Genomic DNA, 72089 nt, shown 5'->3' on the forward strand with positions numbered 1-72089 from the left:
TAGTCTGGGGGCTGGGACTGGTTCGGCATGGAGCAGAGAGCAGCTCTGGGCACCTCACAGTACACCCTGGTGCCTATGGGGATGGAATCAAGGGGATCAGGACAGGCATTTCCCAGTGGTGCCTGGCAAGAGGGTAAGTGACACTGACATCAGTTGAAACAAGAGAGGTTCAGCATGAGGTTAATAGAGGAAAAAAAAAGAGAATAATTCAGCTCTGCAGCAAGAGCCAGAGAGGCTGTGGGTTTGTGCACTCACTGAGTCAGCATACGAACTGTTGTAAACGAAGCCAGTAAGTGTGATACTCCAGCCTGAACACAGGGCAACTATCCAAAATACTTCAGACACAAAATGAAAAAGATCCCAAGCACCGGCTGTCAAGGAGAACCACTATGAAACTAAAAGACGAGGGTAAAAGAAAAAAAGCCCAATCCCCAATTCTGCAACTGATGGGAAGCAGCCTGAAGGAAACCTGGAGAGTCAAGCTCTGCCGCAACCTATTTTATGGAGCTAAAAGGGCTGAGCTACAGGAAACACCAAGAACTTGTTTATTTAATTTAGGCCCTATACAGTGAGTTGCCCTAAGGGTCCCCATACCACTCAGCAGGAAAAAAAAAAACACCAAACCCAAAACCCACACCTTTTTTTATCCTCATTCTATTTGCTCAACATTCAAATAAATAGTTAGGAAAATCTTCATCCTTAGGAGTTCACAGCCTTTAGGGCTAATTCCCAGTTATGCTGAGGCGTCCACAAGCCCTCACACCAGAGCTGAAGAGCCACCACGTAATTGAACTCTCGCCCCACCACTGGGGCAGAACTGATTCATACTATAACCAGTAACCACAAAAATCAGAATGAGTAGTTTACATTTAACAATTTCAGAGCAGAAAAGAATGGTGAAACTCACACAACTCCTCAGCACAAGGTATTTTCATTTGCATGTGACGCTCAGCACTTACACATGCTGGACTGCTGAATGAAGAGTTTAAAAAAAACCCTTTTATTTTATATGCAAAGTACACGATTAGATCCAGTATCAGGCAATAGTGAAAGTGAACAAGCAGCATATTTTAAGTTGGAACCACCCCTGCAAAAAATAGCAAGCAGTATTTTATCTTTTTTATTTTTCAAATGTCTCTTCATGCAATGCAAGCAAGTTATTCTGTGCTCCCAAGAATGCTGGGTTCCTGCTAGCAACAGTCAGCATTTTGTTTTGGGTCGCAAAAGCCCAAAGAGGCTGTGGCTGTCCAGCAGCTGTGTGTCAGAGCTTGAGGTGGAAGATGACAGAAGCAACACCAGCTGTGTGTGGAATACATGCACAGGTTCAAACACCAGATGTGTGTGCAATACCTGCACAGGGAGAGGTGTCTTCCACTTTCCCTCTGTATTGCAATGCAACCTTCTAGCCCCTTCCCCATTGTGCTAGTGGCACATCACATTGACAAAGTGGCAGAGTAGAACTTGTCAAGCCATTGCACAATACTAAGAAACCTGGGGTTTAATTGCATTACAGTATTGAGTTAGCCTAAGATCAGCACCCTCTTTTGCAAAAAGCCAGACTTGGTTACAAAAAAAATGCACTGGGAGATTCCAGACCTACTGATATAAAAGGTTGTAAAGAGCTGAGCAGGGATCATTATAGCTGGCTCAGCTTTAAAGGTTATTTGTAGCAGGGCTCTCTCTTCACTGCCTAAGGAGTACTAAGGGAAACAGAGGTTACTAACTCATTAAGGGTATGGACCAACTACTGAAACCAGCACTGGCAGGACTGAGGCACTATGCTGTCCCATCCCCTGCACCAGTTTCTGTAATAAGCAAGTGACATCCTGGGCTGTTTGTATCCACGGGATCGAGGTAAAAACAATAATGCAGAAAAGATGACACAGGCTTTAGGAAAAGCAAACAGCTTACAAATGCTAGTTAGAAAGCTTGGGATTACTACAGCAGAGAACTAGTCTAAACGGCTGCAGTATGTGCACCATAACGCTTGTCATGACTTTGAAAAGACATTTTGCTTTCAACATGTTTTAAGTGTAACAGCATGTTGTTATCACCACCTTGGAGGAAGGCTAACCTGGAGGTTTGCCGTGATGACAGACAGGCCTCTTTCTGATGAGACAGTCGAGGTCTCTGCACACCAGTCAATGCTTCCCACAAAGCGCACCCATGTTGCATGGGCCCACTGTCATGGAGCATCACCGTGGGGAGAGACTGGAAGGAAATGTCCTGCCCACGGGACTGCACACCCACGGGCTGACTGAGCCATCTGCGCCCTTCGGTGTGCCGTGGCACGGAGCGGGCTCACTCGGCGGCACAGCGACCTCAGAATACACGCTCTGGTGAGGAGATACCGACTCCCCCCAGCTCCCTGCCACCGCAGGCCCGCCGGATGGACAGATGGAGGCACGGCCTCCACAACCCGACACCACCGAGGCCGCGCTGCAGCCGTTAGTCCCCCTCCCCGCTCCCTACGAACTCGTAAGTACCGACAAACTCGTGGCGGCAACCCACAAGCGGCACACACCCCCGTGCCCGGGCACCCCGCCACCCCCCGCGCCACCCCTCCTTCACACCGCGCCGCCCGCCCAGTAATCCCGCTCCCGGCCGCGCGGCCCCCCGCGCCTGCGCATAACGAGTGCCCCGGGTGTCGGGCAGAGTAGTGGGCGCCGCGCAGACGGGACCGTCGCGTCCAGCCCAGGCCGGCCCGGCCTCCCGCGGGCTGCCGGCGGAGGACCAGCTGCCCCGCGCCGGCGTACGTCGTTGCCTGGTCGAGCGGAAGCGCGCACCCGCCACTCCGAGCCTGGGCAGCGGAGCCGAGCGTCGCCTCAACCCCGCCCGCCACTGCGCGGGAGCGTGACTGGCACCCGTGGGCCGCGCGGCACAGGGCGAGCCGTTGCTCCGCCTCCTTCTCCCGTTTCTCCTCCTCTTCCTCCTCCTCCTCGCCTTCCTCCCTCTTTCTCTTCTTTTCGCTTCCTATATTAGCTTTTGCTCTCCTCTGCCTCGTCGCTCTTCTCCTCCCGCTTCTCTTCCGTGCCTGTCCCGCTGCGCTGTGGGGGACACGGGGGCAGGAGCGTGGCCTGCCGCCGCCATGCAGATCACACTGAAAACGCTGCAGCAGCAGACCTTCCGCATCGACATCGACCCCGAGCAGACGGTGCGGGCCCGCGCAGGAGCGGGAAGCGGGAGCGGGGTGTGTGTGGTCCGCGCTCCGTCCCATCCCAGCCTCCTGCCTCGCTGCCCGCTTCTACGGGAGAGCGCCGCCGCTGAGGGGGCGCTGGCCCTGGGGTGGGGAGGACGGGCCCTCCGCTGGGGGAGGGGCGGGCAGCGAGTGCGGGGGGAAGGGTGGCCGGAGCCTCTGTGGGGGCCTGGGGCCGGGGTTGCGTGCTTGGGGATGTGGTGGATGCCCTGGAGGAGTTTGGGGGTGCGGGTTGTGAGCTGTTCCGTGGGGAAGGGGAGCGGGGCGCCTCACCAGAGGGGTGTGGGGTGCAGGGGGACGGTGGAGCGGACCGGTTTCCGCGGGTCGCAGCCCGTCGTGGGGGTCCTGTTTCCCTCGGGATACCGGGGTGTCTCCTCCTGGCTGGAGGAAGGGGGCTGTTGTGGCCGGACCCCTGCGGATGGACTGGCTGCCCTCGCTGGTTTCGAGAGGGACGCCCAGAAAGTGGAAGGGAGAGCAGTTCACACTGTGCTGTGGAGGAGAGGTGCGAGAGGGCTATAGGAAGCTAAAGTTTTTCCTTTTGGGAATATGCATACCAACACCCATGGATTAGTGGGCAATTGGGCAAAGTAGTAATCTCTGCTGGCTTATATCGGGAATACTGGGAGTGGGTCATGACCTCTTGGGTGGGGGGGGGTAGTGGTAGTGCAGCAGAAGGGAAACGTGGTGCTGGCTCTGCACTGATTCCTGCCTGGACAGGAAACGTGGGAAGAGTTGTAGGGCGCTTCCCCACGGGAGTGTGTACAGAGAGAAGCTCGTGAGCATCCAGAGTGCATCCCTGTGTGCTTAGTCAAGCGTACGCTGTGTTTGATGAAGGGGGTTGATTGCAGGGAGGCTTTTACGCTTTGCTTACAGTGTGAGCCACGGTGATTGATCTGCACCGCCGAGGTGAGGGAGTGCATGTGAGATTCCACAAACCGCTTAGCATGAATGCAGGTGTCTCCTGCAAAGCAGGCGTTTGGGTGTGTGGTGAGGTTTGTAATAGTCTTACTCTCCCTTACTGGCAGGTAGCAGTAACTGTGTATCTCTGTACTTACAAGACGGGGAGCGGGGAAAGGACACGTTTTGATTGCAGGTGAATGTTTTCTGTTGGCCCATAGGAGCCTGCTGAAAAATCCTGGGGAGGGGAAAATACAGGTTCTGAGAGGAGAAGGGCCTTAAGTGAGTTTGCAGGGCTGGAAGTTGCCTTGTCACTTGCCTAAGCACAGATGGTTGCCTCTGATAGCGAAGCCCAGGCATCCTTGTGGCCGCCTTCTGGAAGATTTGGGGACTTTAGCGTCTGAAGGTGTGTCTGCAGCAGCCCTTGACATGACATCTGGGCAGTGAAGCTCTGGAAACCATGGAACATTGCATCTGCTTTTATCAAGTCTGTTGTTTTACTCTCTTTCATCTTAAGAAAAATAAAGGATGATGGTTAAACTCAGACTAAGAGTTGGTTTGGTTGACTGGTGTGGCAGAGGGAGGTGGCAAATGTCTGCCTTAAGCAGATTTTGGAAACCTTAAAGGATTTAAGGCATTAGCCTACTTGTTCCTGAGGGTTAGGTCTCTTTCCATCTTTTTTTTCTATTCTCTGTATTCAGTAAGGTAATGAGAAATAAAATAAAGGAGAGGACTTAAGGAATGTTGCCAGTCAAAACCCTCTTATGAGACAGCAAAATGCACTAGCTAGAAGTTGAATTGTGGGAAATTAGACTGCACTCTCTGTTTGTAAGTGTAGTTTCTACAGTAGCTCAGTAACTGAAACGAGTGATTCTCGTGAGCATAAGACTTCAGGTTTTGGCTAGGGGTGGGTGGTGAAACAGAGGAAAGAGAAGGGATAGGATTTGAGGAGACCTTTGTTTTAAAATGAGGAGGGTGAAGGCTTCATCTTGTTAGCTGTAGAGGTGTGGAGGTGAGAAACGTATTTAAAATTATCTACTTTTTAGAGAATCACAAAGGAATTCTTATTGAAAGTGTTGACAATCATGGAACTTAATAACAAACAGTTTTGAGCCTTCAGTTAGAAATCAAACCTGTTAAAATGGGAAAACGCTTCAAAACGTAATCTGTTAATCAGGTGTTTCGCAAGTGTATGTTTGAAAGTTCTCAGTCTGATTTTGAAAAATACTAATTGTACCAAGTGCACTGGTTTCTTAGATTAATTTTCCAACACCTTGAAACAAATGTGTGTGTTCTTTGGAGATCAGGAGAATTACTTCTACTCTTTGAAATTTGTGTGTTTCTGTGCTAGAGGTACGCTTGTTTACTTGGAGCTGTGCCCTATACTGTGACAAGGCCAAAAATCATCTAGTTGTGATAGGCCCAGGAAACTTGTTGCTCAGAAACCGGATTCTGGTTCTCTAAAATTGACTTCTGGTCCTAGCAATTTCTCCCCTTAGTCTCAATAAAAAAAATCCCCATCCAAAGAGACTTGATGTTACAGTTCAAGGTGGTATTCATGCTTGTAACTGAAGGCTGTCATTAATAGTAAGAGGTGTTTAAACAAACCTTCCGGTGAGAATTTGAAGCAACAAACTTCATAGTAACTAGGCTTGTTAAAGCTTTTGCACAAGCAGCTGATATGTTTTTTTTTTTTCCTGCTTAATCAGACAGTTGACTTTTTAAGTTCAAAATATGCGTTTTGTAATGTGACTTTAGTTTAGTTGTGTTTTAAAGTATTGGCCAACTGAGTATTTTAGCTGAATAAAAATTAGACTTGAAGCATGGAGTATTCTTGTGAAAGTGCTAGGTGAAGACTGTCAAATATTTTGACTGCCTAAAAAAGTTGAAAAGATTTAGCTTCAGGCCTTATTATTTGAGAAGGCTTATTATCAAATGTGGGAATTTTTGCAGGCATGGCTGGTTTTTTTTAAGTTTGGGGGGGGGGAAATCTGTGGAGTCCATGGGAATTAATGTATTGATCGTGCTCTGCAGAGGGGTGAATTTACCCATTGTAATCATTCTCATGTTCTGAGCAGGCCAGTTCAGTACTTGAAAATTCAGATTTAACCATGGTAAATTAAAGCGTGCATTTATCTACACAAGCTACTTTTTGTGTGTTTTTGACTGTGAGAGAGTAAATACATTAAGTGTTGTGTTAGGAGCAAGAAATAAGCTCTGTCTGAAACTGATTCAGACCTATGTAGGCACATCTCTTGTCTGAGGTGACAGTGATGACACTGTAGGCTTCAAAATCTAGTGCTGCTGTTGTAGTTCTCACTGTGTAGATATGAAATAGGCTTTTAAAAAATCTCAACAAACATTCTTAACTTTCTTTAAAAATGAAATGCCAGTTGAAAGTCTGTTCAGTTTCATTTTCAGCTTCCCTGTGCTGTTAACCTAAAACCCCAATGTCAAAATGCAGAGCATTGCAAGGAATATTCAGGATGCCTTTTGGCCACAGTCTCTATGGCGCATGATATGGGCTTTCATGTTTCGCTGGTCTGCCATAATGTTTCAACACCCAGGAAGTTCTGGCTTGTTTAACACCAACTCAACAGGACAATTAGTTTTGGAAGTTTGACCTTCTGTATGTTCTTGTGCCTCTTTAATAAGTTTATGCTTTATTGTTAAACGTGTCTGGGGATTTTTGGGTGCAAACGTTATGGCCATTTGTTTGATTTTAAGTTTAGAAATTTAGGCTAGATACTAACCAAAGCTGTATTAAATGTATGAGAAGCGCACTCCAGCAAAAATGAAGCAGGATCCAAAGGGTACGTAATAAGGAGAAAAGTGAGGCTTGGCATATATTTAATTTTTCCAGGTAAAACAGGTATACTTCAGGGGAAAAAGAGATACTACTTTAATTTTTAAAAGACAGTGTCGTAGCAAAGAATGTGTGTTTTCTGATTTGTAAAGGGTATAAAAACATTTTGGGTTTGTTAACGAGAATGAGGTGGTACATACAGTGTACGTACTTTTTGATATGTCCGTGGGGGGTGGCTGTAATAAAACGACAAGCTGCTTGAATTCTTTTCAGAGAGTGCAGTTCTAAATTTGTGAATTAGTTCAGACTATTGTCTGAATGCACAGAGTATGATTTGTGAGCCCATACGAAAGCTAATGCTGTTTGTGAACCCACAAAATTGTGTTAGTTACATCTGTGTCTTCAGTATATTGAGTGCTACACTAAAGCATCTAATGAAGAAAAAAAAGAGAAGGAAATGCATATTGAAAGCCTATGTGATCTTAAAGCATACTTTGCATCAATGCTTGTTCTATCTGGAGCTAGGAAGGATGCATGGAAACAAGTAATGGGGTGTTGTAAAAGGTATTTATCATACTTCGTAGAGCTCTCCTGGTAAACTGTGGGCTTCTGTTGGAAAACCATCTCCCGATCTAGTAGCATTAGTGAAGAATAAGTTAACAATTCAATATAATAAAATTGAAAAAATTTTAAAGTAAGTAATGCTACATTTATCTCATAAGAAAGTGATTTTTGTTTTTTCTTTGTGATATAAGAAGATGTAAAAGCAGTAGATTTAGGTTTGGTCATTTTAGTTCTGCTGAATTCGTAGTATATTGTTTTTTTCAGAAGAGTTGACTTCAGAAACAGTTCTGCAAGAGCCAGAGAATATTGCTGAGTGAAATGGTAAAATCTGACTTGGAGGCTTGTAATCTGTGAGAAAGTATGAACTTACACTGACGACCTCCTTTCTACATGTGTTTCAGTGTAGGTTAATCCTGCAGCAGTTGCTAATTAGAGGATTGTTTTTTGTAATTCTGAGAGTTTATACTCTTAATGGTTAGAGGAAAAGTGCTCCTATGATCCTGTTCAAGAATCCAGAAATATTCTTCTAGGTTAAAGATGTCTTTCTCAAGTCCTGATATTTTTTTCCAATTCTTTGATTTTACAGCAGGTATCTTTCTCATCTTCTAGAGGCATTGCTCTTGCATTTCTTAGGGTTTTATTGTTGAGTGTTTGTACTTGCACACTCAGAAGAGGTGTGAAGAGCTTGTACTTGCTGCTTAAGGTTTGATAGATGACTCTGCAAAAATCGTAGCTTTGGAGATTAGTAGAATGAGTTTTGGGGCATTTGCCCTTTTTTTTTTTTTTTTTCCTTTCCCCCCCATTATTTTTATACTTTCTTTGCAGACCATAGCATTTGCAAGTTATGTTCTCTGATAATCCATGTTTATTTTATTAACTTGTTTTTTGTTGTGGGTTTTTTTTTTTTTTTTTTGTCCCTAGTGCTTTTTTTCAGTAGCTGGTCTTGTTCCCTGTTTCCTGGCTAGAGTTACAATTTTCAAGCAAAGGAAGTTGTTCAGTTGTTCTCATTCTTGGCTGAAGAAGGCTAGGCTTTCACACATTTATGAATATTTCCCTGAAATTTTAGTGAATGTTCTAATGTAATTTCCAAAGAACTTCGGGGAGACTGACATGTATTATTAAAAATTTAATAAAGGAAAGGTTAAAGTAGTATAAATTAGGGATAGAACTAATTTTATTCATATTAGAATAGGTTTTACATGTTAGCCAATTCTCAAATGCATTGGTTGTGACCATAATTTTACAACTACTTAATCTATTACAACTATTAATGTTCTCATCTAATTTAGCTGTCAGCAAGAAACAGTAACCTTTGTACTTTTAATAATTTGTCAATATTGCGTATTGTATTTCTCAACAATCCAGTCTTTCTTAGACCACCATTACCAAGGTGGCCAGTAAACTGGGAAGTTAAAATGTACACATTGTACGTGCTTATGGACAGCTCTGTACTTAATTGTGCCTTACATTTAATCTATTTTGCAGGAACGATAGGTAGGCAAACATACCCATCCTTCATGTGGATAACAACAGGTTGGAAGGTTTTCCTTTTGGAACTTACGGGGTGTGGAGATTACATGTTAATCAAATAATAGCATGAGCAGATAACCTTGCTATTTCTACAGTACCACTGCTGTCCTTGCCCATACAAGGGCATGTTTACTAGTAAACCTTTTGAAGATTTTCATTGTCTTTCAGAAATATAGGAAAATACTTTCCTGCAGGGAAATTTGTAGGGCTATGCAAACTTACAGGACTGAAGGATATGGCTCCAATATCTTCTTCCACCAAAGTTTGTGTCTTTGGTCAGTGTTCCAGACATTATACTTGGATGAGCTGAAACACTGAAACAAACCACTTTTTAATTTTACGGCATATGATGAAGTGCAGCATGTCTTACCTAGGCTCTATAAGGGACAGAAAAGAGGCCTCAGCTGCTTTCCTCTGCATGCTGCCCTGCAGGGAGCACCAAATGAATGTGAAAAGGAGAGAGCTTGTGATTGCTGTAAGCATATTGAGTCAGACCGTGGTCTCAAGGCTATCTGGCTGTAGTTCCCCCTGTCTCTGTCATTCCTTATGGGTTTGTATCAGAGGCATGTTAAGCTCAGGGAAAGAACCAAAACTGTGTCTGAAGTCCTTATCCCTATACCCCCAGCTTCAGTGTCTGAGCTCCACACCTTCTATTTCTAACTTGTTTTTTATTTTGTTATCAAAGTGAAGGCCATTAATACATAGCTAAATAAAACTTGTTTTACCCCTCCAACTGGCTTGTCAGAATGCAGCACTGGGGAAGGAGTTTTTTTAAGTGTCTTTTTATAATTACTTAAAATGTCTTGTTAGTTTTGTTCGTACTCAGACCACTATATTGCTTTTATACTTGTATATCCGTTTGTGGAGAATTATCCTTGTAAAAATTGCTTAAAGGTACTGGATGGTTGTTTATGCTAATCAGCATGACCATGCATGACAGAGAAAGTAAGCTTTCTCCTTAAAATAAGCACTAGTGGGTTCAGAGGGAGCACTCACAGCTGTCAGTAGCCATGTCTTCCTGTGTTTTTGGAAGGTACAGATACTGAGTTTTATTTACCTTATTGCTAAAAGGTTTGCTTTAATCTATGTGTTCATGTGTTATTACAGAGCTGCAGGTATGCAGCTAAACATAACTAAAGTAAACTAAAGATAACTAAAGTCTATCTAAATGATGCAGCTTATAGACTATCTTTTAGCCACTATTTAGCATCAGAAGACTGGCCCTAGTGTCTCCTCTTTTAAACAGGGCTTAGGTCAATTTTGAAATGCAGGGTGAAACTGTGCAGAGGCCAACTTTGAGATGAGAAATTAATTTTGTTGATCTCTAGGCAATGAATAACAGCAAATACTAGACTGATGAACTTCACCTAGATGTAGATGAGCTCAATTTTGGAGAGTAAATTAGAAAGGCACAGGTAATTGCTCAGGAAGTAAATGTCAGGGCTAAATTTGGATTTGTACCTTGCCAATTCCAGAGTATTTATCTTCCAGACAGCGCAGCTGCTTTCTGTGTATACAAACTTCAGCACAGTAAATGCAAGTAGCAAATACAGAAGTTTATGAATGCCTTTTATTGTCTGTAAGGCTGTTTTAAAATACTGGAGTAATTTTAAATGCATTGTTGAGTAATTTTTTTTTTTTTTCCCCAGTCATTCACTAACCTTGTGAACCTGACTGGATTCACAAATAGCTTCCTCTCCTATGGTCCTTCTCTTTTACTGTATCTCTTATGGCTTTGGAACCTGAAGTAGGGCAGCAATCTGTTCATGCAACCGTCGAGGTGGTCTCCTGGCTGAATATGAGTGTCCTGTTTAGGAAGACAATATAAAAGATTACTGTAAGTATAAGTTTGTGCCAGCAAAATCTGCTTTCTGTCATTTGTAGAAGTAGCTAGAACCAAATGTGTTCTTATAATTAAAGCTACTATAAAGCATTTAGTTACGAGCTAAGTAGTTTCTTATCCTCTGGACATTTCAACAGTAGGCACAATATATGCCCTTAATCTGTTGCTGATCATGGTGTTTGAATAAGGGTAGTGAAATGTGTTGCACTGGTCAGTTTGTTGCTTCATTAGCTGATTTATTGTCTGCTACAGCTGCATCATCCTCACCTGACTGAACAATGTCTATATGGCAGTATAATGTGTGGTAAATATGTTTTCAAGGGCAGTGGGAGGACATATTAAGCAGTTCGTGGAGCTAGTCAGTAGGACCCCTGGGAAACTGCCCACAGGGGCAAAGGAGCAGAACAGAGCTGGCAGATCTTTAAGGGCACTTTCTATAGAGCACTAGAGCTCTCAATCTCCAGTTGTAAGAAATCAGGAAAGGAAGGGGAAGGCAAGAGACTGGCGTGGATGAGTGGGGACCTGCTGTTCAAACTAAAGGGTGAGAAGGAAATGCATAGGGAGTGAAAGCAAGGGTATGTATTCTGGGAGGAGTGTAAGGATGCTGCCCGGTTGTGTAGGGAGCGGGCCAGGAAGGCCAAGGCATGACTGGAACTGAACTTTGCATGGGATGCAAAGAATCATAAGGGTTTTTACAGGTATACCAGTCAGAAAAGGAAGGTCAAAGAAAGTGTACCCCCCTTGATAAACACAACTGGCAAACTGGTAACAACAGATGAGAAGGTTGAAGTACTCCACAACTTTTCTTGCCTGTCTTCACTGGCAGTTTCTCTTACCACGCCTCTCAAGTGAATAAACAGCAAGACAGGACTGGGGGAACAAAGTTGCTCACACCGTATGATCAGGGTTATGATCACCAGAGGAACGTGAACATACACGAGTCTATGGGACATGACCAGATGCATCTCGGAGTCCTGAGGGAGTTGGCTGATGTAGTTGCCAAGCTGCTCTCCATGATGAGAAGTCGTGGCACTCAAGCAAGGTCCCTGGTGACTTGAAAAAGGGAAACATTGCACCCACTTTTCAAAAGGGTAGAAAGGAAGACCGTGAAAACTACTGACCTGTCAGCCTCACCCTTGTGCCTGGGAAGATCATGGAACAGATCCTTCTAGGAGCCATGCCAAGGCACATGGAGGACAGGGAAGTGATTCGGGACAGCCAGTATGGCTTCCCTGTGGGCAAGTTCTGCCTGGCCAACCTAGTGGCCTTCTGTGATGGAATGACTGTATCAGTGAACAAGGGAAGAGCTACAGGTGTCATCTGTCTGGACTTGTGTAAAGCCTCTGACACAGTGCTCCACAGCATCCTTCTCTCTAAACTGGAGAGATATGGATTTGATGGGTAGACTGTTTCAGGGGATAAGGAATTGGCTGGATGGTCAGTCGCATCCAGAAAGTAGTGGTCAGTGGCTCAATGTCCAGGTGGAGATCAGTGACAAATGGTGCATCTCTCAGGGGTCTGTGTTGGGACCGGTTCTGTTTAATACCTTCATCAATGACACAGAGTGCGATCGAGTGCACCCTCCACAAGTTTGCAGATGGCACCAAGCTGAGTGTTGTGGTTGACACACCTGAGAAGACAGGATGCCAACCAGAGGGACCTGGACAAGTCAGAGAAGCGGCCCATGTGAACCTTGTAAGGTTCAACAAAGCCAAGTACAAGGTCCTCTCTTGGGTCAGGGCAGTCCCTGATACCAATACAGGCCAGGGAGGGAGGAATTGGGCCACCCTATGGAAAAAGACTTAGGGATGCTGGTGGATGAAAAGCTGGACGTGAGCCGGCAATGTGAGTTTACAGTGCAGAAAGCCAACTGTATGCTGGGCTGCATTCAAAAGAGCATGGCCAGCAGGTCGAGGGAGGTGATTCTGCCTCTCCACTCTGCTCTGGTGAGACTCCACCTGCAGTACTGTGTCCAGCTCTGGAGTCCTCAGCACAGGAAAGACATGGACCTGTTGGAGATTGTCCAGAGGAGGGCCACAAAAATGATCAGAGGCATGGAGCACTGCTTGATGGCTTATCTGTGGCCTAAGGAGACTGTTCAGTTTTGAGTGATTTCTGACCTTGAATGATAATTGGGGGGGAATTCACAAATTAGATTTCTAGTTTTCAGGGAAATACTCTTTTAAAATAAATCTAGGGATAGAACAGACTTGCATAAAGTAAGCACATGAGAGTGGTGATCAGCAAATTATTACTAAAATGAATAGTGGTTTGACTGCCTGACAACTTAGGAATGGCAGTAAGCTGCTATTAGTTTTGCTGTGGAAAAGCAACTGGCTGGCCGGAGATCAATTCTAAAGCTTTTAGCAGGTGCTGGAATGGTGTGTGTGAGAGCATCCTTCCTCATCTGCTGGGGAAAAAGAACTGGCTTCCTATTGGTGTAGTTCCGTAGAGGGAAATTGGGTTGTGTTCTGTATCCTGGTGTGGCTAGTGATTTAATCACGTACATCAGGTGTGAGCTTACAGAAGGGGTTGATTCTGCAGGCCTCCTTTGCTGGGTCATAAAGCCTGGTAAAACAAACTTTTTTTTTTTTTTTTTTTTTTGTGTACTGCCCAACTGATGAAGCTCCACTGTGAGTGTTAAAAGTTTGGTTTGTCCCTTTTGGACTAAACATCCAAACTGAAAGCATTAGCCTGGTAAAGAGACTGATGAAGAAACATGGGAAAATATCTGAGAGGGAGAAGTGACGGGACCAATGAAGGAAAAGGGAGAAGGTAACACAAAAGTTTAAGATACCATGAACTGAAAAATAAAGTGAAGACAGGAAGCATGACTTAAATGTGGATAACAAATTTTAATTATGCTGAGAATCACAAAGCTCCACTTCTCAGTAAATATTTACCTCTTAGCACCTGAAAATACTGTTCCAATGTATTTACTACTCTAGCAACCTTAATAGCGAGCTACAGCTTTAAAAATTAACAAAAATGGTAATACTAAGGTTGCCTGTGGCACAAGTAGTTGTCAGTCTGATTATACTAGGTATATGCATCTCGATTGCAATGTTTCATGAAAAAAGCTTATGAATATTCAGGGAAAAAAACTTTAGAAGGTGGAGTTAGTTTGCAGTGATAAGTTTATAACAGATTGCTTTTGTTTGTTCTACATGTATTTGGAGTGTGTGTCAGGAAGATTTAATGTTTATATACAGGCAGCTTGTCTTAAAATATGATCTCAAATGTATCAGTACAGAAATGCTTCTAAAGGAACATCCTTTACTTTCTCAGGATAGCATTATGCAGCCTTTCCACAGAATATGGGCATTCTGATACAGTGTCATTTGAGTATATGTGGTGTTCTAAAGCATGGACTATATGTCAGTGGTCTGTATAAGCAAGTAAAGAAGACAAAAGACTTTCATGTGAAAGCTTAAAATTGCTATGCAGAGCTCCAGAGGGGAAAGAGTTGAAAGCAACTTATGTAAAATGAACAACTTGGCAGTTTGCACAAGTCTCTGCATATAAAGGCTTCAGGTCATTGCAGTGAATTAAATTGAATGTCATGGTGACCTTACCATAGAAACACATTCTCTGAAGAGTCATTATGATGAAGAAAGCAGTGAGCTGTGTATAGCATCTGTACCACCCTGTTCGGAGAAATAACAGGGAAGGGGAATGGGTAAAAAGTATTTTTGCCAAATTTCTCATTTTTTCACTGTATTTTAAACTACTACATAGGCCTGTCATGGAGAAATTACTCAAAATTTGATTAAGCACTAGGCATTATTTGGGAAGGGAACACGTTGCTCTTCAAGAGGTTAAAATGGTATCTTTGGAAGATTGATGTACTTGATATGAGATATGACTGAAAACAACCTTTTAGGATTTAAAACTTGGAACAAAATGTACATAAGCAGGTTTGTATTGTGAAACTTTTTTTTTTTTTCTCATTAAGAATGTTTCTGTTCTTTAGGTGAAGGAACTAAAAGAGAAGATTGAGTCAGAAAGGGGGAAAGATGCTTTTCCAGTAGCTGGCCAAAAACTGATTTATGCAGGTAATGGATATTCTGAAGACACTGTATATGAATCTATGTTGTTTTTTGTGTTATTGTTTGATTTTGATGTGAATGTTAAGTCTTCTAAAAATTGTAAGTACTGAAATGCAGACAGGTTAAAAAACAAACAAACAAAAAACCCCACAAAAACAAACCAACAACGAATCTATTGTCAAAGGGAACTCTTAATTTTGAATCAGAATTGTTCAGGTTTTAATACATGTTGTCTGTTTTTATCTTTGCTCTTGCAGCATGATACGCTAGCAGCTTTAGTGCTGGATGAGGTGTGCTTCGTGAAGTGGAAATAGCTTTTGTTACAAGAACTCAGGATTTAAGCAGATCACATCTGATGTTCTGGGTTAACTGTCTTTTGTACAGTTTATGCTGTGTATAGCTGAAGCATTCCTGCTATACCTCAGAATTAAAAATAATCTTATTTCTTTTGTATTAACAAAAGAAACCCACCACCAGACCTTTGGTATTCAAAGGTACTTTCAATACTTTTAAGCTGTGTCACTAGAAACAGGCATTATGTGCTAGCAAAAAGCAGGCTAATGTTAAAGACATGAAGTTACTTTATGTCAGCTAACATAGTTTTAATTTTTTTAGGCAATAGTTTTTTACTGTTTTCTACCTGGCTGGTCCATTCTGGCACTCATGCAGAGTCCCAGACTTTTTTGTTCTTTCTTCATGTCAGAACTGAAAGTTCTATTCCAATACCCCCTCTAGTGCTTTTTCCTCTCAGATTGTGCTTGAAAGAAGCTTTGGTGGTTTTTTTACTTCTTCAGTGTACTGCTTTGTAAACAGCATTGATTTTCCACTTCTATGAAGCTAAAGCCACTAATCACAGTAGAAAGATGCTAATGGAAGACAAGTTGGAGTCTCTCTGTTTTTTTATGGACTCTTCAGGACTATGTTGCTTAGCAAGTTTTATGTCCCATGTGCTTCAGTGAAGGGAATGTACATCAAGAACAGGAAGGTAAAAGTCATGTATAAAACCAAATATGAACAAGGCAGAAGGCCTTGTGCAATTTGTGTATAATTGCATGATGCTCTTAATACTATGTTTCTGTGATTAATAAAAACAAGGGTTGCATAAGATCATACGATGTGATAAGTATTTTTAGAAGCCTGAATTTATCTGCAGCATTGCATAATCCCCACAAGCATTAGGAAATAATATTTAGAATCGAAGACTATACAAAAAATTACTGGTTTGGTTTTGGTTTTATTTTTTTTTTTCCTCTTGGACAAGTGATATGACAAAGGTGCATTGATGACATTTTTACTTTGATTAAAATGAGCTTTAGAATTCTTATAGTTTGGTAAAGCAGAGTGATATCCCAGCGGAACCTAATTAAAAGTATACCATTTGTTACTAAAAAATGCTTGCAATTTTTTTTTTTAAATTGTGTTAATCAGAGGTGAGATAGATCTGTTGTGTTATCTGTACTAGGGTAAAGTTTAGAAACCCTGCGAGTGGTGTGTCCTGAAAGTATAGGATGTCTGCATATATACCTTGTGCAACCTCCTTCCCCAAAGTGCCTGTAAACCTGAAAATTGTAAGGAAACCTGTGTAGGTTCTGAGTCAAGTGCTGCACCATCTGCTACAGGTATTACTACTGCTACAGTATATATAATAAGTTCTTGAGTATTTGACCTGCAAGACTGGTGGAACCAGTAGAGTAAGATGGTGGCACCTCATCCTTTTTCCAAGTGCCATAATGTGCATGCGTTGCTTGATTTCTTTGCAGTCATCAGGATAAGGTTGTGTCCTGCTATATACAATTAAGTGGTGTATTCCACTAGCACTGAGAGTGGTTAGGAAAATTCTCCTTTTGAAATGGGGAAGTGGTGCGAAGTACACTTAGTTTTCTTATTTGTGTTATTGCCTCTAGATCAGCTTATGCTAGAAAAAGAGAAATCTGTGGTTTAATGTGTTTCTCAGTTCTTCTAAGTGTGAGACAAATCTACTTCACTACAGGACTATCTCTGAGTATGAAACTTTAAAAGTTGTTTTTTCTGACACCACTCCCCACCCCCCATCTGTCAAGGTGACAGGATATGGTATGGTTCTCACTTTTTCTAAAGCTTTAGCCTTCTTTTAAGAACAAATCATTAAAGTTGCAAAGTCACAAATGTATGCAGGTAAACTTAGTCTGTGGCAGACTCTGGGAACTATTTAGTTTACTGCATCTGAATGGCAAGCAACATAAGCAGAAAATGAATTTTCTTCCTGTGTCTAGAGTGTGTAAGCAGGCGTAAGTTACTTAGTTAAGCTTCTTGTATGCTGAAGCCTGTTGTCTACATTATTTCTGTAGTATCTGTGTTAAAGGTCCAGTGAATCTTTTGCTAGATATTTAGTGCTTCTGTTTTGAATGATTTGAAGCGTCTTCAACACTTGGAGCAACAGCCTTCAAGCTAACTAGTCCTGTGGACAGCATAGGAGGAAAATTATGTGAAGCTCTACTGCCAAAGCTTAACACTCAAAACACTTTTTGTAAGGTTATTAATCTGCATAAAATGTGGTTTTTATGGGCTTTTGTTTGAACTTTGTGAAGGAATCCCAAGACCATCTAATGATCTGTTTAATAACTTCTTAATTTAATCTGTTTAATTTGCCAGGTAAAATCCTTAATGATGATACTGCTCTCAAGGAATACAAAATAGATGAGAAGAACTTTGTGGTTGTTATGGTGACTAAAGTGAGTAATTATTTTTGAAAAAGCAGTTACATTATTTTTCTTTTAATTGTGATGAGTGATTGTATATGCCTATCCTTAAAACAAGTGGAATTTGATCATTTGAAAGTTTTTGTCAACAGTAAAAATAAATGCTTGTGTGAATAGATATGAAATATTACTTCGAAGTTCTAGCTTGCCTACACTGATTGTTATTGCTGTTCTGTGCTGAATGTTTACATTGATGACAAAATTTCCCAAAGGCTGATTTTACTGTTTCTTCTTTATTGTCTCTCTGTTGTTTTTCTTGTGATATTATTAAAAGGAAAAAGGGAACATACATAGTTTGTTACTAAAGTCTCCGTATAGAACTCTTCCAGTCTTGCCATGTCACTTCTCAAAACTCATGACCGTTTCTTTTGTCAAGCTCAACAGCTTAAACCAGTAAAGAAAGGATACATATGCCAATCAACAAATCTGTGAGTTTTGAATGACGGCAATGGCAAAGAGAGTCATGTGGCATGTATTTGAAGTATCTCCTCTTAACCAGTTGCAAGATTGCTTCTGGGAATCAAGCCACTGATTTTCTAGGCATTCCAGACCTTTGGGATCTGAATAAAACTGGCTTCATCTCTGCCATGAGATAAGAAGTTAATTTTGGAGTTAGAAGTCCTCCTTCTGTTAAAGAAAACCTGTATTCAGTTGCCCTGTTTGGTTTGGCTCATTAGATTCTGTGTTTGAATGTAACTGTTATAGCTGTCTTCCTGAAGAAACAGTGTTTTAGTCTGTGGATGGTGTGGAGAAGAAGCATTTATCAGCACAAGAAAAGGTGCAGATGGGATTTCAGAGTACAGCTTGCATTTTGTTTATAGCAGAAGAAACACAGATCTCCATGAAGACCTGTTAAATGCACTACCTTATATTAAAGGACCTGTGTTTTGGAGTTGGGCATTTCTTCAGTATTAAAGCCTTTTTGCTAAGTCTTTGACCTCAGTTTCCCTTTGTTTGATTCTTTTCTGGAGAAGACATGCCCTGTCATGTGAGCACAACCACTAACTTTGATGCTCAGACATGTTTCAGTGTTTTTCTTTGCTTCTTAAAATGTTCTTTATTTTGCCAGTTGTGTTGGAAGCCATTCATTCTCAACCTCTTCTTTCCTTTAGACAAAAGGAGGAAACCCATTTTTCTTAGTTTAAGCAAACATTGTCTGAAAGTGATTCACCTTGAATAAGTAGTTCTGTTTTGTTAAAGTTCAGCTATTTCTCTTGGTAAGGCAGAGATACGGGTCAGTCTTATCACTCAAGGGTAGTCATAGGACACAGCTTTCAAGAACATAATTCTTTTACCTTAGCTGAAAGTTACATGCATTCTGAAAAGTGTAATTTCTGTGTAATAGGATTAATACTACATCCAAGCAAAATTCATGTTTCCAATAGAGATGTGAAGATTAAATCACAATTATATGCAAATATTAACCACTCTAAATTTGTTGCTATAGATTTGGTAGTCCTTGATTCTGCTGGATTTTTGGTGCTCACTACAGAACTCAAGTACGTGTAATGTTATTTATCATATAATACCAGCTTGGAAGGGACCTCAAGGATCATCAGGTGCAACCTTTCTTGTCAAAGCATGATCTAGACTAGATGTCCCTGCACCCTGTCCAGCCAAATCTGAAAAGTGTCCTATGTTGGGGAATCCACCACTTCACTGGGGAGGTGATTCCAATGGCTGATCGTTCTCATTGTGAAAAATTTTCCTCTTGTGTCCCGTTGGAATCCCCTGGGAGTAACTTGTGCCCATTACCCCTCGTCTTTCCATGTGACTCCTTGTAAAAAGGGAATCTCCATCTTCTTTGTAGCCACCCTTTAAATACTGGAACATGATGATGAGGTCTCCCCTGAGCCGCCTTTTCTCTGTGCTGAACAAATGCATTCCTCTCAGCTTTTCCTCACATGGCAGGCTGCCCAGTCCTTTGATCATCTTTGGACTGTTTCTCTGGACCCTCTCCAGCCCATCCACATCTTTTTTGTATAGCAGGGACCAAAACAAAACAGTATTCCAGGTGTGGTCTGAGAAGCACTGAGTGGAGTGGGGTAGTGACATCTTTAATCCCTGCTGGTGATGCCCTGTTGGCTTTCTTTGCCACAGCTGCCCGCTGTTCACTCACATTGAACTTGTCCATCACGACCAACCCTCAGATCCCTTTCTAGAGATCTGTTCCCCAGGCCAGTAGATCCCAGCCTGTGCTGCACTCATGGCTTATGTTTTCCTAGATGCAAGACTTTACGCTTGTCCTTGATGGACTTCATAGGGTTCTTTTTGTCCCACTCTTCCAGCCTATCCAGGTCATTCTTCAGGGTGGCTTTCCTTTCCGAAGTGTCCACTTCCCCGCTCAATTTGATATTGTCAGTAAACATGGCCAGGGTACACCTGATCCTATCTTCCAGATAATTTGTGAGATACTAAACACCATTGAGCCCAATATTGATCCCTGGGGGGCCCATTTATGTTGCTTTGAATATAAGGAGTGCATAAGTAAAACTTGTTGCAGGTTAAGTTTAAATTGTTTAGCATCTCGTTTTCTAGCAGATAGCATTCATGATGAAATGTGATTACTGACTTTATAACTTTTTTCCAAATTTGAGTGGTGAGAAAACCTTATGCTTGTTACACTTGTCAGATGTCTTTTTGACAGCCATTTTAGTTTCTTCTGAAAAATGTGCTTTTGTAAAACAGAAGACTGTTTTCACATTTAAAATGTCGCAATCTGTAAATATTTAGATCTTAACTTTGCATTTTACTTCATGCTCAAATAGTGTGGCTGCTTAGGTGTATAATTAAGTACTTTAGTGACTCTATCAGTTGCCTGTTTAAACACAGTGATACATTACAGATATAATGTTTTCAATGTTTTAATGCTACGCTGGATGTTGAGGCAGCAATGTCAAACACAAATGGTCTTAACAGAACTTAATCGGTATGTTGACTATAGAAAGCATGAGTTTAGGAGCACCGTGCTCTGCCTGAATTCTGTTGTCCTCCTGTAGCCCAAAGCAGCAGCTGGAGCGGTTCAGCAGTCAAATGCTACTACTGCTGCTAGCTCGATGACTGCAGCTCCCACAACAGTCACCGCACCGCTTCCTGATGCTGCCCCTGTGCCAGCTCCTGTTCCTCTACCACCAGCACCAGATGTAGTTGCCTGTGAATCTCAACCTGTAAGTGATCCTAAAGAAGAGAAGCTAGTAGAAGAATTACCTGAGGCACCAACTGCTGTCAGTCCATCGTCAACTGACAGGTACAAATGAGCCTCCAAAAATGCCTTCCGTGTCTATTTCTATTGCTTCTAGTTTTGATTTTAAGTTGAGTTTTCCATTACAGTATTAGTTCAATCATTTTCTCAGTTCTACATAATTTTTCCTCTTTCTTAGCTATAACTTCAGACTCTGGCTCAAGTATAACATTACTGATGGTAAGAAGTGCCCCTCACTGCTTACATCTTCTCTGGTGGAAAATGTGATCTTAAGACTAAACCTATGGCGTGGAGACTTACATAACATAGGATTGTACTCCTGTTAGGCATTTCAGAGTTACTGTGCACAAGTTTCTTTTCAGACTGAGGATATTCACCTGCATGGGGATCTACTCACAAAGCTCTTAAAAGACTTAGAGGGATGTGTCCTGTCGTGTTTGTATACCTCTGATTGTGTTTTGAGTCTTGCTGGTTAGATTTAAACAATAAGTTCCTTATTGTTATAAGAATCTATTAATTTCTGGAAAGAGGTTTTTTTTTTTTTGTTCGGTTGATTGGGGGTTTTTTCACTTTTTTTTTTTTTTCTTTTCCCCAAAATGCGGTATTGCTCTTAATGTAATGTCTTAAAACTACAAGCTTATTTGTTCTGAATGCTCTTTGACCCATCTGCAGATAGCTGTGGGAGCTGGGATAGTTTTTAACCTAAATTCTCTACATTTAAGAAAATCAAATGGAAATTAGAAGTTTCATCCCTATTGTATACTGTGGCCTTTTTTCGTTCACTTTAAGTTGCTTAAGTTTGCATGGGATAAAAGTGCTATTAACTGTAATGGCACTTGCGGTGCTACATAGCATTATACATTTTTCGTACACTGGTTTTCAATCTGAGTGTTATTTATGTGGTGCACAAGACATTAATTTTTGAAGTGGTTGTATTTAAACACTATCAAATATTGAGATGATGATAAGGAAACAAAACTTGCAATTGCCTAATATCTTGAAAATATCACAGATTTCTTGCACTAAGTAGCCTAATTGATGATTTAATTTTGCAATTCTGAGAAACAGACATATTTTTTAAATGGAATACAAATGAAGCTTCCATTTATCAGTTGAATAACTTAGGGTTTTTTTTGTTTTGTAATTTTTTTTTAATGTTAATATGTGGGGTTTTTTGCTGCTCAGCTTGTCCAATAGGTTCAAAGATTAATACTAAACCAGTGCTTTCCAGGTTTTCCATGTACAGATCGCAGTATGTAAAACTGTGGTAAGGAAGCCTTACATGCCTAACAGGAGGCAAGAGGTAATTTAACAAATACATTGTAGTTACCACCTGCCTTAATTTCAGTGAGTGCTGCTTGTTTCTGATTTGCTTTAGCAATTAAATTACTGAGGCTGGTGAAGGCTTATTGAACCATGGCCAGGCAAGCTGGTGTCTTGTTTCACCTTTGATCTTTTTTAGTTATAAATCATACTAGTGAAGCATTCTTGTTGGAACTAATTTTTTTTTTCTTAATTAATAAAATGCATCTCTGTAAATGCCTTGTTAGATTTTTTTTTTTTTCTTTTTTTCTTTTTTTAGTGGCATCTTCAGAAAACTCATGCAGATTAATCTGATGATCTTTCATTTGCTGATAGGAGTTGCCAACTCTGGTAGCTTATATAGATGTGGGGCTGCTGCAGATCCCTGTCCCCAGATCTATCAAGTGTCAAGATTGAACACTTATTCCCAATACATACAGTATGTATATACGTATATATATGGCTGGCTGTATAGGTCAACACACGCACGAAACAAAGGGCAGTTAAGCAACCATACAGCACAGCAGTTGCATTCTGTTCCCCCCAGGCGACTCAAGGCAAAGCCTACTAGTGCAGAATACATATGTACAGACATACAAACGAACCATACAAATTTGTCCAGTAGCTGGCCTTAGTCTGTTTCAATACCTGGCCCCTAGTTCTCCCAGTCTCTTAAATTTTTGGGAGCTGGGCATGTGACTGCCTGGGCTCTGCAACCCCACTCCAGTTGCTGATGCTCAGATTCTCTTTGCATGCATATGCATGCATGCACATGCATGCGTGCACACACAGAGGATTAATCCAGGAACTGGCTGTAGATATTCACTGAACCTGGTAGCTAGTCCCCCCTGGTCTCCCAGTTGCCTCATTCATTGCCATATGAACAGACCTGTCCACTAGCTGGATGAGGCCTATAACCTTAGCAGTAGCTGACCCCCTGATGTTACAGTCTTTCCAGCAGCTCCTCTCTCAGACACTCCAGTCTCTGCGACAGCTGGCTCTTAATTTACAGCCAGTCAATACCCAGCTCTCAAACATCAGTCCTTCTCACTGTAGTCAAGCTTGATGCTTGCGGGTGATTACACACATATCAGTGGTATGCCCTCACACAGAATATGCATGCAGTCTCGTCTCTTTCATTTGCCAACACCTCAGGCACATATGGAGCCCTGTGGTCCCTTCCCCAGTTGCTGGCACTGAGGCTTCCAGTGTGTCTGGTCTCTGCAGCTGCTGGCTTCACAAACACGTGGATCCCTGTGAGTCATTCATTCAGTGTCCAGCTGTGGGCAGTTAGACTTCCATACACACACATGCATGTAGAATATAGACACCCCTAGCATGAAAAATAGTTATGGTAGCTGGAAATGGAATTTAATTAGAAGGCAGGATGGACTGGTGATCAGGTGCAGGGCATGACCAGGAGGTGCTGTTTACATGTGACTGGCCCATTTTCTTCCCCCAGTTGTTTTTTGGGTTGTTTTTTTTCCCCTCTGTTTAGCCATGCTTTTCATCTGTAGGGTGCCTTGATGCTTCCCTCTCCCTGCCTTTGGTTCTTCTCCATGATATCCCATAATAAGTCTTGCACAATCGCCAAATGTTTTTTCCTGGCACCTGATGGTGAGTTGCACTACCCTGTAGGCAGTGACGCCCTTTGGTCTGCATGGAGACCTGGAGAGCCTCTTCTGTTGACCCATCAGAGTGTCACCCTGAGACCAAGGGGCTGATGCTTTCAGTGGCAGCCCTGGGAGGAGCCAGGAAAGGGGCACCCTTGGCTCAGTATTAACTGAGGTTCCTCTGCCTAGGGTTGTGCCTTTGTGTTCCTTGGTGTTCGTGGAGGTGAGCCTTTAATCCTGTAATTTTAACAGCTTTGATAACTTGAGATGGAGTAATTGCAAATGTTTGCAGTTTATATTCCCCATGGAGGTCAAACCAGTGACTATGGAGAAGCAGTTAGTGAGACTGCTGTGTGCTTTTGAAAATCTACCTTGTTCTCCCACCCTTTAAATCATTCAAACAAATGGCCAATCCCTGAGCAGATGGGCAAGAGCCAAACTACTGGGGGATAGTGGGAAGGTTTGTAAGTTTGTAAAGTCTGATCTCACTATAAGTCTAAGAGAGAGCTCTTTGGAAAGCTTTGTTGGTTTTTTAGAAACAAAAGGTGCTATTAGAGTTACAGCTGCTGCTGCTTTTTTGAAAAACAGGAAGTTTTCCAAAGTTTTGTAATTACCATTGCACTTGTCTTCATCTTACAGTACAACAGGTGATACATCTCGATCAAATCTTTTTGAGGATGCTATAAGTGCACTTGGTAAGTGGAGTGTTTTTTTAATGTAGACATTATTTTGGTGCAGCAGAAACAAATGACGGATTAGCAGATATTGACGTTCTCCTCTGTATCTGTCATTGTTAAGTTATAATCAAAGTACTCTTCTTTAAGACCTGAAGTTGATACCTTAGAATCAGCATCAAGAACTTCTTTACTGAAGAATGTTGCACTTCATATAGTTTTATTGTGTAAAAGGAGAAGATCCTTATAATTCCTGTTTTCTTTTTTTCTCCGATTTGCCTTAATTTCTCTTCAGTTTGAAGTGGCTTGAATAGAAGACTGGATGTAAATATGTATATACTTTTCACCTTTGCTTCCCAGCGTGCAGGTTTGATAAAATGGCTGCCTTTATTACTCACATGTTCCAGCTTTGACAATACTGTCTTTTGACACATTTAGATTAGATAAATTCAGTGCTATCTGGGTTGAGGAATGAATGCTTTTGTGTACTTACAGATAGTTCACTTTTCTTTTGACAATTCAAATGTCTTTGTTTATCACTGGAATAAACAGGGTAAAAACAATAGGTAGGAAGTTCTGCCCCTCATTTGCGCTGATTCTGGTAGGTAGGAAATTACTAGGCAAATCCACAACTCCTTACTCCTACTTAAATTTTTCAGAGGGGATTTTTTTTTTTTGTGTGTGTGTAGCATTTTAAGGCACAGCAGTAAGGGGGAGGTTGGTTTTTGGGGTTTTTTTTTAGTTTGTCTTACTTGTGTAAACATTAAGCTGCAACTTGGTACAAAGAGTTACGCTGATTAAAGAGTTTCACTTACATTTTTGTGTAGAGGTGTGTTGATCTATTGGAGGCAGGTGTTGTGATTAAGCAGCCCCGGGTGATTTAGGAGCAGCAATAATGTTTTATGCACATTGGTGGTAGCCACAAGGTTTAGTCTGTCTATTTGCAGCTTAGGTCTTGTATTATGACATACTGTTGTAGGCTGAAGAAATAGATGAGCTGAAATAGCTTATAGATACTGTAGGAGACAACCAGTGAATTACCATAACATTTTTGTTATGGAACTTCCAGAGAAGCTGCAGGCTTCATGAACCATTCATTGTACCTTAGTGGCCAAGATCTGGGCATCACAAATACACATGTTAACAATAATGGCCAACAAGTTTAATTACGATGGTGGTCCTCATTCAGTTAAATTAATAAAAAAAAAAATAAATTAGAGAATTAAAAAAAAAAAATCTTTCAATGTGAGCAGCACCTCACTGTACATTTTATATGGAAGTTCTCTGATTGGTATCTGTTACAGTAAACCAACGTGTCCCTAACAGTTTGGAAATACCCAGGCATTGAGTGTAATTTCCTGGGTAAGCATATTGCAAGGGTTAGATGCCAAAAGAATTTCAAAGACAATAGGCATGAACTCTATAGTTCTTTTTCTTTAGACACTGTCTTAAAAGGAAGTTGCTTGCGTAAATATATTTAGTGTTGTCCTAAGTAGGATCCTAGGCATGCTCTTACTATGGCTTCGAAATTACATTGTCTGAAGATAATTGACTTCACCTTAAAAGCAGGGTTTGATTTCTATGAATTTGCTTTTGTTTTCAGTTAGATATGCTGACTGAAAACCCATGTGGCTTTGTGTGCTACATGAAGATCTGCACGTCTTGCAGTTCCTGTGCAACCGTATCTTTCACTGGAGCAGCCTAAGCTTTATTTAGGGCATGGGACAAGAATTACTGTGGGGAGTGTGATAACTGGAATTTGAAAGTTAATTCAGCTTTAAAATGTTCTTTCAAAAGACTAAACCAAAAAGCAGAATCAGTTCAGCATTGACCTCACAAACATTCCCAGTAGCACTATGTAGAGATAGGCTCTATGTCATGACACTGATAGTGTTCAATTCCTGAATTATTATTCTTGGTCTTATTTTGCATGACTTGTGTAAGTAGACTGTATATGAAGTATATGTGCCTAAATTCACAGTAATTCCTTTTCCTTCTTTGGCTTTTAATTATGGCTTATGTGGCAGTCTGTCCACAGCAAGTTGACCTTTTTTTTCAATTATTTTTTTTTCTGTACCAAATACCTCATACAGTTCTAGTCTCTACCTAGCTTATACTGAAAGAGCACTACAGAAAGGTTTAAGTACTAACTAATTAGATCAAAAGGTGTTCTGTCTGCTGTTTGCCTTGATTAGTTTGTTAGCTAAAACAAACTAAACAAGCTAAACTAGAGCTGTCAAAGAACATGAGCAGTAAGTTTAGCAAAATCATTGTGTTGGGACAGTTGTTGACTTGGCTTTTTTGCTTGTCTGAAAATATGTACAGAAATACGTATCTTTAGACTGAAGTTTAGGGGATTTTTTCCCTTTTTTTTTTTTTTTTTAATGTCTTTGAAAAAATGAAGGTAGATGTAAAATGATTGATCTTGTAGTTGTATATGTAGACATGAACTTACCATTCCTTAAACTCAGGTCAGCACTATCATTTTGAGAACTGAACAGTAATACTCAAATTAGTCAAGGGTTATAAATACATTGTTTATGGATAATGCACAAGTATGCTTGGGCTAGGGCTGTTTTATAATTTTTTTTATTGAGTATTTTGCCTTCAGTTGTAAATCCACTGACTACTTAGAACCATCCTTTAAAAATCAAGCAATGTGGTTAGGTTAATGTTAGCTTGAGTTAAACACCTTCTCCCTAAGGGAATAAAACTCAAGGTTTTGTTTGGTTCTTCTAATTGTGACTTGTCTTAGCACAGTAGCTCTAACAGCATTTGTTTCTTCTATTTCTTTAAATTTGTTTGGTTTATGGTGACTGAGAATTATTTAAATCTCCTGCCACTAACTTGCTAGTGTTAAAGTCAGTAGTAGGATTCCACTGAAATGAGGAATACCTTTATCCAAGGGAGGACATGGTATTTTAACACCTGGGGTTTTTGGTTTGGTTTGTTGCTTCCGTACACACACACTTCTGGTTTTGCGTGGGAAGATAACCTTTAAGAAATTACTTAATTAAAATTTGTAATAGGATAGTTATTTTTTTGAATTTTGTTGAATTTGCTGTCTGCATTTAAGGAAGGGGAAAAAATGGGTTATGAAAAGAGATAGTAATTTTCCCTACAGTACCATTAGTGTAGTGATCAGTTGTCCTTCAGTTGCTTCATACATAGTGTGTTTACGCTTTTCTTTTGCTAGTTGCAGGTATGGGCCAGTTAGTCCATTTATGCTGTAAGAGGTGGTGGATTTGATGTGATTGATGTCTAGTCAAATATACATGGATTAAATGAGATAACTTGTTCTCATCAACCCTCATTGAGGTCTCAAGTCATTTTCCTAGACATAACTTTGAGTCTTCTGCCTGACTTGAGTTGGTCCATATTAAGTTGGTTAAATTACTTTGGTCATCAACAGCAGCAACATGGAGCAATAAACATTTGTAACTTGGTTGTCACTATTTGTCATCTATCTAACCATAGCACAGTGTAAAGTCTGCATTTAGAAAAACCTTAATGGCTAAAAGTTTCCAAGGCAGATTTCTGCCTAGAAAGTTAAATTTCCAAATTTACACTGGAGGAGACTTGTCTTGATTACATCAGGAATTCAATATTGAGGATGCCCTTGACCTTAGATAAAAGCATGGAGAGGGAATATTATTTCAATTAGAAGTACAGAAGTATCACAAGTGCTGCTTTTCTCAATGGAAGTTTGCGTTGTGTTTGTTACCTTCTACGATTCTAATCAATTATGAAAACACCAGAATATATTTGGAGTTAAAGTGACAGAACCATGGCAAGTTTAATACAAGCTATTCTTTACTCTTCAATGAATGACTTGGATTTGGGTAGAAATGAAATTTATCCATTGAAACTTTTTTGTGCCTTTTTTGCCTCATTCCCTTAATATGGTGGTCATGTTACTTCTAGTGACAGGTCAGTCCTATGAGAATATGGTGACTGAGATCATGTCAATGGGCTATGAACGAGAGCAAGTAATTGCAGCGCTGAGGGCTAGCTTCAACAATCCTGACAGAGCAGTGGAATACCTTTTAATGGTGAGCATTTTATTTTATCTACACCTTATTTTTCACTTTATTTTGTCCTCACTAGAGAATAATTTTAACTGTGATTTACTTGGTTGTTTTGGGTATTGTCCAAGCAGTGAGAGTAATACATGTTCATAGAGAAATAACAACTCTAAACAGAGCATCTGGAAGTCTGAGATTTGGATTCTGAGGGTCATAGTGTGTTACAGGAAATACTGAAGTCATCCCTAATTGCTTCTATCCCTACTTTGCTTTTATTCTTTGTTGATCTGTATGGATATGCATGTGAAGTATGTCCTGTTACCATGATAGTTTTAACTGCCGGTGGCTGGCTTAAGGAATGATTTCATCACATCTTGGTGACCGCATTAGCTGTATTTTTGTATTAGCATCTATAATGTCACAAAGGCCTTTTTGTGAAGGTCCAGTTCATTGTTTTTACTAGTAATGCACGGTGTTCTTGATAATAGATTTTCCAAACAGAAAGGTTTGAGAGGTTTTTTGGTTTTGGTTTTTTTTTTTTTTAAGCATTCTTAATTTAACTGGTGTTTTAATTTAAGCAGTGTTTTGGAGAAGAAACAGTTTCTCATTTGGTAAATAAAGTTTGAAGGGTGAAATGAACTTCATTAGCATGAGAAGAAATAGAAAAGTAGCCTCACTTTAATGGAAATCTTGTTGTTTTAGGGGCTTTTTTGGATTACTTCTCATCGTATACCGTAATCTGACAGGTGTATTGTAACCACCAGAGAGTCTGTCTGGGAACTTGTTGCTTAATCAGTATTTCTAATGTCTTCAGATTTCTCTGTAGCATACCATTTTTTCACTGATGTGCTTTTTCCTTGTTCCAGATCTGAACTTTATTAAACTCTTGAAGCTAGATACCTTGAACTAGTCCTTACAAAATATATGTGGATTGAATTTGTGATAGATTGATAAGAAAACTGGCATCTTTACCTCCAGTTACAAAACTTCCCTTTTGTTAATCGAGTTTTTCTTCGGCAGTTACAACTGCAAGTCGCTGGCATACTTGCTACTTACATTAATGATCCCAAGACTTTGTAGTCTGCAGTTTTTAAACAGACAACAAATGTTTTGAGTACATGAATGTAAAAAGTTCAGTTCTCATCTACTATTAAGCCAATGAAAGGTGATAAATATTGTCTTGCCATAAAAGCAAATGCAGTCCCATCTACCTGCTATTAGTCTGGAATATCAAGTGTCTAGAATATCAAATGTTTGTTTTTCATGCCTAAAAACGTTGATTTTACTGTTCATTTACTCTGTACATATACCATAAATCCAGTGCCTCCTCTAAGTGGTTTTTTTTTTTTGCCAATCAGGTACAGTGTGCAGTAATTGTACACTCAGTCTGGCATTTCCCTGCTCTACTTTATTTCTGTTCAGGAAGTCTGAACAGAAATAGAGCATCCCTATGATGGAGTTCAACACATGGCATATCTGCTAAATAGATTAAGTCTGACTGGTCTGAAGAGTTCATTTCTACTCCTTCACTAGGTCTTGTGTTTAAAGTGGGTCCTTCTGTTACATAAGCTGGTCCTTTTTTGTTTCATGTTATCATTTACTGAAAGTATCTTTCCCTTATTCTTCTGCTTCTTGATGGAAGAGGAAGTGGGGAGCGACAGTCTTGCTCTTAAGAGACTCTATTAGCTGGCAGACTTCTATTATCCTTCTAGAAAAATCCTGTTATTGAAAACTCTTTCAAGCTGTTCTTGATCTGCCAGGTCTAAACATGTTCCTTACCATCCTGCTGCATCAAAGAAGCTTTTTTTTGGTTAATAGTCATCCATTGATGACATTGTTCTTTGACCCTCTACTTTACTTACCTTCAAACCATCATCAGTGTTATCTTTTCTACAATCTGCAGAGTAGGATTAGGGTGTTGAGAGCTCTAAGTGTATACCACTGTCCTGGTTTAAAGAATCAGTACACCAGAGGTACCTATAAAATGTTAGAAAGAAAACGTCAGTAGAGTATCTCTACTTAACACGTAACTGTCCCTTAAATGAGACCTGAAAGATTCCACTTGTCCATGGTTCAGATTACAAGCTGTTCAGTTTTTCTGGCTTCATGGCTGATGATCTAGATGTAATCCTGTGTCCTTGAGCTGTGGCCATGGAAGGAGGTCTCAATTCCAAAAGGCACCATTGCTTTTTCTGTGCGCCAGATTAATCTTTGGAGTCATTTGAATTCAGATATCTTTTTGACCCAAGGATTTCCTAACCCTTAATTAAGAAGGAATCCCGTCTTTCCTCTAACCAGGCTGTTGGTTGTAGCCTCTTAGTTTGGAAATTTTTAGGAAACATTTCTTTACTGTGAGGGTAGTCAAATACTGAACAGGCTTCCTAGAGAGGTGGTTGATGCTGCGTGCCTGTCAGTGTTTGAGGTATTTGGACAATGACCTTAATAACATGCTTTAACTTTAGTCAAGCCTGGAGTAGTCAAGCAGTTGGACTAGATGATCATTGTAGGTCCCTACCAACTGGAACTATTCTGTTTTAAATGTGTACATTCTTTGTGCTGGGCCTGATGTGATTATTCCTCTGTGGAGAGCACTGTCAGCTAAAAACTGCGCTGGTGCTCAATTAAACAATTTTTTAATCCACCATAAGGTACAAAAAATGGCCCTTTTGCTGTCCAAGCAATATTTACATTCAAAATTAATTGTATGTGAATTGCTATCATTCTTTATTCTGTTGGATAGCTGTATGAACAAGATGCATACACTTCACTGGTCTTGTAAGATTACATTTGCACATAGTGTTGCGTATTTGGAGAGTGAAACTTCAAGCTTGTATTTAAGAGTTAAGATGCTGTTCAAGATGACAAATAATTTCAAAGTAAATTTGGTTGGACTAGTTTCCATAGTGCTTTCATTCAAGAGCAAACTTAAGGTTTAAACAAGCTTATGTTGTTTGATCTGGGCATGGATCACAGTCTCAGCATATGCCTGTGAATAGCTGAAATCAACCAGTAATTTCCTAAGATTAATCCAAGTTCCTATATTATACTTAGGTTCTCTGAAATTACTGATTTTATGAGACAATATGTTTAAGCAGTGCTCTGCAAGGCACTGATAAAAGAGAGTTACCTCAGTTATGTCATGAATGGAATTTTCTTCCTGCTCTGAAGAGGAAATACGTAGCAAGCTGACCAAGCCATATAATGGTAATGAAATGTCTGGCAGGGAACACTTGCATTTATTCCTCTGAGAGGCTTAAATGTAGACTTGATGATTAGGTGATTTTATACTTTCGATGCGCGTCTTATCTCACAGGTAAAGCAAAGTTTTGCCTGGAGCACTGTCCATTTCTCCGTTTTTAGATTCATCCTTTATATTAGCTGTGTATTTGTCTTTTTTGTTCAGGTATGGTGATAAATGTAGCATGTGAAGAATATGTTATAGCAGGATTTTTAATCTACATTACGTACCAGTGTTTTCTATGGTAGACTTGTCAAACTTCTTCATTGCCTGGTTACACTGAAGTTCTGTGATACGTTTCTACCCACTCTGTTCCTTATGTTTTATGATTCCCAAACTGAAGGATGCCACCTTCAAGGTAGGTGAAATATACCAATGCTGCTGCCTTTTCAGACTTAGCTGGATTTAATATGCTGGAAGACTGTAGAAAAACAGAATTTTTATTGCCATAGAAACTGAGTATTGTGAGGTAGAGGATCTTGTATCGTCTTGCCCTTTTGGGGCTGGGTTTAACATAGCTTCCGCCACTATGATTCTGTGTGTACCAGGGGATTTACTGCTCTGTAGCCTGCTTCTTTTGCGTTCCTGTCAGGCAGCTTCCTTTGCCTGTATCACCAGGATTTGTAGTCAGTCTTTCTTGGTATCTGTTCCATGCCAGACTGCCTAAATTCCTAGGCTTCAGGGAGGAGGATGGAAAGGACAAATTTGGTGCAGGACTTCACTGACAGTGGGGCAAGCATGGTTAGGGTATGAAGTTCGAAGGATTCCCATGCAGGACAAAGGTAATAGGGTAAGGTCTGTCTCTGTTGTATAACCCACATTCTAGTTTACTATAATTGTTCTTTTTCAGATTAGTCAATTTCATTCTCTTGAGCAATTAGTTCCTGTATAAAGTTTGTTTGCAAATGGAAAATAAACAAAATGCAAGTTAACTTTTTTAAACTGCCACTATTTGGTAACATGGAGGCCTTCACACACTTAAAATACCGTAAATGATATTTGTCACACTGCTGTGTTGAGGAAAGAGGTCCAAATAGCTATGTTCTTATGTCCCTTCTTAATTACTTGCCAGATTGTATGGCATCTATAACCTCACCTTAGCATCGTGTAGAACAATTCTGTTGCTGTAATGTAACTTTATTTGCGTAATACTATAACATAGTAACAGTATATTTAGTTTAACTTTTTCACTCGTATCAAATATCTTAACAGGATGCAAAGCACGTATTTGCTTATGGAGTAAAATGTATTTTAAACTGATGCAGTGCATACTTTACTACCTCACTAAGTAAACTACGTTTTCCTTGTCAAAAAATAAGTTACTCTTTTCACAGTATTCTCTTTCAGTTGTAAATGCATACCTATCACAGCATCTTGCTTTGTCTTTGCAGTGAAAGCATTAATGTGTTTTCCTTCATTCTTAAATTAAAAAAATTCATGCAGTAAAACAAGTATCTTTTAGCATTTTGTAGATAATTATGTGACCTGTGGCTTTAGGGCATACCTGGAGATAATCAGGCTGCGGCTGAACCCCCTCCAGCAGCAAGCAGTGGTGCCTCTCAGTCTTCAGCAGTGGCAGCAGCTGTAGCAACTATACCTACAACTACCAGTTCATTGGGAGGTAAGAAAGGTTATATTTGAGAGGATGTGATAAACACATGCATTTAAGCATTCTCTTCTTCAGGAAGTTTTAAGTTCCTGGTCCTTGTGAACTGATCAGAGTGAATTGGGTAAGAGATGTAACATGGAAATTCCAAGTCTGGTACTTGCTTGGAATTAATGGCTTGTTGTATGTGGATATATCTGGAATAAAGCCTGAAGCTTCTAAAAATGCTGTGAACTTGCACAATTCCTTTGATTCAGTATTCTGGATTGAAATGTAAGACCATAAATGTGGTGGGGATGGTGTTTTCTCTCACTTTAAATTCTGGCTTCCTACTTCTATGGCTAATTGCCTGTCAACTGACTCTATGGGCGCATTTACTGCTTGGAAATTGGAATATCAAGGGATAAACCTTCAATAACTCCATGAGGTGTAGCACCCGAGAGACCTATCCATGACCTAGGACTCTTCACTCAGCAATGCAGCACATGGGGAGAGTGTTGGTGCCTGCTGACGAGAATTCTCTTAAGGAAATATGTATATGAAAAGGAGCATAATCAAGGAATAGGAAAGGTCTGTCTTAGGGTGCGGCAGAGATAGTGTTCAAGGTACAAGGCAGTTTTAAACATGCAGGAAGTAGTGACAGGCACACATGACATCATCCATAAAGAGAGAATGGGGGAAATGGAGTATTTTGGACCACTTTAGACACTGCAGTGTTCAAGTCAGTACCTAAGTATAGGATATATGGGAAGGCAAGACTCACTTGAGAAGGTCAGAACTGATCTATTGCAGGAGGCAATAGATCTTGTAGGCGTAGAGACAAAACAGTAAACTGGATAGGTGCCTCTGAATGAGGTTACTCAGAGATGAAACATAAAAAATGCTGGAGATAAAGGACAGAAGGCTGGGTGAAAAAAAATGCGTTGTTTAACGTTAGTATGAAGGATTCTTGCTTAAAGCTAGAGTAAGTTAGCGTAAGGAAGTAAGCTTTTATATTGTTTAGTGAGGGGTATATTGCCCACTTTCATGTCTTGATTCCATCTACAGTTATGGTTTAGGTGTATATTTTATTAAAAATCTGTAACTTTAAAATACGAGCTATTTCATTCATTTTTCAGGACATCCACTTGAGTTTTTACGAAATCAGCCTCAGTTCCAGCAGATGAGACAAATTATTCAGCAAAATCCTTCTCTGTTACCAGCATTGCTACAGCAGATTGGAAGGGAGAACCCTCAACTACTTCAGGTGAATCTTGAAACAACAAAATAATCCTGCTAATTTTGATTTAGCTTTACAAGAAAGGGTTATGTTTTGTTAGTAGTAATGTGTTACTAACAGCTACAACGTTCTATTGTTGGCTTTTCAGCAGTTGTTGCTGTATAGAATGTGTTTTCTATGACATTAGAAATGGATCTCAGTCCCTTTAGAAGAGATGCAGAGGGATCAGGCAGAGGGAAGGGTCACTGCAACTGAACTGAAACATGAAGTTCCATTTCTTATAGTTAGATTTAATCACTTCTCTGCACTTTTTACATATTCTTTTGACTACTTAATTCACTGAAAATAAATATTCTTACTTGCCTGTTGGCAGGCTTAAACATGTTTTATTTCAATATATTTATTTCTTTTATTCTCCCATGCATCACAGCAAATAAGCCAACACCAGGAACACTTTATTCATATGCTGAATGAGCCAGTTTTGGAGTCTCGCCAAGGTTTAGGTGGCAGTGATGATGGTGCCAGCACTGGAGGACTAGCAGAAGCTGGAAATGGTCACATGAATTACATTCAAGTAACACCTCAGGAAAAAGAAGCTATAGAAAGGGTGAGCCTTTTTTATTTGAAATGTTGCTTGGCTGTTGCTGTAGGGTATGTGCTTAAGACATGCTTTAACTTTGCGTATACTCAGTAGATCTACATAATTTTTTGTATTTTATATTTGATATTTCATAGCTGTTGTAGTCTTGTTTCAAATCACATTTCTTCTTGCTTTATAGCAATTGAGTCTAAAAATCTTTTGAATCTGTGTTACTGAGAAGTTGTAGAGCCTTTTAAGTGATCACAACCTATGATAATTGGTGATTGAATGGGTTTCCCTCAGGAATGGGAACTCATGCAGTAATTTCTCTTGCAAAAGCCTCAGATGGTACTGTTGTAGATTGTGCTGTGAAAGACTTCCAGGTACCAAGGTGTGTCTGCATGAGCACTGTTTGTAAAGTACTTGGATAGTAAGAGCTCTCATAGTTAAGTAGATTAGTTGAAATCGCTACTTAACCCAGTTATTCGTCTATCCATGAGAATTAGATAATTATAGCTTTCTAAAAATGCAGGTAAACATGTCTATAAAAACATACTTGGAAGTGGTATATTACATGCATGAATACTGTAACACTGACTAAATACAGATTTGCATGGGTGGTAATGCCTCTGAGATTTTTCTTAGGACAAATTGCAACACCATACTTTGGTACTGTTTTTGTATATTAAAGACAGTGTTTTTCAAGTGCCAAAGCTAAAGGATATGTGAGGAAAAGAACCATTTTAGTATAGGTGTCAATTCTCTAGATCTCTAAGAAATTGACAAATAATAAAATTAGTCAAATAAAACTGTCCATGTACTTCTTCACAGATCATCCTCTCTAGTCTGCTGCATTTCCGTTAAAACTATTTTATGCAATAGAGTATTGCCTCTACAACCTGTTCAAAGGTTGTATGCTGCTTCAACTTTCCATGAAAGACACGCCTCAAAATTTAGGTGTCTTACTATTACAGCTGGCACATTCATGCTGTTTCTAAGTATGAAATTAAATCTAAGAAAGGTTAATAAGAGGTAATAGGACATTATTTCTTACAGAAATTTGATGTGCCCTGTATGTAAAATGCTTTGCAGGTGCTGTGATGATTTTAAGAAAATCTCAAAATGGTTGCATTTATTTGCCTTTAGCTTAAAGATTGGCAGTTGGTTTGCTGAATGCCTTTAAGTTCAGGCTAAACCCATTTCCCTTGGCACAGTAATAAGCTCTTCTCTAGTATTCCTATTCCAAATTGTCATTGTGTCCCAGACATCAAATAGTTCCTTCACTTATAAAAACCAGATTGCTCTCACCTTACCTCTTAAGGCTTCAATGTGTAGTCCGTTTTATAGAGAGTGAAAGTCCAGTTGGAACAATTGAAAACATGGCTTAATGTAATGTGTTGGGCTACCTACTGGTAACCACAGGATGGGAGGGTTTTTTTTCGGGCAATTTGTCTTAAAAATCTTGAGTTTCATATAATTTTTTTAAATGGGCATTACTTGAAGTTTCTATTCTGCAGCAATGCAGTGTGCTGTTACTTCCTAACAGCGAAGCCCTTACTGTGACCCAAGTCTGTTTTAGTAACTTACTGTGTCAGTGAAATGAGTGGTACATGTTATGTTGCTTGACTAGACTCATTCAAATCACTTTTTCAAGTGAGAATTCTGTTTACAGAGGCAACACTTTCTTATTCTTTGCTCACAAAAGCCTGTATGTATTGAGCTAGGCAGCAATTTTTGTTTGAAGAAAGTAGTAATTGCTAAAGTTGCATGTCAAGATATTAGACATATAAAAAAGCTTAATATACAAAATGTATTTTCTAAATGTGTTTCTTCAGTTAAAGGCATTAGGATTTCCCGAAGGACTTGTGATACAGGCGTATTTTGCTTGTGAGAAGAATGAAAACTTGGCTGCCAACTTTCTTCTACAACAGAACTTTGATGAAGATTGAGAGACATTTTCTTATTTCACATCTCACACCAGTGCATTACACTAAATTTGCTCACTGGATTGTCTGGGATATTTGGGCTTACATTCATAATGCTTGGTGTATGGTGTATGGGGAGGGGCAAAGAAGAGAATATAGGCAGCAAAACAAAGAAAGCAGCAAGTATGTCTGCTTTAAATTAGCAGATGCAGAAAATAAAAAATAATATACAACCAAAAATCAGCTCCTGCAGACAATTAGTTCCTTCTCTAAACTGTAGGTTGACTTTTTCTAAGTGTTCACTCTTACTGTGTACTAGTTCCAGCAATGTAGTGTAATGCCCTGCTTCATGTTCCTTTCCACTTAGTACTGGTATGGGAAGTAGCCTGTGCTACTGGGTTCTACAATCTGTATTTCATGGCAACACTGGATAGCAGCTTTGTGAAATCTAAAAGATTGAGCAAATGTAAACATGAATGCCAAAATAATGGGTAGTTATTTTGCTTTTAAGATCTGTTAAAGCAATGCAAGGAGCACAGTATTTCGCATAATGCTGGATTAAAGTAATGTTAGCTTTTTTCCAAATGAAAACCCATTTCAATTAAAAGTGTCTTGATCATTGAGAAACACCATGCCCTTCTTTGCCGCTCTCAAATGATCTGAGAAGCTATAGACATACAGGTAAAATTACTATCCTGTTTACATCTTTTCTTTTGCGGAATTACTATTCACCTCAATGTTATGTTGCAGTAAAAGTTTTCAAAACAAGTAATTGCATGTTTGGTTTTGTTATATGCACTCTTGTGAATTGAATATTCTTTTTTTCTGCTAGCAAACAAAATGCAAGCTTCAATTTTGTTGAACCAGCTTTTACAATACAGCTGTAAGCATATGAAGATATTTGCATTCTGTTGCTCTTGAGTAGGTTGTAATGATCAAGCTATTTCTGTTCAGTAAAGACTTTCTTGGGTTTAGTCACTTTATGAGGAAGACAAGTTCATAACTTGAGGTATCAAGCAAACAGTCAAGCTATTCCAACCCAAAAAAATCTGCACTCATTAATACCTTTCATTGAAAATAAGCTCTAGTTACAGAGTTTTTAATCTTACTTCTTGGTGCATACTTGTCATGTATTTTGTTTAGTCATCATAAAATGTAAGAATCTTCCTTTTAATACATTGAATTTTGGAGACAATTTTGCCCATCATTGCAATGCTAGCAACGAAAACAAATTCTAATTTAATCTAAATCTATTATCTGCAATATTTCTTAAACACAGCTTGGGGATATTTTGTGGTTTTACTGTTGTATTCCAGTTACCTGGGTTACAAATTTATCTCTACAGTAACCACGAAAGTATTAGTGGTACAGCACAGAGATGTTGTACCACTAATGATATTAACCATTTAGTGGTATAACTAAATAATTATTTTCTGCTTAGGTTATGTATCAGTGAATTAACTACTTAACTACTACTTATGCTCAAAGTACAAGTCCAAGTGTCTTGAGAAAAGAAAATGAGAAATGCTGAAATGTTTGTATTTGTTTCTTCATTGTTGTCTGTAGTCTGTTAAATAATTATCTGCACAAAATAGTGAAATACATTAAAGCCTTTTACTTTCTCTTTCTATCCTTAGACATTTGTGATGTTTTTTCTAGATAGTATTTCAATAATTCAGATTTTATTCTTTTAAAATTTCATAGGTGTATAATCTCTAAGCAATCAGTAGCACAACCAAAATCTATCAGTAGGAGGTGTCATATCGCTAAATAGAAAATTAAGTCTTTCATAATCCTTTCATTTAGAGAAGTTAACATTAATACCTGAATCAACCAGTAGATTTCAGCTAAATAGGATTCTCAGTATATTTATGGACTGGAAAAGATGACTTTTGGTTTAATACTCAGCAGGCAAAAAGGGGTTATATGCTATATGTAAAAGGGCCAACTGCCAGGTACTTGAAAAATGCCAAATTGATACAAGGACTTCTTGAATGTACTTTACTACATAGCTAATATCTAAGCAAAAGTTTTTTTGTTTGTGGGAGTCTTCTGTGCTGATCAAATTGCTATCAGAAATAACCATTCCTTCTCTAGAAGTGTGGAGAGTAAAGCAAGAATGTCTGTGGGTGTTTCAGTCCACTCCCTCCAATTTTGATTCTGAAATGTATTTGAATTAAAGACTGTTGAGCTTGTTCTTTGTGAAAATGCTAGTAGCTTTGATGATTTGTAACTTTGTATGCTGAATAACTAAAGGGTTTATAGCTGCTGTGGTTGAAGCCTTGCTAGTAATTCTGTTCCCATTTTTCAGCAGTGAAATGATGTTTATGCGACTTCTGATGAACAACAGGTGTCTAAACTTATATGCTAGCAAAAACTGTGCAATCCGTTCAATAGCAGAATACTTGCCGCGGAGAATGATTTATCTCTCTCTTTGTAGTTGCTGCCAAAGGGAAGAATATATGGCACTTGTATGGTGTTGAGAAGGTGCAATCTGAACAAGTTGCCTAGATATGCTGTGCCTTGTTTTCTGTCAGGTACTACTAGGAATTGTCAGCACAGAGTGCTTTTCAGCTTCTTTACTGCAGATCTCTAAAGGATTTGGGGAGCAGTTTCCTCAGGGCTTTGGGAACAGTAGCTAAAAAAATAAAGTATTTCTTCCGAAGTTTTGGTACTGGAGGCCTTACTGTTCTTGTAAAACTTCTGTCTGCTTCAGTGAAAAGCTATTAATGATGCACTTTTAATTGCATCATGAATTTTAAAAAGTTACTCTGAAGTCATATTAATTCTATAGCTGCCTATTCTTATATCCTGTACACGGCTGCATTTTAATAGTATGGTTCATTAATCCTTGACCAGGATCCTCTTATGAATCTAGCTAAAACCCAAGCAATTGGATTGATGATGTGCTTTATTCTTACCACAGTAAGAGAACTTTTTAGGAATGTGAGATAATCACTTACAAAATCAAACCGTGGCTCTGATTTTAAAGTGTCGGGTTGAGCTTTCCTTCAAGAACACACATGAATGAGTGAAACTGGGAGACACAAAGCCAAGTCCTCAAAAGCAAGGAGATCTGTCATCTGTGTTTACGCTGGGTATTTTGGTTTATTTTACAGATATTTAGAGGCAGGCATGTTAGTGTTTATATTTTCTTACTGTTTTCTTTCAAACCCAGCTTTGTTTGTGCTCAAAACTAACTTAGAGTTTCTGCACTTCAAAATACTATATTATTCAATGGAAACAATAAGGTGGGAGTGAAGAGAGAACCTTGCCTGGTTTGGCGTGTGAACAAAGCGTTCAACATACTATCTTTTAAAATATGTAATTTTGAAACTACGGCTATGTGGTTGTGAAGCCACAAAGTATAAAATTTTGTGACTTCACTAAACTATCCAGAAAAGTAGACTTATTCCACCTGTGATGAAATGATGTACAGGAATAATGTAATTAGTAAATTGCCACAAAATATATGATTAATCAGTATCTCTGATGGTTGGAGTTTACAGCTATGGAGTTTGCAGCAGGCTGTAGCTGATGCTGCTGACTTCTAATTGCCAGGTGCCAGTGCTGTATTTATACCATAATATATGACCTGTGAGTTAAAAAAGGATGTTGACCTTCTTGGTTCTTGTTAGCACTCAGTGCCTTTCCTCCATCCTGATAGGGAGAAATACTTACTGGCTAGGCAAGAAAAATAAATATTAATTACACAATTTCACTTCAGTTCAATCAAAGCACATTTTATGAAGACACAAGCATCTGTGGTGCCTCTTGTCCAGACTGCAATGAAATTAATAAAGACAGATGCATATTCGTCAGTAATAGTAGCAGTCTGGAAAAATAGTAGTAGGCTCTGAAGATACTTATTGCCACTTCATCTCTTGCTTTGGCGTTTTCCTCAGGGAACTCTTACAGACAGTATCTGGTATATGCTTTGATAACTGAGAGGCTAAAAACAGTACTAAAATGAAGGATTTGTGTTGTATGTACCCATGCAGCTATGTTTAGAGACCCAGAATGCAAAGTTTTTTGCTTTCAAAATAGGAACCCTTCTATTTTGATATGGCTTGACACGTTAATATGGGTACTGTGTACTGCAGAGAGCAAGGAGCAACATCCTTGAAATTCTTGTTGCTTGAGATAGGGATTTTAGATGTAATAGACTAGGAGTAACCAGATACTCAGATATTCCAACAGGCAGCTCTCTTTGCCATCCCAGGGGGAAGGGTTCATTGCTGTCCTTGTAATGTGAGGTACTTGACTCTAAATGTGCAGCAACCAGGGATGAGAAAATGGGGCAATGTCTCCTGAGTGCCTGTATCTGTAGAATTGGTCAAAATCTTGTAAATTCAGGTACATATTTTTAATTATCTATAATGAAATGGTTAGTCTGGGTGAGATATGAAACAAAACAGTTAGTGCTGAGTTCTTGGGATAGAGATCTTCTGTAGGGGGAGGTGAGGCTGAAGCAGGGAGTCTACACCTGGAAGACGTAGTAGTGTTTGTGAAAGGGCATGTCTGAAAGGATTACACAGTATGGTGCAGGTCGAGAGGAATGAAATGGTGTGGCGGGATCAAATGGAAAATCAGCTGATGGTGGGACTCTATGTACAAACAAATGAGTTAGCTTGATAGAGATGTTAGGAACAGATGAACATTTATATTCACAGAATCACAGAATGCTTGAGGCTGGGAGGGACCACCGGAGGTCATCTAGTCCAACCTCCCTGATCAGGCAGGATCACCTAGAGCATATTACTCAGGATTGTGTCCAGATAACTCTATCTTCAGGGAAGGAGGCTCCACAGCCTCTCTGGGCAGCCTATTCCAATGCTCAGTCGCCATCACAGTAGAGAAGTTGTTCCTCATGTTTAGGTGGAACTTCCTGTGATTTAGTTTACACTCATTGCCTTTTCTCCTATCGCCTGGCATCACCAAAAAGAGTGGCCCCATCCTCCTGACAGCCTCCATTCAGTTACTTACACACATTGATCAGATCTCCCCTTCCCGAGCCTTCTCCAGGCTGAACAAGCACAGCTCCCTCAGCCTTTCCTTGTATGAGAGACCCTTAATGATTCTAGTAGCTCTTCCCTGGACTTGCTCCAGGAGCTCTATGTCTCTTTTATACTGGGGAGCCCAGAACAGGACACAGTACTCCAGGTGGGGCCTCACCAGGACAGAGCAGAGAGGAAGGATCACCTCCCTCAACCTGCTGGCAGCCCAGGATACCACTGGCCTTGGCCACGAGGGCACATAGCTGCTGTTCTCCAGGAGCCTCGGGTCCCTCTCCACAGAGCTGCCTTCCAGCAGGTCAGCCCCTAGCCTGTCCTGGTGCATGGTGGAGGTTATTTCTCCCCAGGCGCAGGACCCTGCAATTGCCTTCCAAGGAGACTTCAAAGACAAAGAAACAGTGGGTTCCTTTTCACACAGTAGCTCTTTGTCTAGCACTTGCACTTGGCTTCTAAAACCAGCGTAACAGAGGTGATAAAGAGTTTACAAAACAAAGAAGACAATAAAAACAAGCAAACCAGGTTGTACCTTGGCATAGGTGTCATAAACAACATGTAGTTTTCGGCAGTCAAATTGCAGGTGCACCTGCTTAAAGGAGAAAAAAAGTGATTTTTATTTCTGGCTACACATTGTGTGGTTGAGACCTGATCTGTTCTTTGAGTCTCTTCAGGAGCCTTCAGGAGTTGTTTGAAGTGAGAGAAATGAGTGATCCACCTAAAGTGTGCATTTAATAGTAATACTGCTTGTATCTCCATGTAAAACATTGCATTTCACTTTGGCAAAGGGCAGGATCATGCGGCATGTCAATGGAGCAATGCTGCAAAGTTCGTGTAGACAACTTGGGATTATGTCTCTTGAGTGTGAATGTAATTTGTGACCCATTAGTACGTGTCTTAAATTATAAACTGTGACCTGTGGGAAGCTGCCACAAAAGCTGGGAATACTCAGTCTCAGAAGAGCAGCAGGGTTAAGATGAGAAGCTATCAGAATATGTGAAATATGGCTATAAATCAACAGAGCCATGGGTTTTTTCAGCTGCAGTTAGAAATTGTTGCTAAATGAGTACGTAGCTGTATTGTTTTTCACATTTCTCACAATTTGATGTAGCTGGCTCACTGGAACACAAATATTGAGGTAAAATACACAAAAGACTATTTTGTACACCTGGTTAAAGTGTGCACACAGTGCCTAGGTTACTACTTTAAATCGGTAAATTGATATTCCTAAACACAACCTCAGTTTGCCATGAACAATAGTGATTTTGATCACATGCAGGATAGCAGAATAGAGAGCTGTTACTACCGAGTACAAATATTTGGCATGACCGTCTGTGGGAGAGGCATGTAAATAGCATTTAATGCTGGTTTTGTGTTATGGGTAGCCTTGTATTCTGAATTCAATTCAGAATTTGCTTGATTCGGAGTTGCTGGAAAGGATCTGTTGCTTTGCAAACTTATTGAAGAGTCAACTTTGTCAGTTCTGAATTGTATATCCTGCCACTGCTTAAAGGAGAGGCTAGTTGAAAGCTAAGAATCCAAGCGAGGAGAACCGAGATCATCACCTATGAAGTGATAAGACTGTAGCCTTTTTTTGGGAAGTCACATTACTTCAGCCTCATTTTGCATCTGTATGCTGAAGTCATGCATTTGATGCACTGTATCTGATGTTCATGCTGTCAGGTGGCAGAGATACTAAGTGGTGTTTTTAATGAGAGAGAAATACCATTTTGGAAGCTAGTGTGGCATGAAAAATAGGTTTGAGTAATGGGGCTGCTTCTAGTGCATAGGCAGAATTCTGCCATCTTCTGTGTATTTAGATTTTGAAATTAAAAACAGTGATGCTGCAGCTTCTTATTGCTGCACTGCTGGAGTCCGTAGTGTTGTTAGAATGTTATATTAATAAGACCTTAATAAGCCTTAATGTGCCCTAATATCTTTTAAATGCCTTCTATCTGAGTGTTTAAGTCTGTGCTTAATTAAATAGGTATCTTAGTGGTAAGATGTTATTTGCATGATTCTATTTTGTAGGTGGAGAAACTTGTTATCATATTAGTAATTCCACCTGAATTGGCTGTCGCATCATTTTCGTAGCCTGCATGGAACCATTAGTGTGTTTTACAACTGTCTGGAAGATTGGGTTTTTTTTCCCTCTTCTTATGTAGCTTCTCCTTGGGAGTTTTGCTGTATGGCAAGAAGAAATTCAGCAATTTGGAACACTGACACAAATTAAATTAAGAGTTTTGTATACTTACCTTTTACTAGATTCTGCTAATCTCCAGTCTTGTGTGTTTGTAGACACTCCAGTGCCCTGAAAACGGGTGCAGTTTTTTTTCTTTAGTGGAAATAGTAGCAGGGTCATTATTATGCAGTGGCCTTAATCAGGTGGAAGTTATAGGTTGCTTAGTTTTAACCCTCCTCTCCCTTCACTCTGACCTCTGCCACAGTGTTGCTTGTCTTCATGTTAACACTTAGATTTTTTAATTGTGAATTGTGAACGCTTCAGAGACGGAATGAAGAAAGAACAGTTCAGCTATCGAATTAGCAGCTACAGAGTGTAGAGAGAGATCACGGAAAGCTGACCAGGCTTCTTGTATGGCTGGCTTCAGGGTAACTGTGAGGAAAGTGGAGAAAGGGACAAAATGATTCATTGTGCGTTTGGGGCAAGAGAAGGTAAAATGTGTGCCAGGTTACTATGGCAGTCTGTGAAGCTCTGATGGGACAGAAGATTTTAAGTCCTAGGTTAGGAAGTCTTAACATGCAAATGAGGTGACTAGAGAGGGTAGATACCTGAAGAAACCTCTCTGCTGTTTGTGTGAAGGTTTTTATAGACAGAAAGTATGTGCAGATTGCAGTATCAAGGTTGGACTTAAGTCTAATAAAAATTGCTTCACTTTGCCATGCAAACTGAGTGTAATCTCATCGTGCCAGAATGTGCTACTTCTTAATGGAGTCTGTTATCCCAAATCTGAATGTGTAAATCTGAGACCACATAAAACTTCAGAGAGCTTGAGTGTAGAGGTAGGAAACATAGTAATTTGAGTTTGTGTGAGAGAATAGGCTAGAGTTTGATGATGTGCTTGATCAGAATACAGGCTATTTCGCAGATCTGAGCAGCTTACACAGTGTAAATGGCTAACAGTTACACTCAGAAAAAGTAATGACTATGAAGGACATGGGATGAGGGTTTTGGAAATATTGCCATTATGAGACTTTCTGGAAAGCTAACCTCACTAACTGAAACTCTGATTTACATGTTCTATTCTAACAGCATGTAAAATTTTTTTTTAACTTTTTGATCCTTTGATGTTTTTTTTCTAACTTTTCAACGTTAACCAGTCTGGAAGGAAACTTTCCGTGCTTGGTGTCTGCCTGTGACTGGGCTTTTTGTTGATTTGGGGTTTTTTGTTTTGCGGGGTGTTTGTTTTTGTTTGTTTGGGGGTCTTTGGGGGATAGTTTTTTGGATATGTTTCAGTTAAAAAAAAATATCGGGGTAAGGGGAATGCATTATTTTTTCAAATTTAAAATTTGAGCAGAGGTACTCCAAATATTCTTTGATGTAGTCACTATTCTTTTTCTACCTATGTGCTTTGGGGCCAAGAAGAGGAAAAATTAGGAGGCTTGAGGTTTTATTCTTTGACTTCCAGTGCCCCGGCAGAGCTTCTTTGTTGCAAGAAGTCTGGATCATCATGCTCAGGTTGTATGTAGCAAGTTAATGTTTCTGACCTATTCTGAATATGCTGATTTTACCATTCATGCACAAAACACTTGTGTACCTTTCATGCACAAACCTTATCATTTTAGGCATGAAAAGGCGGCTGTTCTTGACTGCTGTGAGAAGTTAGAGCACTTGAAATCTGTAAGCTTGAAGTTTGGCCAGGACTAGTGGAATGGAAGAGAGCACAGGGAATCAGGATTTGCTTAAAAGAAGCAGACTTTTTGAGCCACTTGGACTAAAACCAAACAAAAGCAAATGAGACTATATTGTGCTGTAATAATAACTTTCATTTACAAGTATAGAATCATAGAGTAGTTTGGGTTAGACTTTCAAAGGTCATCAACCAACTCCCTGCAATGAGCAGGAGCATCATCAACTACACCAGGTTGCCCAGAACCACATCCAGCCTGGCCCTGAACGTCTCCAGGGATGGCACATCCACCACCTCTCTGGGCAACCTGTGCCAGTATTTTACCACCCTCACTGTAGAAAATTTTCTTCCTCATGTCCAGCCTGAATCTCCCCTCTTTTAGCTTAAAACCGTTACCCCTTGTCCTGTCACAACAGGTCCTGCTAAAATTTTTCTCCCCATCTTCCTTATAGGCCCCTTTTAAAAAATGAAGGGCTGCAATAATGTCTCCCCGGAGCCTTCTCTTCTCCAGGCTGAACAACCCCAACTCTCTCAGCCTGTCTCCATAGCAGAGGTGCTTCAGCTCCCTAAGCATTTTTTGTGGCCTCCTCTGGACAATCTCCAACACGTCCATGTCTTTCCTGGGCTGAGGACTCCAGAGCTGGGCACAGTACTGCGGGTGGGGTCTCAACAGAGCAGAGTGGAGAGACAGAGTCACCTCCCTCAACCTGCTGGCCATGCTTTTTTGAATGCAGCACAAAATACAGTTGACTTTCTGGGCTGAGAGCACACGTTGCCAGCTCATGTCCAGCTTTTCATCCACCAGCACCCCCAGGTCCTTCTTCTCTGAGATATTCTCAATCCCCTACATCCCCAGCATGTACTGATACTGGTGGTTGCCCTCACTCAGCTGCAGGACCCTGCAGCTGGCCCTGTTGAACCTGAGGTGAACGTGAAGTTCTCATGGTCCCACCTCTCAAGCCTGTCAAGGTCCCTCTAGATGGCATCCTGTCCCTCGGGTGTATCAACTGCATCACGCAGCTTGGTGTCATCTGAAAACTAGCTGTCAGTGCACTCAATCCCACTGTCCATGTCACTGATGAAGGTATTAAAGAGTACTGGTCCCAGTATGGACCCCTGAGGGATGTACTACTTGTTACTGGTGTCCACCCAGACACTGAGCCACTGACCACTACTTTCTGGATGCGACTGACCATCCAGCCAATTCCTTATCCACTGAAACAGTCTACCCATCAAATCCGTATCTCTCCAGTTTAGAGAGAAGGATGCTGTGGGGCACTGTGTCAGAGGCTTTACACAAGTCCAGACAGATGACACCTGTAGCTCTTCCCTTGTCCACTGATACAGTCATTCCATCACAGAAGGCCACTAGGTTGGCCAGGCAGAACTTGCCCACAGGGAAGCCATACTGGCTGTCCCGAATCACTTCCCTGTCCTCCATGTGCCTTGGCATGGCTCCTAGAAGGATCTGTTCCATGATCTTCCCAGGCACAAGGGTGAGGCTGACAGGTCAGTAGTTTTCACGGTCTTCCTTTCTACCCTTTTGAAAAGTGGGTGCAATGTTTCCCTTTTTCAAGTCACCAGGGACCTTGCTTGAGTGCCACGACTTCTCATCATGGAGAGCAGCTTGGCAACTACATCAGCCAATTCCCTCAGGACTCTGAAATGCATCTGGTCATGTCCCATACACTTATGTATGTTCATGGTTCCTCAAAGGGTCAATCGAGGTCTCCACTGATAACATTTTTATTAATTTCCTGTTTTCCTCACTTTTTTTTTTTTTTTCTTCCTTGCTTATGTATTATTTTGAGATGTTCCTTTTCTATTTGGCAACAGTTTTGTGGGCAGCTTGCAGAAACTGTGCAGATCGCAGGGTATGAATCACCAAACTATGGCACATTCAACTCTGGAAATGAGGCCTGAGAATCTGGACCATTGCCTGTCCTCTGCTGTCAGCAAATATCTGTGAAGGGTGCTAACACAGTTTATGTCATCTTGTTCTCTTGCTATTCTGCTTGGATAATATAACAGTTATAAGTGGCTACTTTAGATAAAGTGGAAAGGGTGGGCTAAGGATCTCCCAAGGTCCCTGGTTGATCCAGTGTCTCAAGTTTAAGTACTTCCATCATGCAACCTTACCATTCTGGTGTGGACATAACTTCTGTGAAGGCTTCTCCTCAATTTTGTTGTTGTTGTTGTTGGTTTTGTTTCAGGGGGTTTTGATTGGAGATTTTTGTGGGGCTTTTGGTTTTTTGGGGGAGGTTTTTGGGTTAGGTTCTTTTTTTTTTTTTTGTGGTGTGGAGGCTGACTAAAGAACATTTGAATACTCAGTTCTTCCACCTTCATCCTGTGTCTCCATATTTTAAGCAGACCTGTAACAGTGAACAAAGCAAGCTTGGCTGACACTCTCAGTTTTTAAAAAAATTCATCAGAGATGTCGACACAAGTTAGATTAGGCTTAAATTCATTTATTAGGTTTTGATGTGTGAGGAAACAAGTTGCAGAATTGGGTAGAGTTAGCTGCCAGTTCTCATCTGATGATGTGGAATATTACCATAAATTGAAAAAAAAGGACTTTTGAATGGCATATAAATACCCCATGTACCTCTATAATTACTGTAAAATTGTATGTTGTTCTTTACCTGGTATGGAAGCAACTTCCCATTTGTTTATTTTCAGAAGCATTGCCTCTGCTGTGGGCTTATCTTCTCATCTCCTTCTCCTCCAGCTAAAAGCATCTATTAGTGTCTGTGAAAAATCTTCTTTACGAAAGGCAAAAGCCCTCTCAACTAGCTGGATTGTGTGGATTTTATTTTTTTTAACAGATCATCCAGTTGAAGAACATTAATTTTTAAAAGTGTAGACTGAAGTAATTTTAGAAAATGGTGTTAGAAAAAGCAGTTAGTATTTGCAGGTCAGCCATACAGCTTAATGACCTTGTTAACTCTGTGCTAGGAAGAAATGAATAGAGTAAATCAGAAATATCACACAGATTTCAGTGACCTAGACTCCAAGGCTTGCCTTGGAGAAAACCAGTTGAGTACCTTGAGTGAGTTGTCAGAAGATGGGAGAAATTGCATAACAGAGTCCCTGTATTGCTTAAAAGTTACGTGCCGAGATTGTTCTGCTCTAAGAAACAGGGTACTATTTCACAGTGTGAAAGTGTGAAACTTTTAATTTAGTTTAAAAGTTTGGGGTTTCATACCTTTCTGGTAAGTGCAGAGCAATGCAGGTGCACAAGCCAGTGTTTTCTTCTCAGGGTTGGTGTCTAGCTAGATGTTGCTTCCTTTGATACTTGACAATGCCATGATGGATTGCCAAGGTGGGTTCATTTACTTTGTCGGGATATCTTTAATTTCAGCTTGTAACACTGATGATTAAGAGGGAAGTAGCACAGTGGCATTTGTAACCAGAATTAATTTTCTTTGTCAGCAGGTTCTTTCTTTGGGTGGAAGGTGGGAAAAGGTGGATATCTGTCCTACTTCTTGTAACAGCTGGCAGGGAAAATTAAAGTCTTTTGCCCCTTACCATTGTGCAAGTAACTCCTGTCACGTCTTCGCCTCAGGTTTTTGGGCTTTGGAACTTCCACATTCCAGTTGTCTACAACGAAAAACGAGGCTGAATCAGTCTGCCAGTCCACAAGGTGTAAAACAGCATAGTATTTAGCACGACTTTCAGGAGCCAGAAGGTCAAGGCTCCTTTTCATCCACGAAAGTAATGCATTTGCTTCTCGGGAGATGCTTGCTAAAATGTCTCCTGATCCTTTAAGGGCGAACTGCTTTGGTCTCCATGCCACTAAAGCACTTTATTCAATGAAAAAAGACAATCTAAAAAGGAATGTCCATGTGAAAGTTTCTCAGAGGATTTGTCACCTGGTAATCTGTGAACAATTAAGAGCAAGTTGGGGCTGGGAGCAGAAATTCCTGTTCTGGAATGACAGGGCAGGAGGCAGAGTCAAATGAGGTGCTGCAACTGACTGTGCTATTTCACTTCAAAGAAACCCCTCATCAGTCCTGAAGTTACATGCACCTTTCTAGCTGTCAGAAAATGGAGGGATAGAAGACAGCCTTTTCTTCTCAAGCCTGTATCTCTTGCTAATGCACACAGTCCGAGCTACCTCGAGCCTATACATTCTTAACCTTATTCCCGAGTGCCAAAGTGTGTTGAAAACCAATAAACAGAACTTCCTCCAGTGGGTGTGGAAATAAATATTCAGGCTAAGAGAGAACTCTGCTGTGTTCCTGAATGCAGGTCTGCATTTTGAGTGCCTCTCTGCCCATCTCTGTTCAGATTTGAGCCCCAGCAGACCAAGAGGTGATGGCAACAAAAAAGCCCTGCAGTGGGTGGGTATTCAGAGCAGACAAAAGAGCTACCTGTTGACCAGGCAGTGTCACATCGTACAGGGGTTTCTCACCAAGAAAACAAATAGTGATACTGCAGTAGTAAGTGTGAGAACAATGTACTTGGTGCTGTGAAGGACTCTAGATGTGCTCTGGCAGGTTAGGAACAAGTCTTTCACAGCATTAGGTTACTTAGTCTGAGAGCCTGAAAATACACTTGTCTGCTTTTTAGACTTTTATACATTATAAAGCAGTGGCTTGTTTGAAAGGTGCCTTTTTTTTCTGTATGTATCTTTGATTATATTAACAAATTAAAGAACTTGTAATTGCCTTTGAAACAATCACTCTGGCAATAAATGGAGACTCCGTGGTAACTTGAAGGTGTAACTGAGGAAATGAGGGAAGAAGGAAGTTTTTCTCAACATCCCTGTCCAAAATAACCCTGGCACCCCCCAGATCTCCTCTCTGTTGCATCTTGGTCTCACCTTATGAAAAAGACGCTGGTGCCTGAATAAAAATGGAAGCGTGATTTGTATCAGTTGGCCCCAGGCTATATTGCACCACAGTGTATAGTAAATGACCCTGTTAGCTCTCCACTTGTCCCTGCAAGTCTCTTGTAATCATCATGGAAATCTCGCTCACATGAGGAACAAGCTGATCTGTAGGTGTTCTTGCTTATGGCAGCTGTAAACCAGAGAGGAGGATTACATGTGTGATACCAAGGTAGGTGGGGCTCTGTAAGAGACACTTGAATTACACATCAGCTTGAATGTAAGTTTGAGTTTTGTGGTTCAAACAAAGTGGGAGGCTTTCAGTGCCCAAATGACAGCTCAGCTTTTGTGGGAGTTTTGGTGAGTGTTTGGTTTCTTCAGAAGGATGTCAGTTGTCTGAAAAATGTTTTAACGTTCTTGAAAGTGGATCCCTAATACTAAATTTCTGGCAGCTGGGTCATTTGTCATCAGCACTGGTGACTTTCATCACTTGTAGCAAGAAAAAATTTAGAAAAAGTTTAATTAGAAATTAGCGTAGTTTTAGTAACTAAAGCAAAGGGGAAGATCACTTGTAAAGAACAGGTCAACTGACATATAGCCCAGTCTGTACTCCTACATCTAGGTTAGCCTGCATCATCTCTGCTTTCGTGTGAAGAAGTTGGCAGTGCTGAAGTCAGGTACTAGGCTGCTTTAGGCCTGATGTAGGCTGATAATGGCCCTTCTCAGAAGATGCCGCAGCTTGTTTTGAGAATCCACTCATTGTGTGAGCATGAATGTTTTACTTTGAAAAGTCGAGTTGTCTTTGATGACCTGATCATTTGAGCACACATACTGCAATAAAATGTTGAACTGGGGAAGTAGGTTTTACTTGTCCAAATAACAAAAACCGAAACAACTCCCTCCAAGTAGTCCTGTGAGTGCCAGAAATAATAAAGTCTGGTTACTTGTGGGTTTGTGGCTCTTAATATACCTTGAGCTCTCATAGAACTTTTCCCTATGTTGGGATGTTTAAAAGTCTTTTCTTTCTTTTTGAATTTTTTGGTTTCTAACTGCATATGGATGAGTTCCCCTTGCACTTTGCTTTTCTGCAGCATGACAGATTTGCCTTTAGCTGCTTAATCTCCTAGGGGTGCAAACCTCTGCCCCAGTTAAATTGTTGAATTAGGTTTGGGGGAGGATTGGAGATGGCTGAATGACCACAACATACCTGAATATATCAGTCTTGCTGATAGAACTTCTTAGGAAACAAAGTTCTCTTCAGAAACTCAGCAACCCCCCCCAAACCCTAGAACTGAACCCTAAATCCTCAGTGGCATATAAACTTGTCACCATCAGTTCCCTGTGTGCTGTTTTGGACACTTTCCTCCACAGAGAAGGCCTAAAGCTATCCAGAATTTCTTGATGAATAGCCGGTATTGGGCCATTCTTTTATTTGCTGATGGATATCTCAGCTGCTTCAGTTTTCCCAACTGCCTTTCTGAGTAGGGCTTTTTTAAGAGGCCTTTATTTTTTTTAAAGTGTCTAATAAAGACGCAGTTACCTTCAAGCTAAAGCATGTAACAATCTGTGTTGTGTTTCAGCTATTTTTTTAAACTTTTCCAGGTCTCCCATTAACCCCTCAGCAGGCTTTGTCAGCACGCTATAAAAGCAGTATGTTACAAATGTTCCAGTCCTCTTCACAATGGCACGCTGGCTGCTGTGTGAGTTTCAGATGACACTTGATTTTTTTTCCAGACCTTTTCCAGAACAGAAGGAACTGAAACAAAGACTGTGAGGTTCCCTCTTGGAAATTCCACTTCTCTTTCCAAAGAGCACTATAAGGAAGGCTAGGCATTAATAGTAATCAGACACTGTTCAGTGTGGAGGGCTGACTAGCAAGCCATTAATTTTCTTTGTGCAATAGAGCAACAAAGAGTATTGCAAGGGCCAAAGCATCCACTGATGTAAATTATGATAGTTTTGCTGGTCAGCAGATTCATATCCCTGCATCCCAGAAGAGAACGTGTCACTGAGAGGTATTTTAGTGATTTATACCATCAACATTGAGGGAGACAAAAAAGCAACATTAAAAAAAGAGAAGGCTCTGTGGAGACCTTCGAGAATCTAAAGGGGGTCTAAAAAGAAGCTGAGGAGGGACTTTTTATAAGAGCAAGTAGTGATGTGACAAGGGGTGATAGCTTTAAACTGAAAGAGGGTGGATTTACATTTGACATTAAGAAGTTCTTCGCTGTGAGGGTGCTGAGGCGCTGGCACAGGTTGCCCAGAGAAGCTGTGGCTGCCCCGTGCCTGGCAGTGTTCAAGGCCAGGCTGGGCGGGGCTTTGAGCAACCTGGTCTAGTGGAAGGTGTCCCTGCCTATGGCAGGGGGTTGGAACAAAACGAGCTTTAAGGACCCTTCCAACCCAAACCATCCTATGATTCTGTGATTGTATGATATATGGGGCATTACAGGCCTACTTTAAAGCAAAAAAAAAAAAAAAAAGAAGAAGCAGCCTACACTTTGTAGTTAATTTGCAAATGAGGTTCTAGCAACTGTTCATACAAGTAGTACGATTGTATGGGCAGGTGGTTTTGTTAAATATGAGGCTTTTTTTTTTTGTAATTACTGACTTGACAGATGAAATAACGTTAAGTAAGTGCAAATTAGTGCCCTACTCTTGCATGTATTCATATGAGAAAGTTCTCAGACTTCAAAGGATTTACTCACATGAGCAAAATGAAATGCAGAACTGTCGTGTTTTCATTCTCTTTTTTCTAGGTTGATGTCTCCTAATGTAACTTCTGGTCCTTCATTCTGAAAACAGACTAAGGTCCTCTGGAAATTCGTAGTCTAATTTCATTACCTGCTATAAACAGCTCTTTTTTTTTCTTCTTTTATTTTCTTTTGACTCTTTTCTTCCTTCCCCCTCTCCTCACTCCCAGCCTTGTCCAAACAGTAGATTAGTTTGCTGTGCATTGCTTCCTGGGTATTAATGAAAGGCTGAAATTAACTTCTGCCTGATGACGCTCTTGCCAGAACATGCAGCCTGGTCAGTCATCAAAAACATGACAGATGTATTACTCATCACTCTGGAATAGCCAACTTCTGCATGTGTAGGGGACATTCCTGGTCCTGGGCAGGTGTCTGAAGAAGTCCAGATGAACACAGCCAAGTTTGCAAGGGGCAGTGTGTGTCTGCTGCTGAATTTGATAGGGATCTGCCTTCTCCATGCTGTTTGTCTCACAGTGATACTCCAGAACAATTGCATGAGGCTGGAGCTGGGGAGTGGAAGGAGGAGAGGTCAGTAAAATTATCCTATGGGCTGACAGCTAACCAAACCTGTTTAACACTATAGGTTGTTTGTACAGCATATATACTGGTGCATTTTGTATTCAGAAGACTCAAGTGACTTGGTTTACAGATACGGTTCCAAGAGTAGGAACATGTGTCCCAACCAAAGGGCATTATACCTTGGATAATTCAGCCTCATTAGTCCTGAATGCCAAAGGCACTAGATTCCACCAAAGTTGTGAGATGGATATTGGTTCTGTCACCAAAATCTGCTATCACTCACATTACTTCTCACTGAAGTTTTGTATGTAAATTTGTATGCTCTCTTGGGGTGTAACATTCTGCTTTTTAACCAGATTAGAAATCCTGTTCTTGCCCCCTCCATCTGCAGTGAACCCTTCTTTATGTCTGATTCTGACACTTCCGAGGCTTATCTGCAGGTTTGTATCCATGCCTCTTGCTTCACAAAGGTAAACACAAACAAGTCCTTCATGTAACTTCCATTAAATTTGATGGCATTCTTTCCACTCACTTCAATGGCACTCAGAATTAGTCTTTCATCTTGTGTTCCTAGAAACTGGTTTGCCAGTTTCCCTTTTTGTTCTTCTTGTTCTGGCCTTTGTCTCCATCGTGTCTAAGCACTTCAGCTAGCAGTAGATTATTCTGTCTTGTAATGCTGCTCTTGTTCTCTGTTGCACGATGAGGCTGGGGCATAATAGTGTCTCCATTATTCTACATCTCCCATCTTTAACTGAGGGTAAGTAAGTGGCAAAGATGAAAGGCCAGATTTTCAACATCTGAATGATAGTCTGGTGTGATTTTTTCAAAGGTATTTAGAAGCTTCAGAAACCATCACTTTGTTCTTGTTTCTTTAAGCCCATAACTATCCTGAAAAGACCCAGCATTAACTAGCTTGAGAAAGGTCATGGGGAAAGTCTGTTGCAGAGGAGCTGAAGAGGCACCAGTTCCATACCTTCTTCTAAATGCTCCCTCTTCTGAAATATGGACATCTCTCAGCCTTGGGCCTCACCAGCCACTGGCTTTACAGGCAAAATGTCGGCAGCAAACACCTGAGAAGAGCCCTGTATGGAAAAGACACTCTTGGGCAGCATGTCATGGTGGATGTGGCCATGTTTAAGCATTAGAAGGCTTCTCTCCCTTTTCTTAGTTAGCAGTTTTCATTTCAAGGATCTAGTTGCATGATTTAAGAGAAATCTAAATAGGGCTAACATTTGTAAGGCTTAAACCTCTCAGAGGGACCATTGTGTGAGTAAGAGTAGGCTTTCAGAGGAAAAGAGCAGCCTAGTTGACAGAAGAGGGTTCCTTTTACTGATTGTTAGCTGAAGCAAACCACCAAGTTGAACTTTAACTAAACAAAACCATATATATGTCAAGAAGGAACAAGACCAAGGGTAAAGAACAATCTTTGCCTATCCAGCTCATTGAACTGGGAACCATTCCTCATGAAGTCAGAGGAGAAGCCAACCTAAGACCGTAACAGGAGAACAAAGAAAGAAGTTCAGCCAAAGGTCAACAAAGATACGACCACAGGGGTCCCAAAGACCCTCGGGACCCTTGCCTAAAATAAACTGTGTATTATAGAGTATATTAATATAATTATGCTATTATAATTATATTAATAGAAATTATAATATATATAAGATTTATGGGAATTATAATGTATATTTATGAGAGAAATGCTTATAAACAAGAAACTTGTAAGAATTGACATGCATGTTAGGTGAACCTATCCCCTGTGCATCCAGCACTGTAATAAGTAATGCTGGCTTCTTAACGCTACACTGATATTAAGGAGTTTCATTCTCCCGACTTTCAGTGACATAGTGACTTGTTGCTTTCATACAGAAATTATACAGGAGACACAGCGATGAGAGAGATGAGAGATCTCAAAACACTCTTAAGTCTTACCACCTGTTGACATAAACCAGCGCAACCCTCCAGCTCTTAGCTTACCTAGAAGATTTTGCCTGATTTATGGCTGCTCTACAGTGTTCAGATTTGCAGGCTATAGTGATTAATTATGCTAGCAATTAGTTGTACCTCCAAAAATGGAGTCCCTCATTAAAGCCTGGCCCAAGATGTCAAGACCTAGCATTTCACCTGGAATCTTTGAAGTCTCTGAATGTTGAAAGTCTAAGAGTAGTAATAATAATAGTAATTATATATAAACTCATAAACACTTTCTGTATGTGTCACAGCCACATGAAGGGCAGACTAAAGCACATTGATAAGAATGCAAGAAGCAGCAGAACAAAAATTTGAAGACACTGACTGCATGTCCTCATAATGAACATCACTGTTTCAATAGAAAATGTGTCCCTTTGACCAAATATTCTTCTCAGTTACACTGGTACATGTTGAGGGCATTTCATAGCGTAACTGAGTCACTAAGATTACAGAGAGAATGACCGGTGTTTTCTGAGGTTAGTATGACTGGTCAGCTAATGACAGCCATCATATGAAAGTGTTGCTGAATGACTGCTTGAAAGATTCATGGAAGTATATCCTTGCAACCTTGGCTGACAGGTAGGAAAAGGTCATTAAAATAATCTCTGGAATATGGCAATGGCCAAGGTTTGCTCCAGAAACTGCAGTGTTAGGGAAAAGATTGAAGGTTTACAAAATAGGAACTGCCATTGTTGCTTAAGGAAAGTTCATGGCCCATAAACTCAAGAATATTTTGAGCCAACAGTATAAATGGTGGGAACCCTGCTGCTCAAAAGACCTTTTCCAGTTTACAATAGATGAATAATTCTTCCTGAGCCTTAATAAAGCCATCTGGAGAAGGTTTTGCACCTTTTGTCAAATGGTATGGTTGTGGCCCTGTACAGAAAGAGAAAAATGAAGTTTTGAGCCTTCCCAAGAGAAAACCTTGGAAGCCAGGAATCAGATATCCACAAGGACTGCTAGCTGGCTAATTAATAGTTTTAATAGCCCCCCCCCCAAGATGGGGACAATATTGTTATTATACCGACCTGAGACCAAAATGACATTAATAACCTGTGGTGTGATTTCCTTTCTTCGTTCTTCTTGTTTGTTGGTTTTGATGGGTGGTGGGGTAGAGGGGAGGGAAGAGAGAACAGGGCCTTAATGCTAGATAACCTTTCCAGAATTAAGTCAGACCAGAAAAGAGTTTTGATCCAAAAAAGTTCTGGGTCTTTTTTTCCCTCTGGGAGAGCTCAGAAGCTGAGGAAGCAAAGCATGCATGTGAATATAGTCTTAATTGTTCTCTCCTGTGGCTTGTGCAGAGAGGAGGGCAGGATTTAAGAATACTTCAGGTGCTGAAGTTGGGTGCTGGGTGCAGGAGCAGAGTACCAACCTGCTCCCTGGAGCTGGGAGTTAAGATTAAGCCTTTGCGTGAACCTCCTTAGCAAGGCCTGTCTGTCCTTGCCTTCTCAGACCTGTTGCCGTATGTGAAATGAAACATCTTATGCACTGCGTTTAAGGACTCGCAGCCCGTGGCTGTAGCCTGTACCAGGTAATGAGCAATACTCCTTTAAAGCAGCACTGGAGTTTGAAGTTAATATGAGTGTTCTGGTGAACACACACCACTCAAGGAGCTGTTGGGTTTAGAAGGTAGGGTATTGGTTCAGTGCTGGGGACATATCAATACTTACCTTCACCACTGATTTCCTGTGCATTTTAGGGTAAGTCCTTTGCCTTTTTAGCACACAGACTGATACTATCATGTTTCCAAGCCTGGGGTGATTGCTTTGTAAGTGGAAAGCTGTGTTATTTTAACTTTGTTGTGTAGGTGAAGTATAATCCTCAAAAGAATGGACAGTCCTGTGCTTATTGCCTCATGACCATTAAGGTCTCAAAATAAGTACGAAACACAGAATCACAGAATTGTTAGGGTTAGAAGGGACCTCTGGAGGTCATCTAGCCCAGTCCCCCTGCCTGGAGAGGGCCGCCAAGAGCAGGTTGCACAGGAACATGTCCAGGTGGGTTTTGAATGTCTCCAGCGAGGGTGACTCCACAATCCCCCAGGCAGCCTGTCCCAGTGTTCTGACACCCTTAACGTGAAGAAGTTCTTCCTCATGTTGAGGTGAAACTTCTCGTGGTTTAGGTTATGACCATTGCTGCTTGTCCTATTGCTGGGCACCACTGAAAAGAGTCTGGCACCATCCTCCTGGCAGCTGACTTTGAGATGTTTATATTCATTAATGTTGAATAGAAAATGAAATCTGTGAGTTGTTTTTGTTCCAGAGCTGAATCAGTGAAACGCTTCCAGGAGGCCTGAGATATTGCTTTCCAATATCCTGCGCAATGAGAGGGTTGGACTGAATGGTGTAATGGATTACTCTGATCACAGGAATCTAAATATCTGAGACCTGTTTTCTGGATCGAGGCTTCTGGGAGACTGCACTTCCTATGAAAGTCTGAAAGCTTTTTTCCAGAAAAGAGACATCCTAGCTAGATTAGTTTGCAATCCATAGACACTGGTTACAGTTTAAAGCATAGGAAGGGAAAGGGCACATAGCATGAAGTCTGTAAGTAAGAATGTAATGGGCCACATTTCGAGGAAGTAGCAGTGAATTTAGAAAATTATTTAGATGGACTTTACAAGGAGGTACCAAGCATAATTCTGGGAAATCTGAGGCCTTGTGTGTTTAACTTCCTGGAAATCATGCATTGCTTTTGAGAATATAGGCACTTAGGGCTTCTGAGTGGTTCTGAATCCCCAGGTCCACTCAACTGTCCTGTCGTTCAGGCTCTGTCACAAAGATCTGCAGAGCTGGAAGCCAGGGAAGCTAATCAGCCTTGCAATAAAATACCTGCTGCTCTTCTGCCAAGTTTTTCTGCCGAACAAAGGTATTACCCTTTTAGGAGATTAAATTATGACAAGCACAGAAGATAAAGTCACAAGAACTTCATTTCTGAGATTTAGCCCCATGATCCTTGCTGACAATCTGTGTAATTTAATGCCGAGGTCAAACAACCACTTGCCATGCCCATGCCAACCTGACCTGCTGTAGGAAAGCAATTTCTTCTTCATATCTATAAACAGTCTGGGGTTGGTTGGGTTTTTTTTACTTCTTGAAATGTAATGAGGACACGTTTGTTCCCAGCAGCAAGTCCTGGCCAGTGTTAATGTAATCTGTGCTTCCCCTACCTGAACTCAAGCACTAAAACTTCTTGAAAAAATGAGAAATGTATGGAGGAAAAAAGGAAATTTGTGGTGTTTTTTGAATTCCAGTGTAAAACAGAACAGTATTGATAGCTTCGACTAGGCCAGTATTGTCTAGTTTCAACTGCTAGCTGCTTCAGCACCTATCTTTGTTGGCAAGCATGAGATATTTTCTAGCATCTGATGCCTTTTCCATGTGCCAGTACCTGGGCTGAGCTGTGTCTCAGTCTCAGTGCCTCCCATTCTCCCTCTGCATTCTTTTTCAGGAGCTTTCCTGTTACTCACAACCCCTCTTTGTTTATATTTGTCATCTGATCTCCTTGTGGTGGGAATGGGCATGGATTAGCTAAAAGAGGCACAGGACAGCATCCCACTCTGTTGGTATGGCTTATGCTCTGTGCCCAGAGACAGTACTAGTTTTTAGCTCTACCAAAAAAACGTTTTATAACCATTAACCAGTCGCTTCAGATCACTCTGTAAGGATGACCCATCCTCCTTAGGTTTTACTATCCTATAGCCTCTGAGTCATCCACTGAGTTTGCCTGCAAAGATTTGGCATTATTGTCTAGATAGCGGGTAATCAAACAAAACAATATTGCAGCAAGAATTCCATCTGGGGGTGTTGGTAAAACAGACCCACACATTTCTCATGATCTCATTAGCAACCACAGGACTTGGAAGACCTATCACTGGAGAGAGTGTTTATTCATATCGTGTCTATCCTCTTAAACCTCCATAATGCAAGATCTTACAAGCAACTGTAAGGTAGAACACCTTGGAAAATTCAAGTATATCAAGTCAACACAGTAATCTCATTGAAATAAAATGTTTATTCCATCAGGAATGCTGGCTGGTTTTAATTACGTCAGTTAGGCTCTGTCAGTATATCCCAGAAGTAATTGTCATTTTGCTCTGTGAAGGAATTAGTCTGAAGCACTAGGAATGAGGTGGTGCTTTGTGCTCTGGCTGTTGGCAATTCTTCCAGAATTAGAAAATGTTTGTAATTCCTTGCAGGCACAAACATTCCTACACCAGGTGCTCATTTCTGCTGCAGACCAACTACAGTTACATGATGGAGAACAGCATCCCGTTGTTAATCCTGCCCCAGCAGTCTGTTCGGATGGAGGTCACTCATGCCAGCGCTGTACCGCCTCACTATGAGCTCTTACAGCTCAAGTGCCATGCTTGCTTCAGTGAGAAGAGAGTTGGCCTATGTGTGTGCACGTTGCACGTATGGAATGTGTAAGATTATCTGTGAAAGCCTCTGTGGTTGTGAAGTGCTCCCTTGTGTGTCCGAGGATGGCTTAAAGGGAATGGCTGGTAACTGCAGTCTGCAGGCTCTCACAGTAGGCTCTATTTGCAGACGTGAATGCAGGGTCACAAGAGGTGTTAAACCCTGCTTAATGCCGTCAGTGTTGCCACATTTAAAATTCACAGACCAAAGAGACTCGAGGCTCCTCTGCTGCATGTGTTGGATTGGTTTTGTGCTGCTTTGTTTTCCAGTTTCCTCCGACTGTAATTTTGTCTTGCCAGCTCCAGTGTGGGGGGAAAAAGTTGAAATGCAATTCATAGCTAATGCTTACTGAACCTCTTTTAGAGGTCTGTGAGATAGCTAAACACGACACACATCAATTAGCCAAACTGCAGAGGAAGTCTGCATAATGTAAATTAGCACTTTCTGCAGACTTCCTTTACTCTTAATGACCCTGTATCAAGGAATAGGTGATGTTAAAATACATAATTAAGGGCAGGTGGTGTACCCCAGGTCTTCCAGTATCTTCTTTCTGTCTGATTGGAGAGACCAGCATTTTGCAGTATCTTGGGCCAAATTCTCGCAGGACTTTAGCTCTTTGGAAAACCAAAGTACTTATTTAGATGCAAAGTTACTTTTAAACTGTTTTCCTAAAGAAATCAGGGCTTAGGCATTCCCCCTTTCTGTTCCTCTCTGGCCATCTCTGTCTTTTAGGGCTCACCCCTGAATAACTTCTGAGCCCATTTGCTAACCACAGGACCCAGCAGTAAAGGGCATCAGAACACGTGAACTCTGTATCATAACTGATTTTTCACATGAGGAAGTGGAAAGACTGGTGAAACAGCTTCTTATCCCACTGGTGAGTGAATCAACATGCCTGTCGTGAACCAGCTTCTGTTTGCTTAACCCGAGGGGTAAAGGGGTGTCGAAAAGGACATAGTTTCATAGCAAAGGGTAGCTAAACACAGGGAAATGATCCAAGAATGCCTGGGGGGCTCAGAAAAGAAAGAGTTGAGGGTATTTGGTACAAAGTTGTAGGAAACCCATTCAGTGTGAGTGTTCCTACAGTGGCATCGTTGCTTGGCTTTTTGCGCCTGGATTGGCTCCATGAAACGTGGGCCTGAGTTGACATATACCTCAGAAACAGCTAGCTGAGAGGGATGTTGCAGTAATCTCTCACACTCCTGCGGGAGTTTAGGTAATGAAAGGTGTAAGAAAATGGACTAAAACAGGTGGGGATCTTTCTTTCAGCAAGCGCCCTGATGATACCTACAAGCAGAGCAAGGCACCAAGGTCAGAAGGCTACCACAAAGACTGGTTCTGCCTCTCTCCACTGTGATGTTAGCTGGGTGAGTTCCTGTGCTCACACTCTCCCTGGTGCCAGCTGGGGCAAGGAGGTTGTGGGGCATTGGGATACTGCAGCGATGTCAGTGGTGACGGCTGCCCTAGCACAAGCTGGGTTGGATAAGGATGTCTGAAGGATTGTCCTTAGGTCCCTGACTTGCTTCTCCTCATTAATCAGCTGGGGCAGGGGTGAGCTTGGTCTATCATGTGGTTTAGGAAGCTGAAATCATTTATGATTCCACCTCCTCGGTCTGAGCTAACTTGCTGGTAGGAACTTCTAACACCCTTAAGACCCTCAGCAGTGAGGAAAACCTAGAGACAGTAGCCTACAGTGGTAAAGGGATGTCTTTAGGACCCTTTTATCTTCCTGTGTAACATGCATGGAGATACACATGCTGTGACACTGAGGCATGATCTACAGTGGGAGAAATAAATATGAGGAAAGTGCATGGCAGCAGTCAAAGCTGCTACAAAGTTCTGCTCCCTTAACTGAGATTACAAACACCTTAAGCTTCACCGAGTATATATGTGGTTAAAGTATATATTTTAAGTAGAATAAACTTTATCCCATCCATATCTTTGTTACAGAAAGTAAGAATTTGGTCAAAGCTCTAAAAATACAAGTGAAACCTTCTTTTGAGTATCCAAAAGATGAAACTGAGGAAAAGGGGATCTGAGTTCTGGTACCACACTTGGTGCTCATGGTGGTTGGTGTTTGATGTCTTCATTGTGATGTCTGGTAATCCTGTAACCCAGGCTTAGCATAGTGAGGTAGCTTTACTCCATGTCCTCATACACGTCTACCATCTTGATCACTACCAGTACATTCTCTCTGCACCTTTCCCAAGAATTTGCCCCTGTGTGATCCCAGGAACATGCAGGAAAACAAATATGATCTCACATAAGAAAGCCATCTAATGTCAGAGACGGAGGCAGTGGTGAAGGAAAGCTGTCCAGGCAGGTGGATATGCTGGCTTGGAGAGAACCACAGTAGGCAATGTTTGGTGGCTATGCAGAGGCTGCATAGCCTGACAGCCTGCTTATTTCCAACTTGGATGTGCCTGTGTGTACAATCTGGGTATTGAAAAGGCCAGCATAAATCTCATCAATGCCATGTACGAGGGGGCCCCACATCCTGTGTGTAAATGAAAGGGCATTTTTAATGTTTCCTGAGGGGCAAGCTTCTTGTGCACCAGGGTTGGGAGTGTTACCAAGTGGGCAGGCAGGCAGTCTGCTCTGAACAAACAGTATTGCTCTGAACAAACAGCTGAACAAACAGTATTGCTCTACGTATTTTGCCACAAAAGAGCATTTCTTGACCTTATACTTTCTACGCACTGTCACAGATCCTGTCCCTCTGCCCCCATGCCAGCTTGAGTACGCTGTCACTTTCTCTGGAGTCGTGGCATGTGTGATCAGTGGTAATATAAAGGTTGCCTTACTTGGCGTCTCTGACAAAATCCTTCAACACTGCAAATGGATTGGGACCTTCAGAGATCTCTAGTCCAACCTCCCACACTGGGTTTCATGTGCATGAAGAGTCACTTACAATACATAGATATCTGTTGGTTTATTTTTGCTGGAGCAGCCCTTCCAGGATGCAGCCAGTAGTGCTACTGCACTAATAGCATTCATTGGAGTAATAGGGAATAAAACTGCTACTTTTTGAGCCTATAATTATGCTGTGGCTTTAATATAACAGGAAGATTTAAAAAAAAACAACAGAAGAGGAAGAAGCTTATGGGGAAGGGACAACGGTTATGCCTCCCGGGTAGCTCATGCACTCATACAACTGGCCTGAGCAAGTTGTATTTCAAGCCGGGTGACCTCACACGGGCAACTGTGTGTACTGGTGGCAAAAGGCAGCCCCACTGTGGACAGCTGCGAGTCTGAAATCACAGGGCTGCAGGGGGAACTGAATGATGTGGTTTGCACAAGTCACCTCACATCCTTAAGTTGTTATCTTGCCCCTGCAATGCCCCCAGCAGGTCTGCAGCCAAGTTGGAAGTAGTGTCCCACCATTCTTGCTTGCCCCAGTTTCAGCCGAGGTCGTATGGTTAATGCCATCTTGCTCAGTGGCGGTGCTTCTCACAGCTGATCAAAAATGTGTCTGCGATGAACAGCATCTCATTAAATTAATGCTTGTAGCATTTATCTGCATCACATCCCTTTCCAACAAAGGAACACAAAGGAGGAAAAGTCAACTCTCCTGACAAAACCTGACTGGGAAACGTATCTTTTTGTGGGTTCACCAGGAACTTTCACACTGAGAAGCTAACAGAGCTAAAGAACAAAGCCAAAGGATTAAATTCCTCTGTGGGACAAAAATAAATAAGGATGAAATGTCACAGCAGCTAGCTGTGCCGTTGCATGGTCATAACAGCTGGAAGCGTGACCCAAAAGCTCAGTCCTGGTGGCAACTGTGTCATTACTGATGTCTGTGAAGGATCTGGATTAATGTTCTTCACAAACGTATGAGAGGCAAAGGGATGTCCCACCCGAGAAAGAATGGTGAAATAATTTTGTTGTTATAATGTCAACAGACTATTCTACTTCAGTCAAGCTTCACATACCAGAATCACTTTAAATATGCATGCTCCAGTTCAGACTGCCAAATGGGGAAGGTTGGGGGGATGTCTTACTTTACAGTGCTTGGGGGTGAACTACACATCAGTGAGTTTTCCCTGTGCTATGCATAACCCAGGTGTCTCAGGGGGTTCTGAAACATCTGCCCTGGATGCAGATGTCCCCCCTGCCTCCTCCAGACCAGTAAGCTCAACCCATCCAGTGACAGTGCTCATGCCTCTAGGCTGGAGGGGATCCCAGAAAAATCCTCCTTTCTCAGCTATACCATTAAAAGCAGTGATGAAGCACACAGTTAGACAACACACTCTCACTGTCCCCTTCACACATGAGGTCACATGACAGCCAAGATGACCTTCTAGCTTTCTGCTATATGGCTCTCACTGTGCTAGCCCAAGTTGTCGCATGCTGTCTCTGCAGCTCTGGGGACAGACATGGAGTCCTCACCATGGGCTGCTGTGGAGACTCTGTACTTTCTGCACTGACACGCACTGGTGTTCTGGCACTTAACACTCTTCATGCTTAGTCCAAGAGTGAAATGAAGCCCAGAAAATCTGTGATGAGAATCATACATTTCTGGTGGGAAGGGACCTCAGCACTTCTGAGCTCCTCCTGAGCCTCCCTGGAGGGAACAATGTCATGTACAGATCCAACCAGTGATATACGACCCACACCAGTCCCACACCCCCTGAAGGCATGCCTGCTTCCTTACACAGGTTGGGAATGCCACTGAAAGGTAGACAGAAAAGGTAAGGAAAGAGGGAGGATGTGCTTTGAATACAGATAATCTTTTTGCTGAATTTGAAACAGACGACCGGCAGGTCTCCTGGCCCAGATCTTCATCACCAGCTATTATGCAGCTGCCAACACGATGAGCTCCATAACTAGTTTGAACTTGTACACATCTTCTAGCCTGACATAATGTGAGAGTGTCAAGGGGCAGTGACTCTGTGGCTTCCCTCTCCTGTTGGTTACAGCATCATCCATCCTTCCACGTCCAGCTTTCAGCTCCTTTTAGTTCCTCTTAAGCCTTTCGCAGTTAGATGTTAAACAATGTATGATGTGGCATGCCCTTCTTTTAGAATGGACTATTTCTGCATTGCATTGTAGTACAGAGATATCCAGAGATCTAAATGAGCAAAGCTTGGTTTCAGTGAAGTCTCAGTATAGCAACATATGCTTTTTTTTTTGAAGCAGATGGCACTGGTCACAGTGCAAGAAAGCACATAGGGAATGATGTGCGGTTTTGGGCTGATTTATTCTTGTGTGCTGGGTTGTTTTTTCCAATCACTGCCTTGCTTTGCAATTAGTTAGTACTTTTCTCTGCTTTAGTGTCCTGTCTGCAGAACCAGATTCAGTGATTTTGCCTCAAGACGTGGGAGTGCTGGGACATTTCTGTGACATCCTTAACCCCTTTTGCCCTGTATTTTGAAAAATGTAACACAAAATGCTGTAGCTTGCCATCACAGCAGTGAGAACTCTGAAGTGCTCTGTTGCCTTTGCTTTAAATTATCATTATGCAATGTGAAATAAATGGGTTGGCTTTCCTCAGATTTGCATGGCCCCAGTTTCCACACCCTGTGCCAATTTTGAGCTGACTCTGACTCCATCACTACTTTGGAGCTGATAATATACACTGGGAGAATGAGCTTGGTTTCTGTCTGGCCCACTAGTGAAGTTCTGCCCATGCGAGTATCTTTCCAGCTTTCTGTCCTGCACTGCAGAAAAGAGCCTGGACTTCTCCTAAGAACACTTAGGCTTGTCTGGCTGTTGCATTTGTGTTGGTTCATACTATGTAGCCCATAATGACTTCTTATTTCATCTATACTGAGTATTTTGGTGACTGTGTCCTCTCAAAGATTTCCCACCCTTTCCAGGAGTTGGGTGGGTCCAATTTTTGTAGGAAGCTCATGCAAGTCTGTGTGAAACTGCCTCTTTCAATGAACAGGGATCTACACACAAACAAACACTCAAACGTCTTACCATGGGCTGAGACTTGGGAAAATCAGCTTTTCTTCCACTTTATTGTGGGTCATTTTCTTCTACTAGAGTGGGGTGTCATGAACAAGCTCATCCCTGCACCTTGGCCTCAGAGAGGATGTAGGCACCACCTCTGTTAACTGTGGCTATGTCAAGGGCTGAAGGCTTTACAGTATCTTTGCATCAGTCCACAACAGCTCTCCAAATCCACTGAGAGAGGGAGTTTAAAGGTGAATAAGATATAAGCCCAATGCTGAACCTCTGCTGAGCCAGAAGAGGAATAGTAAGTGTTATTGACCCGGCTGGCCAGGTGACCTTCCTTGGTGCTTCAGGTGACACAGACCTGATGTCCAGGAAGGATGGAGGGTGTAAGCCTGGTGCAGCACTTTCTCTAAGCTCCCTCTACAGAGACATTTTCCTCTTCCTGCAAGCAGGTGGGGTCTTTCACCTACCCTGGAGGGGTAGGTAATCCAAGTCTGGGAAACTCAAGGGTTGATCCTATATAAATGCATTTAAAAAAAGGCAAAATTTTATTTTAAAAATAGTTTTTAAAATAACTTTTTAAAAAAATTATTCAAAAAAGCAAATAAGAAACAGGTCCTTCTGCTCTTCCACCCACCTGATGTAAGATGGATCAGAGGCAAAGCATGATGTGCCACTACTATGAACACTTAAAAAAGTGAACATTGTTTCAATACAGTGTGTCTACATAGGCTTCCTTGAACACAGATTAATATGTGTGAGGATTTAATCCATGTATGAATAATCACAGAACAGAGACAAAGAACAGCAAGTCAGCAGGGCTCTCTGCTCACCTCTTAATGGTTATCTGCCTGTGCTTATCTATACCCACACACTGCGTATCTCTGAGTCTCAAGGTCCATTAGCTTTTCTGCTCATGCTGGTTTAGCACCCATCTGCCATCTCTTCCATGAGGGCAGCACTATCAGCCTAAGCTCCCATGGTCATATGCCACATTATATTGTGAAACACTGATGTTTTTGTTTATAGATCCTAGATACAAATTTCAGATAAGTATGACGATATGGTGGGTCTGTTTATTTTTGTTGTGCTTTTCCCATATGCTAAATACCACGCTGAAACATGCCCAAACACCTACTAAAAAAAGCCATCTGGGAGATATTTAATTTCACAGCCAAATATGGACCTTGGTTGAAACAAATTCCAAGACGCAGACATTCCGGATCAAATATTCAAAAATATTGAAAAGTCAAATTCCAAACTTCTGTAAGGTGCATGGAAAGCAAGCAGCTGAAGCCATTCACCATGATCATTGAGGAGCAATCCTCTTACATTTCTGGTGGTTTTTTGTAGAGCACAGCAAAGTCAGCCTGACCTAGAGCAGTGGGTCTTGTCTTTCCTGTCCTTGTCACGTACAGTCATACTGTGCTTGGAACATGGAGTGCAGTAAGGGCACCATGAGCATCCTCCTAAACAAAGTGCTGGGGCTTGGATGCTGAGGTGCAGCACTGCTGCACCCTGACTTGCAAACCGGCTGGCAGCAGGGCTGGGATCAGTCCCCATCCCTGCCACTAATTCTGCAGGCATCCTAGGCGAGCCCCTCCATGTCTCTTCTCTGTATCGTAAGGTCTTCAGGCCAGTGGCAGAGTCTCCCTGCAGTGCTGTTCACAGGGGAAAGAAGGGTATGTCTGAGGCCACTGGGCAACATGTCTATTAGACGATACGACAGTGTTTAGGTTTTACAGGGTTTCATCCCCTCTGGATGTACCATACCATGCAGGTAAGCATGCTCACTGACTGGCCAAAGCTAATTGGCCCCGCAGCTACTTGTTTTTGGGAATGCAAACGATGCCATGGATGCCTTTCAGTTATACACATGCTGCACCCCTGCTGTTAGACAGCACACAACTCAGACCAGCTCTGTTGGAGGACTGGGTTTTCACCCTTGATCTTGGCTCAAGGGTGGAGGAGCAGCTTCCCATTTGCACTGCAAGATGGAGAGCATCCTTCATGGCCCTAAATTAGCTTTTAGTTTGTACTAAAAATGGGAGATGCCAGGGGTGAGCACAAATCTTGTGCTCCTGCACAGGGTGCAGCAGAGGCATGTGTTGGGCTAACATCAAAGCCATTTTCCTGGAGCTCTGAGCCACATCACTGTTTCTGAATCGAAGCGCAGCAGCACTTCAGGTGGTTGGCAGCTGGTGACTGTTCATTGGGTGGTTGGTTGGATTTTTGTTTCTGCAAGGGCCAAATCTGCTGCTGCATTAGACACGTGCTGTAGCGGATGCCATATGAAGCATATGCCTACTTGCTTTCATCAGCATGTGCTACAGTCTTAACACTTGTTATTACTTAAGGGAGGGGAAGGTTTGTGTGTAAACAAAGGTTTACAATGCATGTTAAAAATGTGTCACACACAGCGTGAAGCACAAACCTCCTTGTAAATGTGGCAATACAAACCCAAATATTCTAAGCAGGGCTTCCACACTGGTGCTTTGGTGTTGGTTTGGCTGTGGGCTGGAGAGAAAACATTCTCTTTCAACTCTGGTTGTGTCCTGTATGTTTCCAAGAGAGTAGTATAAAGTGTTTTGGTTATTTTAAGAGGGGACAGGAGCATTTGTGTTTGGGGTCTACTCTGGCTGGTATAAATAGAAAGATAACTGCATAAAAGCAGAGACTCTGTTCGGAACAGGAATCTGTAACAGCATTTTTAACCCTTACAAGGTGTGAATCTTCTTCTCATCCTTTAAAGCAAAACAGTGAGAACAGCCAGCTTACGCCTAAGGGACAAATGACAAGGCTAAGTCATTGCTGCACAGTTGGTTTTTGCCTTCCTAGAACAAACAGGGGTGGAAGCTGAAAGACAGTGGGTTCTTAGATGTTTCCCTCTTGGATTGCTAACCCAAATCTCACCTAGTCATGCCAGTAATGAGAAGTATCAGACTGTTCTGCCCAGCAGCTGAGAAAATGACATTATCTTCCCACACCTAAGATATCTCTAGGTTAATGGACATTTATTCCTTGCACCAAAATACAACAGCTGTTTATTTGAATGGTATGGGATCTGGGCATTTTGTTTGCTTGATCTTCTTGAAGCATCTCTCAAGAACCAAGCATTGGATTTAGTGCTCTTTGCCACCCACCACACTCTGACTGCAGCTAGCCCAGTGGCTGTTCACATGTCAGAGAAGGCTTTCCCAGCAGAGGTGAATCTTCCAGGATGTTTAGGCTCAGCAGCTCTTCCTGGCATGCTTTTTGCCAAGTGCATTTGCAAACCTCACCAGGGTCCTGGTGTGCCTTGCCCAGATCAGGCGTGTCCAATTATGCACACACAGCAGCATCCAAAACAGGCCGCCCCTCCTGGCATCCGCAGAGCCAAAAGCACGCTGGAGCCGCTCCACTGCAGCCAGCAGACTAACGCCGATTTACTGTGATTAACAGCCCTCCTGTGGTTTCCTGAAGGAAATCTCTGCAGCAGCAGGCTGGAGGCGGTAATTTGGTGCAAGACCTCTGCTCTAGGGCATACTATGCATTAGCCTAACAGCTCTTTTATGGAAGTGCTTTTGGACAATGCTGACAGTACGTCCTTTCTCGGCCAGCAGGTCTGTGTTCCTGGAACAGCAAGGCATGCTCTGAAATAGACACGTTTCCAGCTGGGTTGCTGCTTCAAAGCCAGCAACTTCGGCTTTGAAGGTAGGCCGCTCCTACCTTCCAGCACCTGTTGATACCTCATCGACAGGTTATCACACTCTGGTAATAGGGTGTATTTTGCCTTCAAACTGTGTGGAGGTTCGCAAGCAGGGGGTGAGTTAACCTCCCTGTCACTCTGCCTCCACAGCAGATGTGTCAGCTTAGCAGCTCTCTTGTCACTGAGGCTATGTTTTAGCTAAGCCAGCTAGAAAACACATAATTTGGATGTGCTCTCCTCATTAATCCTCCCGTGTAATTGTGACGAGCAGTGGCTGAGGCTTCTCCACAGTCACTGCTCGAGAAGCCTCAATATGCAACATTGCAGTGTAATGCAGTAAGAGATTTTAGCAGTACCTCCTGTACCACTGACCCTGAGAAAGCTGTGCACGGAGGCATTAGTGATGCACGCAGCCGTGGACTGGAGGAGGCACAGGCTTGTGCTGGGCTGCGTGGGGCTGCGGGTCCACTGTGACCTTCAGGCTCTGCTGTGCTGTGGGCATCCCTCCGCCACAGGGCAGCCCCCCCGTGCACCGTGATGGGGATCCTGCGGGGAGCTCCCACACTGTACTGACTATTACACCACCTGCACAGCCTTGCCTTTACCCAAAAGTGCAGCAAGATCCCACTTGAATGCCATCTGTATTTGATGGTAGGAATGATGACTAGAGTTCTTTTCTTGTAAGAAATTTCTATGTCTCAAAGGACTAAAATGGGATAACCCTTCTGTGGACTGGATCTGCACACATAGGTTGGATCATTAGATGCTGCACAACTCAGGATTACCAGTATCTGAAGAGATGTAACATTACCTACATTATCTCTCTTTAATTATTGTGCTAGCCCTAATAAAAAGCATGTAAAATGATACTTCACAGAGTGCCGTTCTTACAGGAAAAATGATGGACCAGCACCTCCTGGTGCAAAAGCACTGCCGTGCAGGCAACAGTTTACCCTGTCACCAAGTAACAAATAGCTGGACAGAACATGAACGTTCACATTGAAAACTGAGTTCTGCGAAGAGGAATCTGATTTTACCAATCTGATATTTAGTTCTGCGTGATGAGGTTTTAGCTTAGGCTTTTTTAAGGGCTTTCTCTAAATACCCTGTAGAAAGCCCAGACCCTTTAAACTGAACTCATGAATTAATGCATCTACAGGCAATCAAATGATTAAAAAAAAATAAAAAAAAAAAAAAATCCCTAAATTATATCTGATAGTGCCTGTGACGACAAAGATAGATAGAATAATCAGGAAAGATCTGCTACAGTTGGCACAGGACTAGCTAAAGAGACCCCGCCTCAGAAGAAGATTTAACAGCAGCCTCGGGTGTTTGGATTTCAGCTCTTGCAGTCAAACTACGAGGCAGCTCCCCTATTTCGAGATGCTCTACCACCAACTCCCTGAAGGTGGCAGCGTTCTCCTCTCAAAACTTGCAGCGTTAACTCCAAACGACAGAGAAATGCCTGATTGCGGTAGGGACGAGGAAGAGCAGGGCGGGCGAGAGGAAAAGAAGGCAGCAGAGGGAAGCCCTTGCACAAGTTAATCTGCACCGCCCTGGAGAGCTGAAAACTGTCGCTTCACTGTTCATCTCAGTGAAGAAGGACCTCTGCGGTGCAGTGCTGAGGGCTCCTTCCCCAGGGTGTTAACTCGTTTATCCCTTTGATAAAGATGCATAGGACACTGTGGTCACTGCCCCACTTTGTTGCTCCAAGGAGTGGTGTAGAAAAGAAAATCTTTCTGCTTGAACCTGCCCACGTCCCAGGTACTGAAAGATAAAGTTGTGGTGCAAAGGTATTTAGACCATCTGTGCTGTCTATTCTCATTATGGGGACCCATGTACGTACAGAAACAGTGTGTTTTGTGGAGGGATTTGGAAATGCATTTCACTTCATTCTGCATTTGCAAGTGCCAGGTCTTGTTCAGAAAAAACTCTGCTGGATGCAGTAGTACCCCACCGGCCAAGATGCAGCAACCCATAGTTTTAAGTTCTGCAAACTGCCTTGTCCCTTTAGTGTATTCAGTGCAAGTTTGCCGGGGGGGGAAGAAAAGAAAAGAAAAAGGGGGGGGGGGGGAGGGAAGGAAAAAAGAAAAAAGTAAAAAAAGGAGACTTTAATGGCAAAG

General features: G+C 41.4%; 1 protein-coding gene across 3 annotated transcripts; it reads left to right on the forward strand.

Moving 5' to 3' along the window:
• Nucleotides 1–2635: 2635 nt before the first annotated feature.
• Nucleotides 2636–39210, forward strand: RAD23B (RAD23 homolog B, nucleotide excision repair protein). 3 transcript variants are annotated; one of them, XM_030512752.1, is made up of 11 exons: nt 2806–3154; nt 4070–4176; nt 14810–14891; nt 17517–17596; nt 20623–20870; nt 24380–24435; nt 28339–28466; nt 33175–33298; nt 34402–34529; nt 34933–35109; nt 36918–39210. In XM_030512752.1, exons 2-11 carry the CDS (start codon nt 4141–4143, stop codon nt 37029–37031), a joined length of 1173 nt encoding a protein of 390 aa, XP_030368612.1. In that variant the 5' UTR covers nt 2806–3154; nt 4070–4140; the 3' UTR covers nt 37032–39210. The 3 variants fall into 3 exon arrangements, with proteins under 3 accessions (XP_030368611.1, XP_030368612.1, XP_030368613.1); XM_030512751.1 differs by lacking the exon at nt 4070–4176 and having other exon boundaries at nt 2636–3154; XM_030512753.2 differs by lacking the exons at nt 2806–3154; nt 4070–4176 and adding an exon at nt 6086–6604.
• The last annotated feature ends 32879 nt before the right edge of the window (nt 39211–72089 follow it).

Source organism: Strigops habroptila, chromosome Z (assembly GCF_004027225.2).
Source record: "Strigops habroptila isolate Jane chromosome Z, bStrHab1.2.pri, whole genome shotgun sequence".
Classification (NCBI taxonomy): Eukaryota; Metazoa; Chordata; class Aves; order Psittaciformes; family Psittacidae; genus Strigops; species Strigops habroptila.

Coding starts and splice junctions, on each gene's coding strand:
- RAD23B (XM_030512751.1), top strand. CDS start 3,089: ATGCAGATCACACTGAAAACGCTGCAGCAGCAGACCTTCCGCATCGAC. Junction 14,892..17,516: donor CCAAAAACTGATTTATGCAG/GTAATGGATATT, acceptor TTAATTTGCCAG/GTAAAATCCTTAATGATGAT. Junction 20,871..24,379: donor AGTCCATCGTCAACTGACAG/GTACAAATGAGC, acceptor TTCATCTTACAG/TACAACAGGTGATACATCTC.